At 41.6% G+C, this 72,089-nt stretch overlaps 1 long non-coding RNA gene across 1 annotated transcript; it reads right to left on the reverse strand.

The window, feature by feature from the left end:
* Positions 1–29,318: 29,318 nt before the first annotated feature.
* On the reverse strand, positions 29,319–57,316 carry LOC136397791 (uncharacterized). Its single transcript, XR_010749921.1, has 3 exons — positions 57,179–57,316; positions 45,964–46,073; positions 29,319–29,470 (listed from the first exon to the last, which is right to left on the reverse strand). It is a non-coding gene; the product is annotated as an uncharacterized lncRNA (long non-coding RNA).
* Between the last annotated feature and the right edge of the window lie 14,773 nt (positions 57,317–72,089).

The raw sequence follows: 72,089 nt of genomic DNA on the forward strand, positions 1-72,089 counted from the left end.
AAGAAAGCAGTGTACTGGCTGTGGATCTGAGGGGACCTTGATTCAAATCCCGGCTCTGCCATTTCGGTCTTTGGAGCTTTAGTACATTTCCTGAGGCTCTGCTCTATTTCCTCACGTGTAAATGGGCACACAAGCCCCTTCCCCACAAAGTTAACTGAGGCCATCCATGTACATTGCTTAGCACGGTACCATAGATAGTAAAATCATGAAATGCTGATTGTTGCTTTTTCATTATTCATCTAGTCCAAAATATAGGTTTTGGACTAGATGCACTTTAAAGCCATGTATAGTGGTAAGCTGTGCACCCGGAGCCAAAGGTGCAGCTCAAGCAGTTGTCCTCCCGCAGCTGACCACTCCCACCCACTAGGTGGCCCTCAGACACCTGGGACACCTAGTTCTCATGCTAGCATTTACTGAGGATCCCAGGGTCGCTGGTTTGGGAAGTCTGAGCGCTTCTGATGAGTGCCTTCCTTTGGGGGCACTGGGAGGGCTCCTACCTATCACATCTGTGTGAGAGGAACCACAGGGCATTGGGTGGGATACCCTAGGCTGCCCACCAAGGTCACCAGAACTTTTGTGGGTCCTGCCGTCAGTCTTCCCCCTCCCACGGCCATGCTAATCTGTTCAGGTATCACATTGACCACGTAGAGGAGTGAAAGCAGAAAGTGCCCTTACTGGGCTCCATTTCCCTTTTGAATATTGCACTCAACAGTTTTTGATCATCTCCTATTGGAAACCATCAAGAGCCTGTCATGTACCCTCTCTGGGCTTCCGTTTTTTAAGTTGCAAAACAAGAGTACAGGGATACCAGTGTTTTTCAATAGGGAGCTCTTGGCATCTGGGGCCAGGACTGTCCTGTGTGCTGGAGAATGTTGAGCACTGGGTCCCTGGACCTTAGGGGTCAGCAGAACCTCCAGGCATTGGGACAATCAAAACTGCCCTGATATTTCCAAATGCCTTGAGTCGAGACCACTGAGTGATCCCATTTGCCTTCTAGTCCCAACATTCTGTCAGTTTAGCAGTTCTGGTTTAGGGACTAGCCAATCACCTGCTGGGATTTTGGCCAAGCTGGTCAATGGTTTTTAAAAAATCTGTATTATGGGTATAATCAAACTTGTCCTGTGTTGTCTATGTCACAAAACTATTGTGAAGATATGATTTTAAAAAGTGGATTTGGAAACACCAAAGTGATCTTTGAGGTAAGCTACCCTTATTATTTTCTCATAAATAATAATCATAGTACCATATAATAGGCTCTAGATATTGCATGTACCTCCACTTAACTCTAAAAGGAATCTCTGAGACATGTTAATTATAGTATTTTCATTTTATATACAAAGAAAATAGATGAGAAGAGTAAGAGATATGACCAAGACCATACAGCTACAATGTGAACCCCCACCTGTCTAAACATAATACCTGCGTGTAGATGTCCTCTACCTCCTGTTCATGTGGGTCAGACAGGGCTCACCCCCAGATCAGTGCACTCTCTATCCACAAGCAAGTTCCAGATGAAGCAGATCATCAGCCTGTTGTCTTAAGTGAAGGAACAAGAACAGGAGGCCCTGGCCAGTTAGCTCAGTGGCAGAGCGTCGGCCTGGTGTGCAGGAGTCCTGGGTTCGATTCCTGGCCAGGGCACACAGGAGAAGCACCCATTTGCTTCTCCACCCCTCCCCCTCTCCCTCCTCTCTGTCTCTCTCTTCCCCTCCTGCAGCCAAGGCTCCATTGGAGCAAAAGTTTGCCCGGGCCCTGAGGATGGCTCTGTGGCCTCTGCCTCAGGCGCTAGAATGGCTCTGATTGTGGCAGAGGGATGGGCAGAGCATCGCCCCCGGGTGGGCATGCCGGGTGGATCCCAATTGGGCGCATGCGGGAGTCTGTCTGACTGCCTCCCAGGTTTCAACTTAAGAAAAATGCAAAAAAAAAAAAAAGAAGAACAGGAACTGGTGATCTTAAGAAGGTCTGTCTTCAGTCTCACTATTGTGACTCCGTTTTTTATCTCTGTGCCTTCCCTACTTCCTCTGTGAGAATGAAAATTCCTTAAGGTCACTTTAATCTCTTGTATCTCCCCAAACCTTCCTCCAGCTCTCTGTCTAAACACACACACACACAGACACACAGACACACACACACACACACACCAGAAATAGGGTTGCCAGATTTACCAAATCAAAATACAGAATACCCAGTTCAATTTGTACTTTATACAATAATTTTTAAAAAGTCCCAAATATTTCATAGGACTATAGTTATACTATAAAAAGTTATTCATTGTTTATAGAAAATTCAAATTTGATTGAATGTCTTGTATTTTACCTAATAGCTCCCATCATAGTCCAGTGCCTCCCACCCTATCCTTCAAGTCCATCAGCACTGACAGCCAGAGGGGGTCAGGGCTCCCTTGTGCCAGAGAGGGGAGGAGACCCCAGAACACAGACGTTTTTGTCCTAGGGGCATTATCAGGCTAACTGAGAATATAGAAATCACAACAAGCAGCTGGTCTGGATCTCAGACCAGGGGTCCTCTGGAAGTCATCTGGACCCCTTCCTCTCCTGCCCTGCGACATCCACTCATCTAAGGCCCTCTAGTCACTTCCTTTCACATTCTCTCAGATACCTTCACTTCCTTCCGTCTCCAGTGTTGGTCCCCTTTCTCAACAATTTTATCTGAGGGAGTGCACCAACCTCCGAACTTGGCTTCCTGTTTCCATTCCTGATTTTGAGTGTCCACCGTCCATGCTGAAACCTGCTTTCTTTGGAAATAACAGGTTTCTTCCGATGATCATAGTCGTTCATGTTGATTACAGAAATATTAGAAAGTTCTACAGGAATTAAGAAATAATTTCCAGGCTTCCCTGGTCATTTCTCTAAAGTTTGTGCCTCCACTCATTTTCTACACATCAAGATTTGGAATCCAAGCCTGACGGGTGGTGGCGCAGTGGATAGAGCATTGACCCAGGACACTGAGGTTCAGGTTTGAAACCCTGAGGTCACCGGCTTGAGCATGGGCTCATCTGGCTTCAACTCAAGCTCACCAGCTTGAGTGAGGGATCATCAACACCATCCCAAGGTCACTGGCTTGAGCCCAAAACTCACTGGCTTGAAACCCAAGGTCTCTGGCTCACCTTGAGCCTCCCCCACCTGCCCTATCGAAGCACATATGAGAAGCAAACAATGAAAAACAAAGGGGATGCAACTACAGAATTGATGCTTCTCATCTCTCCACCCTCTCTCTTTTCCTCTTTCTCTCTCTCCCTTACTGTCTCTCAAAAAAAAAAAAAAAAAAAAGAAGAAGAAAATAATCCAAACCCCAAGACTGAGTAGTCAAGACCCCTGTGATCTGCCCTGCCCCTGCCTCTCCTGTACAATTGAGCTTGAACCTCAAACTCCAGCCACACAGCAATCTTCTAGTTTTCTGGAATGGACCATGCTCTTTGTCTAGGCCTTTGCAAAGCCCTTCCCCCTTTTTTTTCTTCCCAGAAGGGGTTTCTTCTACTACATACTCGTAAACTCCTATTTGTACTTCAGAACCCAGCTTCAATGTTACTGGACATGGCTTCCCAAAGCAGATTTAGGAATAACCTCCTTAGTGTTCCTAGAGGCATCTATGCTTTCACAGTCCTTATAAATACCTTTCTTGTGGATTAAAAAAAATATGTTGAAATAATTTATTTATACATATATCATCTCATCTAAATTGTGAGGTCCTTAAGAGTAGAGACCATGTATTGCTGAAGTCTAGTAAAATTCCTGACACAATTAGAAGTCCAATAAAATGTGTTAGTCATTAAGTTAAATAATGGAGCTCTTTCCTTTCCCACATGCTTCAAGCATTTCACCTATGGCTTCATACAATTTGTTCTACCAAGTAAACGCTTATTTCAGTGCTGTTATTACTTCACACTTAACAATCCAAATAGATTATAAATATTTGTAATCTTCCACAGTGGCTATTTTAGGGATAGGCATAAATATTTGTTGGATGACTGAATAATCTTCCCACAGACCTAGAACAAGATGCAGCTCACAGAAAATGGCTAAAGGGTCCAGTTACGGATTCAGAGGTCTGGCTTCCAGTTCCTGCTTTTTCAAGCAAGGCAAGTGACCCTGGCTCATTGGGTCCTACTGTCCTTGCTGATAAAATGTGGAGGTTGGTCCAGGTGGTCTTCTAGTTTTTTGCATCTTCAAAGGGCAATAAACTTATAAGAAATCTCAGCAGCCGTGACTCAAACATGCTAATGATGATTGCTCACATAAGAGTTGTAAAAGTATGCTCTCCTTTTATCCCCCAAACCTCACTGAATGACTTCTATTGGCCCTGTTTTAGAAGTGATGTAATTAAAGCACATAGAAATTAAATGCCTTTCTCAAGATTAGTCAGTAAGGAACAGAGCTGGGTATGAACTCAATAGATCTGATTCCAGTCCTGGGATCCTGAACATATTATTTCCAAAGGCCCATTTCACTTCAGCATTCCCCAAGTCTCTTATCTCATTAATACAAAAGCACATCGCCAGCCTCCAGGAGTTCGTATTAGGCACCGAGGATGGGTAAGAACTATCCTGCTGCTGGAGAGTTCCAGAGGTTACATAAATATGTAGAGGGAGAGGGCTTGGACCCAGGGGACACTGAATTTGAAAATGCACCCCAGCTCCATGGTGTGTCAGCTGTGGGGACCTGGGTCTCCAAACACTGTTAGTCTCCATGTTCTTTGTTCTAAAATGGTAACGACTCTGATCATGCATTCTCCTATCCTGTAGCACTGTTCTGAGAACCAATAGAAAAAAGTATGGGAGCTCTGGCCAGTTGGTTCAGTGATAAAGCATTGAACTGGCATGTGGATGTCCTGGGTTCTATTCCTGGTCAGGGCACACAGGAGAAGCAACCATCAGCTTCTCCACCCCTCCCCCTCCTTCCTCACTCTCTCTCTCTCCACCTCCCACAGCCATGGCTTGATTGGTTCGAGTGCATCAGCCCTCTGCACTGAGGATGGCTCCAGGGAGCCTCCACCTCAGGTGCTAAAAATAACTAGGTTGCAAGCATGGCCCCAGATGGGGGTTGCTGGGTGGATCCTGGTTGGGATGCATACAGGAGTCTGTCTCTATCTTCCCTCCTCTCACTTTGAAAAGAATGGGGGGGAAAGAAAGAAAGAAAGAAAGAAAGAGAGAGAGAGAGAGAGAGAGAGAGAGAGAGAGAGAGAAAGAAAGAAAGAAAGAAAGAAAGAAAGAAAGAAAGAAAGAAAAGAAAGAAAAAAGAAAAGAGTATGGGAGAGTGCTTTGTAAATTTAAAGTGCCATACAAATCTGAGTTATTATTATTTCCAGCTGGGGTTGTCTGGGACCACTTCAATGAGGGCATTATAAATGATTGATAAGACTTTATGTGGTATTTGTGCTTTAAGGGGGAACAAGTCTTAAGTCAAATGATTGACTCTCTGGTATGGAATGTGAGTTGTAGCATCCTAGACAGAGGGATTTGGGCAAGTGAATGGGGGTTGGGCCCAAATCCACAATACCAGTTGGTTTAACTTAGATTCCAGGGTTAGGAATTTCTATTACATATTGATTATTATTTAGTTATTCATTGAACCAGTCAAAGAAAGTCAGTACTAATATTAGCAAATTTTTATTTGAATGTGTGCTTTGTATCAGGCATTGTTCTAAGTATTTTGTAGGTACATAAAAGCAATCCTTAAAACAACCCAATGAGAAGATTATCTTTATGGGGAATATGACTACCCCTATTTCCCAGATGAGAAAAATAGGCTCAGAGAAGTTAAGAAGCTTTTCTAGGGCCACACAGCTAATAAGTGGTGGAGTTTGGGTTTGAACTCAGTCATTTTGACCCTAGAGTGAGAAGGAGCAAGGGAGGGATAGCAGGAGGGAGGGAAAAAAAAATAAAAGAAGGAAGGCAAGAAGGCAGGAAGGCAGGAAGGAGAGAACTCTATATACCAAGCATTCCTCAGGTATATCATTCTGAGACCTGGGGAAGGCAAGAAGACAGAGACCAGAACCAAATAATTTCCAAATGAAACACATCTTGAGGTCATCAGAGACAGAACTTTGGGGCTCTCTTTGTCCTAAGGTATGTTCATCATCACATCTGGACTGTGGTGGAGCCACTACTGCTGTGGTAGAGATATAAGCAAGCGAGCGCTGTGGAGATACAGGGGCTGGGGGAGCGAGGCTGGGAAGGAGGAGGTATCTGGGTGAATCTCGAGAATTCATGGGATCCAACAGCGCTAGGGAAGGAGGCATGAAACCACATAATGTGGATGGAGCTACAAGTAATTAGGTAGAATGACAACATCAAAGTCTGTGTGGGAAAGGCAAGAGAGGAGGCTAGAGGTGCAAGTAGGGTCTAGGTGTGTGCCAAGAAACCTCCATGCCGGGCCGAGAAGTCCAGGCTTTGTTTTGTAGGTGACAGTGCCATGAGCAGCTTAGAGCAGTTAGAGCAGTGAGGATGAATGTGAGGGGAAGAGGGCAGGACAGGTGATAAGGAGAATGGTCACTACCCCAAACAGGAGGTTATGAGCACTATAATCAGAGAAGTCCTCACAGAGCTGATGAAGAGACTGAAGAGGTCTGTAGGGGCATTTTTAGAAGCATCTAGAGAGTGGATTGAGGTGCAGTGGCCAGCACTGGACAGTGTCTTCATTGATCCATGCATTTCTTGATTCATTGACTGCAGAGACTGGAGTGCTACTGATAGAGGTTGGAATGCTGGAGCAGCAGCAGTTCTGAGAAATGCATGTGTCCAGCAGCAGACTGTGGGGGAAATGTGCAAGTCTAGGAAGCAGCCAGGGTGACAGATATCGACTTGATTTGTTAAAAAAAAAATGTATTAACTACTGTATATGTTGACATTAGGCTAGGTGTTGGACTTGGAAGTCAGGGTATGACAGGTTATTTTGCAGTAATAAATGCTCCTTTAATCTCAGTGGCTTAAGACAAAAACAAAAGTGCATTTTCCACTCATACTACATGTCAAATATGTTTTGTCCAGGGGCTCAGTTTTACTGCATCATCTAGGGACCTAAGCTGACGAGGCTGCATCATCTTGTAACTACAGAATCCAGACAATGAGTCCTCCTCAGTCTTCTGCAAGAGCAGAGACTGAAAAATCACATGTGGGTCTTTTACTCCCTTAGCTGTAAGTGGCATGCATCATATCTGATTACATTTCATTGCCGGAGTTGCCACCTAACCGCAGGGGCTGGGCAATGTCAAGGCGCCAGTGTTATTTGAGGTGAGCATTATTGGCTCTGCCACATAAGGCATTGGTATATGGTGGATGGGTAAATCCAGGAGAAGAAGGATGGGACCAGTTAAGGTAGAACCCTTAGAGTGAAAAGGGAGTGGTCAAATTTAAAACCTTCTAGAAGTGGCAGGGGAAGAAGAGGAGCCCAAGAAGGAGACTGAGACGTGACATTAAAAGAGAGAAGAGCAGGAGCCAATAGTATCACTCAAGCCAAGAAAGCACATAGCTCTACGAGGAGGTCCAAGGTGGCAAATGTGACCAGAAGAGAAGTGTCGTAAAGACAAATGTTTCTACCACATTTAGCAATCAGGAAGGGGCTGGAGAACATTTCAATCGATGTGTTTCTGTGGAGTGGATATTTAACCAGATGTTTCATATGGAAAACATGGTGACTCTAGAGCTGTTGTGGGAAAGGGCTATGATCCTGAGGCCAGACCCCCAGACCTATTCTAAAAGTAATGGTGGCAATTCAGTTGGGGTGTCCATATTTATCTCATAATATTATTTACAACACTGAATAATTTTTTTAAATTAAGTGAGAGCAGGGGAGGCAGAGAGATAGACTCCATTTGCCCAACTGAGATCTACCTGGCAAGCCCTCTAAGGGATGATGCTCTGCCCATCTGGGGACATTGGGCTTCACAACTGAACTATTTTTAGTGCCTGAGTCAGAAGCCATGGAACCATCTTCAGCGCTGGGGGGCCAACTTGCTCAATCAATGGAGCCATGGCTGTGAGGGGGAGGGGGAGAGAAGAGGGAAGGGTGGAGAAGCAGATGGGCCCTTCTCCTGTGTGCCCTGACCAGGAATGGAACATCCAAATGCCAGGCTAATGCTCTACCACTGAGCCAATTGGCCAGGGCCAGTAAATTTTCAATTGATGACTCTAATTGGGCAAGACAAGACCTGTGAAAGCATAGACTATGATCACTGAAATGGACTTATACTATATGAACTGTCAAACCAAAATAGATGTTTACTTACCATTCATTAATATCCTTGTGTAGTGGCGATATCAGAACTTGAGACGTTTGTCCAATGTGCAGGGATTGTTAACTAATAATACTCCTTGGGTTGAATTGGGAACTCCCATTTGTGGTTTCCTGTTGCCCCAGGAGGAGAAGGTGTCATTGTTTTCTTTCTTTTTTTTTTTCATTTGAGAAAACTGACCTCAAAGTGAACAGCTGATGATATTCTGACTGGACAGCTGCTGAGCACTTGGCACTTCTGGGAACCAGGAACATGGGAAAGACATTTGTTGAGTACCTGTTACATGCCAGGCAGTTCTCAGACATAATTTTTCTTAATCTTTATAACCACTTAGTAAAAGAGATCTCTTTTATCCTCACTTTAGAGAAGTGGCAAAATTGAGTAGAAGGCCCCTATTTGCAGGCTCTTGGGACTTCGTTCCCTTTGCTCTCAACTAAGCAGACTCTGGCCCTGGGCCCTCGTTTCTGCTTCTCACGGGGTTGCTGTGCATGTATCAGTTCCCATCAATCCCGGGACGTAAGAAGGCAGATGAAAGGCATCACGGATCTGTAGACTACTGCTCTGCCTTCAGAGAGACTGGCTTCCAGCTTTTAGCCACATGCGTGAAAGGAGCTGTTTCCATCTGCCGACCTGTCAGGCTGCCCCTCTCTCAGGCTGCTTTTCTCCCTCCTTGGAGTTTCTTCAATAAAACATTTCACTCCCTTGAAAAGCATCTCCCCTGAGTGGTGTGGGGAGGGCCCGATCTGGTTCCATTTAGCTCTCTGGGGATGAAGAGAGGGTGTCCTCCCTCCACATAACTTTTTCAGCAAGTGGTATCTGTTTCCTTTCCCTCAAAACCTATGAAAAAATAAATTCTGCTTAACCCAGTCTCCCAACTCACAGATCTCCTGAATCCCGTTCTCACAGTTACCTTCACTCTGGGTCTGCGGGATCCTTAGACTCCCGACTCCCGGGAAGACTGAAGGGAGACACTGAGTGTGGAGCCACCTTCTGGCCATACTATGAATTTCACCTGTCTTAGCTGTTTTAGGAGGGGAGAGCCTCTGGCTTTTTTCTCCAGCCAGCTGCTGCACCTCCTTACAAGACTCCTGGAAAAAGCAGCAATCAATTCCCTCCAAAGCCCCAGAACAATTAGCACATTGGCTGTTTTTAAACTGTCCCCCCTCCCCAACCCAGTAAAGTGCAATCAGGCTGAGAACCTCTGTGAATTCAGACCAGGTCTTCACCTCCTGGTGGTTTTTAGACCTGAATAGTAGGATTTGAGAAACTTTCCCTCTTAAACCATGCAAACTGAGGGAAGGGATGGATATTTTATCAAAAGAAATCAACCTCCCTGATACCCCTTGTGTTACACTGCCTGCATTAGCTGTCAGAATGATGTAGTGGTAAGCAGCATGGAGCTCTGAAGACTGTTCACTTTGATCCCCACCCCTTGCTACGAGGTGGCCTGGGCCAGCTATTTAACGTCTCTAAAACTCAGTTTTCACACCTGTGAATCGGGAACAATAAACACACTTATTACATAAGGTTATTGTGAAGACTAAATGAAACAATCCAGGCCCTCACACATAGTTAGAATTATATTAAAGACAACTCTTATATTACCACTATGATTATTATCAGTGTTGCTCTTTCTATAATTCTTTGGACCAGCCATAGGTCAGCTAGGGCATTCTTATCCTGACTCCAAGCTTGAGGGCCCCTCCTCTGTGAGTTGTAGAAAATATGGACTTGGTGCCTGAGAACTTTTCCAATTCCAAATTTCAGCTCCATAATTTGTTACTGGCCTGTGATCCACCCCAACCACCACCCTTGCCAAAATGTCTATCACAAGCCTCAAGCTCTCCCTGTCTAAACCTAACACATGCTCTTGTTCCCTAACCTGCCCTCATATCCTGTTAGACTCTTTCTAGGAATGGCAACTCCTTCTGCCATTTACTCCACTGCCCAAGCTAAAAACCTGGGTGCCATTCTGAGCTCCTTTCTCTTGTTCTCTGCCCACCACGACTAAAAAGCCCAACCAACAAACAAAAAAGAAAACCCATAAACAGTCACTTACTAGGTCCTGCCAATTCTTGTTATTCTTTAATAACCTTATGCACATCCCCTCTGCTCTCCCATTCAGGCTCTCACATCTGGACTATTTTAACAGTCTCTTACTTGTCTCTAACACTAATTTTTACTTCTCCCATACCATGTTACCACCAGGGAGACACAAAAGTAATCATGCTTTTCTCCTGCTCACAGCTCTCCAGTGGTTCTCTATTATCCATCAGGTTGAACTGGGCTTACAACACAGACCCCTACAGGCAGCACAAACTCCTGGCATGGGTTGTTGGTAAAACAATATGTACTCAGCTGTTTGCACTGTGCCCTGTCTAGGGATGCTGCTTTTAAAAACCCTGTGCAAACAAAACCAAACACCTCTTAGCCATGAAGCCCTCAGACCACCAGTATGAACCCCTCCTGGTCTATTAACTCCTGGTCTATTATATAAACTCTAATTTCTTTGGAATGTCTTGCAAGGCCTTTCCAGCTATTGATCTTGTTACCTATCTAACTGGTCCCAATTTCTCTTCCCTTGAACTTTATACATAAGGAATCATGAATTACTTATAGATCCCTGAATAGGTTATGTGCTCTCACATCTCGTGGTTTTGCTCATGCTGTGTCCTCTACATAGGATGCTCTTTTTCTTCCTGATACCCTGATCAGTTCTAGTTTACATTTGACAGTTCACTTCAAAGGCAAGCTAGATTGGGTCCCCCAATCAACATCGTTCTCCCTCTCCTACTTGTAATCTGCTAAACTAATGACCATAGTGCACCAAAATTACTTATTTGCCTAATTAGTATCCCTTGTTAGTCTTATAAATTTTTTAAAGTCAGGGGCTGTCTTTTTTATTTTTCCAAGTGAGAGGAGGGGAGATAGAGAGAGTCTTCCGTATGCGCCCTGACCGTGATTAACTCTGTAACCCCTGTCTGGGGCCCATGGTCTAACCCTCTGGGGCCATGCTTGCAACTGAAGTGCTTGAATCAATCGAGCCATGGCTGCAGGAGGGGAAGAGAGAGAGAGAGAGGGAGAAGTGAGAGGGGGAGGGATGAAGAGGTAGATGGGCACTTCTGCTGTATGCCCTGACTGGGAATTGAACCCCCGGACTTCCACATGCTGGGCCAACGCTCTACCACTAAGCCAATTGGCCAGGACCATGCATATGTGTTTTAATCCCCATAGTGAGTGTAGCAAAAATGAAAGAAAAAAGGAAAATTTCAGGTGGGTCCTCTTAAGAGCTCCATGCTCAGCTGAAAGTGATGGACAATGTCTGTGAGAGTAGGGTTGGAGCATCTGGGATGCTCTTGAATGACCCACAATTACCTCTATCCTACCGTATTGAAATTATGTTTTTATTTCCTATAAGACTGAGGTTTTTTTTGTTAATTTTTTTGTTTTTGTTTTTATAGAGACAGAGAGAGAGTCAGAGAGAGGGATAGATAGGGACAGACAGGAATGGAGAGAGATGAGAAGCATCAACCATTAGTTTTTCTTTGCGACACCTTAGTTGTTCATTGATTGCTTTCTCATATGTGACTTGACTGTGGGGCTTCAGCAGACTGAGAAACCCCTTGCTCGAGCCAGCGACCTTGGGTCCAAGCTGGTGAGCTTTGCTCAAACCAGATGAGCCCGCGCTCAAGCTGGCGACCGCAGGGTATCAAACCTGCATCCTCCGCATCCCAGTCTGACGCTCTATCCACTGCGCCACCGCTTGGTCAGGCAAGACTGAGAAGTTCTCAAGGACGAGTTTCTGTCTCAGATTTCTCAGCAGCTGATATGCCTGGCACACAGTGAGACCTGTGTAAATGTTAGATAAATGAATGAACAGGAATTCTCATGAATCTTTTACTACATGAATTTGGGAAACTCTAAAAATCCTAGTTACAGGTCTCTGGCGGGCTCAGTGGTTTCACATTTTCCTTCAAAAATGCACTGGGTATCTTCTATATATAGGTTATACCTTATTGACCATACCATATGCTGTATTGAAGATAAAGAAAAAAAAGAATAAGAAAGATGGAATAGAGAAAAAGAATATAAAAGATGGAAAATAAAGTAATAAATAGAGGCTTTGAACATGTATTTCCAACACATTCCATTTTCCTAAAAAAATATTCCTGCAATTAAATTACATGACCACCAGATGTCAGTAAAGTAATAACATGTCTCATCAAGATTTACCAAGGTCTGGAGTTGCACACTGCAGCTTTACACTCAACTTCTTCAGAGATTTATAGTTATTTTACATTGATGATAAAACAAACTTTATTAAAACATATAACATTAAGAAAGAAAAGAATTGAAATTTTTTGAGGAAAATATAAAAATATCAAAATTCTTCAAACATTTAAATATATTTCTTGACTAGTGTATAATGGCTAAAATGTCTATCCAAAATTTCAACTTTATAGTTTTTTAAATAATTTCTGTCTAAGGTTAAATAACTAGTTCATTTACCTATTCAAATTCTTATCAATTCCTTTTTTCCCACTTACCATCCGTGCCCTCTCGATCCTACTCCCACTACATAGAATTTCTCATCCTTATCTTTTCAGGTAAAAATTGAGAAGCAGTTGACTTTGCAGCCCTGTTAGCCTCTGGGTTTTTTAATCCTCTCTATGCTCTTTTATTCCTGCTTGCAAACAAGCCATTTTTTTTATTGTTTTATTTGTCAATTATAGTTGACATTCAATATTACTTTATATTAGTTTCAGGTGTACAGCTTAGTGGTTAGACATTTATATACCTTATGAAGTAATCCCCCCTCCTCCCATAAGTCCAGTGGTACCCACCTGGCACCATACATAGTTATTACAACGTTGTTGACTATCTTCCCTACGCTGTACCTCACATCCTCGTGACTATGTTATAACTACCAATTTGTACTTCTAATCCCTCCACCTTCACAGACTCACAGATAGGAACTGATGGTTGCCAGATGGGAGGGAGGGACTGGGAGGCTGGGTGAAAAAAAGTGAAGGGATTAAGAAGTCAATTCTTTCCTGAATGCATCTCTTTCTTTTCATACTTTTCCAAATACAGCCAACTACAGTGGGTGTGCACTACACTATTCTGTTTTTCAAGCTCTCCTCAGGTCTGTAAATTCATTAGGTGCATGATATGCCTCCAAAATGACTGAACGTAATAGTTTTACCAAATACTTTCCCATTAAATAACATGGATTGTCAACTTCCCAGCCTCCAGCATCAGTTTTCTTACCACCATCAACCCCATAAGCCAATGTCACATATTTTGGGGGATCACAATGGCGTGTTTCTTTGGTTGTTGTTCTTCCAGTTCCAATATATCTGTAGCAGTCAGAATAGCCCAGGCTATGCTTTGGTAAACAACAACCCTAAGCATTTTTGTGGTTCAAAACAACAAAGGCTTACTGGTTCCTCGCACTATATGTTCAATACAGATCAACAGGAAAGCTGTGCTCATTGTAATTCCATTGGAACCCAATCTAATCTCTATCACCACACTTCCAACAGAAGGATCTTAGTTGGCAATTAAATGCTCCAGCCTAGAAGTAATTCACATCACTCCCCCCACAACTCATTGGACATAACTAGGCATATGGCCAAACTATGTAGAAAGAGTTATATTCTTTGTGTGTGTGTGTGTGTGTGTGTGTGTGTGTGTGTGTGTGTGTGTGTGTGAAAGACACAGAGAGAGACACAGAGAGAGAGACAGATAAGGACAGACAGACAGGAAGGGAGAGAGATGAGAAACATCAATTCTTTGTTGCAGCACCGTAGGTATTCATTGATTGATTTCTCATATGTGCCTTGACCAGGGGGCTACAGCAGACCGAGTAACCCCTTGCTCAGGTCAGTGACCTTGAACTCAAGCTGGCGAGCCTTGCTCAAACCAGATGAGCCCATGTTCAAGCTGGCGACCTCGGGGTTTCAAACCTGGGTCCTCCATGTCCCAATTTGATGTTCTCTGCACTGGGCCACCGCCTGGTCAGGCAAAAGAGTTATAATCTTAATTTATTCAGTGGTTTTTGTTTTTACTTCCTTATCTCCATATACAGAAAACAAAGCACTGGGTGATGGCTGCCCTGCTAGCTAGCTTTACGCACTTTGGTTCATTTGTTTATGAAGAAAGCAAGGTGATATAATCTCACCAAAGAGATCCCCCCTGACTCTAGTAGAGAGGAGGGATTGGGGGAAAGTAGGGAGAGGGTCACAAGGATGAAGGATGTAGTCATCCAGATGAGAGATGCTAAAGGGCGTGAACTGATGGAGTTGAAGATTATGAAGACCAGTCAAGATCAGAGAGTTAATGAAACAGGAAAAGCTCCAACTCATAAAACAAATACAACCGTGGGTTGACAGTGATCCATTTTCCAGTAATGGGAAGGTTATCACACTTGAGTGATACTTGGGCTAAAACTAAAACTCCAACCCAGAGAAAAAAAGCAGTTTGAGACACCTCTAAGACCAAAAAGTGAGTATTTCAGAACATGAAGGAGAAAGCCCACAACTACATTCTTTTGCCAACTGCTTCTCCATTTAGCTTTTCTAATGAGTTCTCATTTAAACAGTAGTTTCTCAATAATATTGTGACATTATTGACAATATGTCAAAACTCAGCAATAAGAAAATATATAAGACACTTAAAAATGGGCAAAAGATGTTAACACTTTGCCAAAAATATCTACAAAAGGCAAATAAGCATATGAAAAAAATACTCAACAGTGTTAGTTATTAAGGAAATGCAAATTAGAACTACAACTAGATATTACTACATACCTATCAGATTGGCTGAAATAAAAAGATATCGTGTCTAGTGTTAGCAAGGATGGGAAGGAGGAGGAATTGGTGGATGTAATATGGTCCAAGCCCTTTGGAAAACAAAACTTGGGAGTTTTATTAAATGTTAAACATACACCCAGTACATGATGTAAACATTCCACTCCTACATATTTACCTAGGAGAAATGCAGCCATTTGTTTAGAGAGAGTCATACATGGATGTCCATATGAGCTTTATTTATAACAGCCACAAATGAAAAACAATCCAAATATTTACTGTACACTTTAAATCTGTGCCATTTGTTGTATGTCAATTATATGTCAATAAAGATGTAAAATAAAAGTCAATGTGAGCAAATGACAGCAAATTTCAAATCAAGTACCTAAAGAACATAAGAGTTAAAGTCACATATTTTCCAGCTTATAAATTCTTAAGTGGAGTTTGGAATCTTGAGTTCTGACTGTGCCACTTTTAACTTCTCTGAGCCCCACATTGATCATTTGTAAAATGGGTGTAATAATTTTTTTTTACTCTGCTACCTACCTCAAGGGGGTTATTGTGAAGACTAATGGTGGAAATCCATGTGAAAGTGTTCTGCAAACTACTTAAATGTCAGCTATTGGTGTAGTCGTGACATGCCATCTGCATATTATTCTTGCCCAATATGCACGCTTCATGCCTGCTCAACCCCAAATAGCCTGAATATAAAGGATAATTAACTGTACAAGTTACTCGAATAGCAGTGAAACCCGGTATTCAGGGCATACATAGCTTAAATACATAACAGATTTTGAAATAAATCACTTTCAGCCCAAACTAGAATAGGGGAAAGAGACAGATGCCTTCACACATATGCCAAGCAAGTCAGACCCACCCAAATAGGATGGGGTTCAGGGCAAGGCAAACCAGCAGGTATGAAAGCTTTCTGTGTTTCCTGCCAGAGCCCGTCACCGGGAGCAGCGACCCCAGAACATGGCTAGCCCTGATGCCGAGAGGCTCTGCATGTAGAGCCAAGCTTACTTAGAAATTAATTGTTTCATTCTTGGCCTGTCAAGCTCGCCAAAGAGAATAATGGGGCCACAAAGCACATTTGTTTAACTAATGTTAAAAGTGACAAAAATAGAGCCTGACCAGGCAGTGGCGCAGTGGATAGAGCATTGGACTGGGAGGTGGAGGACCCAGATTCAAAACCCCAATGTCACCAGCTTGAGCGCAGGCTCAAACGTTCATCCAGCTTGAGTGTTGGGTCACTGGCTTGAGTGCAGGACAACAGACATGATCCCATGGTCACTGGCTTGAGCCCAAAGTCACTGGCTTGAGCAAAGTGTCACTAGCTCTGCTGGAGCCCACTGGTCAAGGCACATATGAGAAAGCAATCAATGAACAGCTAAGGTGCCGCAACAAAGAATTAATGCTTCTCATTTCTCTCCCTTCCTGTCCCTCGCTGTCCCTCTCTCTGACTGTCTCTGTCAAAAAAAAAAAAGTGAGAAAAATAGAAATAGGTGAATGTGCTTAATGTCATCCTCTTTCTGTTTGTCCTCTTGGCATTGTTATTTATCTGATCTTAAGTTACGGCTGGCACTTTTCCCCATCATTTACATTCATCTGAAATTATTGGACCCCCCCCCCCATCCTCTTTGGGAAACTTGGACATGTAAGACCCACTTTTTGAGCCCGACTTTTCAATGCTGACCCTGTGGGGTTGGTCGACTCCTGGGCAGGGCTGCATAGGTGCCGCACAGAAGCAGGGTAGGCATTCCCTGGTTAAGCTGTGCCTGAAGGAAGCTTCGGGAAACAGAGCAGGAAGCTGGAGACATGACTCAGAAGGGAGGAAGGACAGAATGGTGGAAGTGTGTGTGCACAGAGGTGACAAGAGGAGAATTAGAGAAAAGGTGGGAAGAAGAGGACAATGTGGCCTGAAACACTGGATGGCCAGTAATAAGTCAACAAATGAACAGATATAAGAGACATCTGACTAACTAATGTCTCAGAGAAGTCTAGGCTCTTTTTTGTGGGATTTCATGCACCACACTGGCTGAAGCTGGTTTCCTAGGAGACCGAACGCTGTGGTTACCAAGGACCCCAGAGGCCTGTCTGGCTGCAGGGTGGGTGGGTCTCACCCAGCACTCAGTCTGGGAGGAGAAAGCAGGCAGTTTGTGGAAATTCAGGGATATCTTCTCAAGCTCTATCCAGAGACAACATCACAGCAATTACTGCGTCTGGAAGGAGTATAGCTTGGCCCAAAGGATCTCCTCCAGGATCGGGAAATATATATCTCCATTTCCCCAAATATCAATCCCAGCTCAGCTGAGCAACACTGAGAGTCTGGGGCATCTGAGCACTGCCCCAGACTGTGCTCTCAGGTAGTCCCGAAGCCCAGTGAAGGGGGTCCTGGTAGGACTTGCCTCCTCCATAAGGAGAGTGCTGCTTTGAGGGGTGCTGGGAATGCCACAAATTAAACTTCCTCTGTAGATGCTGCAGAGTTTATCATGAAAGATTTATTTGTCAATGTGAAGCTTGCATCTTTCTGCAATCTTCTTCTGGGATGCTGCCAGGAGGAACGAGCCACCAAGCCCCTGGCCCTCCATTGTTCATTTAGCACGGTTAGAAGGGCTGACTGTACATCTGAATCCTTTTATCCTGCAGAAGCAGGAACACCCATGGTGGGGGGAGGGGGAGGACATTAAAAGGGAGGGGACATGGATATAGGCAACAAAGAGTTAAAGACAGATCCTACTCAAGTCACCTTTTTGCTCAGTGTCAAGATTCCAGTGTCTGCCCTCATTAACTGGAAGTTACTGTTGTTTGCAAAGTGTGGTATCATCAAACTTCAGATAAAGATGCACAGAGAAAAGGCTACTCACAGCCAGACAGGAGACACACTTTGTGATTGCTGTAAAAAGGACAGATTCTAGGTTTTGGCACTGAGGAGTGCTTCCCTGGCTGAGGCACCATTTGTGGGGCTCCAAAAAAGTGAGTCCCGGTTCAGCAGAGCCAGACACACCTCCATTGTGTCAACAAACACCAAGCCCTGTTTCCATGGCGCCTCTAGCAAAGCCAGCCTGTCCGTGTGGGAGTGCTGACTCTGTCAAGTGTCTGTTAGGGGACTGGTAAGAAGCCCAGCCGTGAGGGGCTGCAATTTGAAATAAAAAGCATGAAACTCTTCCAGATCCTGGAGATTCCTTCTTGTCCCATGCTGTGAGAAGCCTTTCTTTTGAGCCAAAGCTGCTCCTGCGAACTCCAAGCTAAATGAAAGTGTGCTTTTCCAACTGAGGTACACATACCCATGGGGCATGTGGCAGATGGCAAGGTGGGGCCGGGCACCATAGGACAATTATTTGCATCCTCTTATAGGGGCAATTTTGCTCAATAGACAATAGTTGAAAACCCTTTACTCTGAGGAATATAATCAAAACTATATACGAAATTTCAAAAAGTCATTTCAAGAAGCGTTCTTTCTGGGAAGTTGGGAGGTGGTGTCTATCAGACTCCTGGGAGTCACCCCTCACAGAGGGACAGCTTAACCCCCAAGCTCACTGTGGTTTTGAGGTGCTTCTCAGAAATCCTATGGGTCCATACTAGCCATTTCTGAAGTTAATTCAACTAGTAGGATATACTTTTTTAAGGTCTTGAATTTCAGTAACATGAAGACAGCCACCTCCATCCCAAGGTGCCTTTGGTCAATGATCAGCCATATTTACCTTAGTGAGAACAGAGTTTATCAACCTCGGCCACCACAGGCAAGGCTTGGTGACAGAGAGAGAGGAACAGTATGTAAGAGGCTCAGCATCAGACAGGCTGAAGACATTAGAACAAACTCCCTAAATATCATGACTTTGCTGAAAACCAGACTCAGAGACCCATGTTCCGTAGCTCTGACAACACACACCTGACCTAATATTGGCCCACAGCCTTACCCAGAGACATGCCCTGGAAGGTCTGAGCCTACCGTCATTATAGATGTATTCTGAGAGAAAGGCTCTTTATTTATTATTATTATTATTATTATTATTATTATTGATGAGAAAGAGAGAGAAACATTGATTTGTTGTTCCACTTATTTTTGCATTCATTGGTTCATTCTTGTATGTGCCTTGACTGGGGATTGAACCTGTAACTTTGGTGTATCAGGACAATGTTTTAACCAACTGAGCTGCCCGGCCAGGGTGCAAGAGAGGTTTTTCTATAGCAGAGTGACCATCAACTCTGTCACCAAACATTTCAGCCTGCTGAGGGCAGATCCAGGTTTTGTGTAGCCTGAAGCTCATATAATTTGAAGGGTTGGAGATCCTAATTAAGAAAAATATGTAAAGAATAGTTTACCTATGCATCTTAAAAAAATATATGAAGAACACATTGCTAGGCTTTCCCAAGGACTTGACAGGGATCTATACACTTGAGAGACTGAGCTGTGGCCTCGTTGGCTGGACAGTGATCTGCCTTTTGCTCTTATGCTTGAATTGCATATTTGCTGGGGCGAGGGGCAGTGCAGGGATTGCTAGTGATATATTATTTTCTCTCCCAGTTGTAACAATCTGTATTTTTCCAAGCTGCATCTCATTTTATAGCTTCCTGCCCAAATTTTCCTGTCTTTTTGAGTCCATATCTATTTCTCCTTTCTGGCTGGGCTTTAGAGTAGTTCTTTGGGAGGCGTTCAGGAGCCTTCAAACAATGGGCTTGGACCGGGAGCATGGAATTTCCTGAACGACAGCGGGCGTCTCTGGTGGGTTATTGGGATAGATGGATCAACAATTGTTACCATTGGAGATGAGTTGTATCAGCCCATGCCAAGAGCTTTCTCAGGGCAGCTCATATGGAAACCATCAGTCCCTGTCCCACCCATCAACTTGAAGGCAGCCAAGCCTGGGGACCAGAGCTACCATGGCAAAGAACAAAAGTACTATTGTACATGCCCCAAACAAGCCAAGGGTGCAATAGGGGTTGCAATCACCCAAAGATTCTCTATTCTTTCATCAAGTCACCAAAAAAATGGGTATTATAAAAACTGTCTGTACCAGTCATCCCTCGCTATATTGCGGTTTACTTTTTGCAGTCTCACTGTATCGCGAATTTTTAAATTGTATATATCTAATTTTGTATCATGGATTTTTTGCTATATCGTGGGATTTTGTGGTATATAGGTATTTTTATATGTTTATTATTTTAATTATTTTGTGGTAAAATAAGCATTTTCTAGCCTAAGAAATTGAAAAGGTTTATAAGAGTATGGGGAAGGTTTATAAAACTTTAAAATATATATAAATAATAAAATAAATATAAGATCACTACTTCACGGATTTTCACCTATTGTGGGGGTTCTGGAACCCAACCCCCACAATAGATGAGGGACCACTCACATACTACTGTGGTCAAGGTTAAACTTATCACAAACTAGTTAAGGTCTCTTTCAGCTTTTATGTCCTTCAAAGGCCTTCCATTGCATTCACAATAATTTCCAAATTCTAAATACTGCTGTCCTCCTCATGCCTTACTCCTTCTCACATTCCAAAATCAAGCGGGACTAAAAACACGTTTCTTAAACGTGCCCTGCACTTTCTTGGCTTCACACATATCTTTACCTCTGTCACTCCTGTCACTTTTGCGATTAGTTAGCTCTCACTCATCCTAAGCTCTTGACTTGGAGACACACTCTGTACTCTGATTGTACCCTGTACACTCATCACATTTTACTATTATCTCCTATTTAATGCCTATCTTTTCCACTAAACCGAAAGCTTTGTATTTCAGGTACCCACTCCCATGTAGCAAACTGTCCATGAATGGGTGACTTGAAACAAGGATTTCATCCACTCTCATGATTCTGCCTCAGCTAGGTGATTCCTTGACTCTTAATGGTGGTGACTGTTGTTTTAGTCATCTGGGGGCTAGACTAGGTTGACGAGTCTAAGTGTATCCATACGGCTCTAGTTGGGCCTGGCTCTCAGCTGAAGTTCAGCTGGGGGCTGATGGGAGTGCCTCCATGTGGCCCCTCCATATGACTTGGACTTCTCACAGCATAGTTGCTGGATTCTAAGAGGCAGAAAGTAGAAATGGGAAGTCCTTTTAAAGTATAAGCTCAAAACCCCTCTAGGGCCTAGGGTATCACTTGGTTGAAGAAGTCGCACATTCAAGGGGAGGAGAAATAAGCACTTATTAATAAAGTTGTGGTGTGCACATATAGGAAGGGGGAAAAATGGTGGCTGCCATCTTTGGAAATTATCTAGCACTCTGAGAGCAGTGTCTAGGTCCATCTTGTTCCCCAGCACCTGGACCAGTGCCTAACCACGAAGACTCGGCACTTGGTCCATTTGGTCAAAGCTTCTCTCTAATTGTTTGCTATGGTCTTTGTGTTTGATTGATGCCTTACTCTCCAGATCGTGTGGGTTGACTTTTCCTCCTCATGTTTTGCCAAAAGTAAAAGTAACAACCTCCAAGATCTATTACTTAAATTAAGATATTTATTACCCATAACCAAAAATGTACTTGATGCTTCAGGAACTCTATGCATTAGCTGAAAATAGGTCGATTATTAGGGCTTCCAGGAACAACACTGCTTCCACTACTGCCCTCATTTGTGTTCCTATTGCATCTGACCACCAGCATATAGCCAAGAAAGAGGAATCAGAAACTGAGGTTTTGTGGTCAGGTGACATACACCTGGAACCTGGTCACTTCAGGTTTCTTTGGGCCAACTTAATGTTTCTACAGAACTTGGTGAGTGTGACTAGAAATATGTCCTGGCTACTCTCTCATTGGTTAGCAGGACATGGGATATTTTTGCTCCCCCAATCATCAGGAAGGAAGGAGAGAGTGGAGAAGTCAATTACTGGTGGAACTATAGAACTATAGGTAGCAAGTTAACTATGGGGTTGGATGCTTCCATCACAACCCTAGTTGATGCCACAGCTGGCTTGGGAGGGAGAGGGTATTGAAGGCACATACATCCTCCTAGAAACAGAGCGTCTGGGGGGGGGTGCAAAACCTCTCCTCCTCATACCTTCTGCTGGGATACCGACCCAAGCTCATGCTTTTCACGCTCTCTCTCACCCAACCTGGAGATACAGAAATGAGGTGATCAGATTTTTCAATTCCTGACACCCTCTTCAGGTCAAGGTGAATTATAATATTTTGGGTTCAAAGTTCTTTCATTTCTGCCACATTGTGAAGATGTTAATTACCCCTTTGGCTTCTTGTTTTTGGTGTTAAGAAATCTGATACCAACTAGGTTCTTGTTCTTTTGTAGTCAGTCTTCCTTTTTCTTCCTAGAAGCTGTTATTGATGCTCTCAATTTTCATTCTAATGTGTTTTACAGATAATTTTTTTCTTATCCATTCTGTTCAGTATTGAAGGCTGAAAAGGAAGGCATTTACTAATCTACAAGGACCCACTAACTAGTACAGAGGATGACTGGACACGAACATCCTGCATATTCAAAAATGAGAATATTAAACTGTTTAGAATGCTTGGATATACACATATGGTAAGCATTGTAAACAAGACTTTATGGACTACTACAGGTACTCAATAAACATTTGTGGCCTGACCTGTGGTGGCGCAGTGGATAAAGTGTCTACCTGGAACACTGAGGTTGCCAGTTCAAAACCCTGCACTTGTCTGGTCAAGGCACATATGGGAGTTGATGTTCCTGCCCCTCCCCCCTCTTTCTCTCTTTCTCACACTCTCTCTCCTCTCTAAAAAAAAAAAAATTTCTGAATGAGCAAGAGAATGAATGAATGCACACATAGTAAATTTAAGGAAGCTATTATTATTAACAAAAATGCTATATAAGGGAAGAAAGATGCAAAAAACTTGTCCCCTGTCTTGAGGATCTCTTAGTCCGGTTGAAACAGGTTGATAAACTTGTAGTACCTATCCAATCATAATGTATATTTGAAATACTAGAGATTCACAGAAGAGGGAGTTACCAACTCTCAGAGAAGCCTTCCCAGAAAAAGATAGAGCTGAGTTTAAAGGATAGGATAAGACAGGAAAATGGCTTGACCTGTGGTGGCACAGCGGATAAAGCCTGGAATGATGATGTTGCTGGTTTGAATCCCTGGGCTTGCCTGGTCAAGGCACATACAGGAAGCAGCTACTATAAGTTGATGCATCCCACTTCTCCCTCCTCTCTCTCTACTCTCTCAAAATCAATAATAATAATAATAATAATAATAATAATAATAATAATAATAATAAAAGACAAGAAAATGAATAGAACAGGCCAGGACAGGCTAGGATAGCCAGGAAGTCAGGCCAAAGCCCAGATGGGGTAGGCCGTCTTCAGTTTGTATGGCTAGAGTGGAGACAAAAGGAGAAAGAGGAGGAAGAAATTATCTTCAAAAGGAGGTAAAGGCTGCCTTGGTTCACTTAATTCCCACAATGCTCTTACTAGGTTGTATAGTTGAGGAGTCTGGGCTGAGAATGGCTAAGGGAGTCACCAAAGCCACCTGGATGTGAGAGGCAGAACTAAGTGTTAAGCCCAGGTTGTCTGTCTCCAAGTCACATCTTCAGACACCAAGGAGCATTAGTGGGAGGAGGCAGTGAATTCCCCACCTTGGTCTTTCCCTTCGCCTTTGTCTCTGAAAGACTGGCAGGGAGAAAACTCCATCCAGGAAGGGGCTCTCGGGGCAGTTAGGGGCCTCTGCCTCCCTCTCCGCAAACAGGAGCGAAGGTCCGGAGCAGTTTAGAGAGGGGAATAAAGGCCCAGCCAGAGAGTCACAGAGACAGCAGAGGGGCCTGGGCAACAGGCCCACAAGTCCCGTTCCCACTGGGGGCTAGAATGAGACCTAGAAGCCCTCAGCACCCAAACGAGGATAATACTCTTCTTGAGTTATGGAAAATAAAAAGAATTATGAAAATATAAAGTAATTATAAGGAAATCCAACAGAGTTCTCACTCTTTTTCTCTTCTGAAGGACAACTCTCATTTAAAAAAAAATGTCCTGCCTGACCAGGCGGTGGCGCAGTGAATAGAGCGTTGGACTAGGATGCGGAGGACCCAGGTTGCCAGATTGAGCGCGGGCTCATCTGGTTTGAGCAAAAGAGCCCACCAGCTTGAACCCAAGGTTGCTGGCTCCAGCAAGGGGTTACTCGGTCTGCTGAAGGCCCACGGCCAAGGCATATATGAGAAGGCAATCAATGAACAACTAAGGTGTTGCAACGCGCAATGAAAAACTAATGCTTGATGCTTCTCATCTCTCTCCGTTCCTGTCTGTCTGTCCCTGTCTATCCCTCTCTCTCTCTCTCTCTGAAAAAAAAAAAATGTCCTAAGAAAGTATTGCGGGGTGGGGTGTGTGGGGGGAGAGTCTGACACCCACCGGGTGCTGTTAAAGACTATTTCCCCATTTTGCAGACAAGATGAGCTCAGTCATGAGGTGAAGGTGGGGAATGGGCTGGGGTGGGGGTAGGAAGGAAGCAAGGAGGGGGGAGTCGAGGTCAGGGTGATAAACCCTGGGAATTGAGTAGACCTGACTCATGAAAGTCTCAGTATTTCCATTAAAAATGTATTCCCCATGGCAAATTCTGAATGTGGCCTGAAATCAAGAATTGCTCAGAAACACGTTCCTTTGGGGCCTAAGTGCCACGTGTGCAGCTTAAACCATTTGTCTTATAAATAGGAGAAAATTTATGGTTAAATATTTTTTCTAGAGAGAAGTAATTGGCGTTTGTCCTGTGGTTCTGCCCATACCACTAGCAAATCCAGGGCCATTGCCCAGAGCTCCCCTAACTTGGCGGCAAGAAAACCCAGAGCTTGCAATTGGCTGAGGTTGCAGGCGATGCTAGAGACAGGGCACTCTCAGCTAAAACTGACATGTTTCATGCCAAACCTTGCCCCTTTTCATACCTGCCTGAAGCTCCAAGATTTGACATGAGGAAGGCATATGAGTTCAGAATGCAGAGTCAGGGGTGTTTGGCAGAAAAGCAAGCCTGAAGGGAGGTCCCATAAAGCAAAGCAGTGTAGAAAAGACAAGCTATTTACATTGCAGTTCCTTTACCTGTGTAATTTCTTAAGGGGTCTGAAGGGAGCTGACAAATGCTGCCGCTTCCAGCACAGTGGACCTGGTTGAAGCCAGGTGAAAGCAGCGTGGTCGCCCCGTCCTCTAGGAAGCTGAATATCAGGTCTAATGAAATGCAACAGGCCTCTGACATCAGAGCCTGCCTGTGACCACACATCAAAGGGAAGGAAGTGGATGCTTTGATCCTCTCAGTCATTGCTTTCTACAGAAAGTTTTAACAAAAGGAGGAGGGAGTTAGGGATGGGCGCTCAGGACTCCAGCTTTCCTTTCTGTGTAATGTTCTTCCAGTTAAGGGAAAGAGGTGGGCTGGACAGTCAGAGTGTAGGAAATGTGTCAGTCAAGCTTTGAGTGATTCTCCTTGCATGACTTCCATGGACAGAAGTCTCAATCTATTTTCCCCAAGTTCCTCCTCTGCCTGTGTTGTGATTCTTGAATTCTAATATTAGTTTCATTTATTTAGCTGGAGTCTTAACTGTTACTAGAATATAAACCTCTACCTCACCCATATTTTCTCACCCAGAAGTGGCACTTTTAGAATGTATTTCAGATGTCGTCACAATGCTAGTTAAAATGATTTTGGCTCCTGGTGACCAGAGGGTGAAGTCTGAATGCCTTATTGAGGGGTACCCATTTCCCCCATGATCTGACCCCTGTGCTCTACCTGTCTGTCCCTCTCTGCCAGGCACATTAATCGCCAAGCAGTCCCAAACTGCCTGTGGCTTTTCACCCACATCTGTCGGAGTCACTGCTGCCTAAGGACATGGTTCTCTGTGATAGAATGCCAGCCCAAGGTCAAGGATGAAATCACACTCACCTGTTATCCTGTAGACTGACAAAGAGCAGGCTATGAAATTGTTTATTATACAAACGGAAGAATAAAAAAAAAATCACATCACTGTGAATATGCTTTCTTTCTGTTCTGCTGGGTTTTGATGAAGTGGGTTTGGGCTCTGGAAAAGGCAAGTGATCTTTCTGTTCATCGCATTGACTGGTGTTAGCCTAACTCAGGGTCTTACCATCTTGAAGTGGCCGTGATATGAGAGCTGAAGACACAGAAACAGGCCTGGCACACTTTGCTGGGGTTGGAAGGGGAGAAGGAGGTGGTCGGGGTGGAGAGGGGTGGAGAGGGGCCAGGGCTGAGAAGGCAGAACAGAGTGTAGGGAACCCTGGCTACGGCATGGGCAGGGCATAGGGGCTGTGGGAGATTGGGGGGTGGGGGCTGGGAAAGAGGGAATGGGAGTTTGCTACCCCAACTGTGTAGATCAGAGGGAGAAACAGTCACTCTCGCACTTTTTAAAGTCCAAAATGCTGCGTTAAGTTTCTCCTCAATAATGAAAAAGAGTGAATAAAATGTGAGGAAGTAATTAGCTAAAAATCCTGGTGAAACATGAGAAGGTGCAAAGTTAAATTCTGGTTGAAGGTTGTGTGTGAGGTAGGACCAGATCTGAGACAGGGAGGCTGCAGAGAGGACAGGGTCCACGTGACCCAGCCCTCCCCTTCCCTCCCTTCCCTTCCCCTCCTCTCCCCTCCTCTCCACTCCCCTCCCCACCTTTTCCTGTGGGATTTCAAGGATCTGCTGAAGGACTATGGAAATGCTCCTGTGCTGCTCCCCACCCCACATCTGTGAGGGAGAATGTTAGTGAACAAGGTTTTTCCAGGACCTAGACTTTGACTATCTGCCACAAGCGGAGAGAAGCATGGTGGCCGGACAGGAGTGGGGGCATGATGGGCTTTCCTCTGTTTCTTCTTCTCTGTAGCAAGTCTCATGCTCACTTCTCCTCTCACCTGGCAGAGCCTGTGCTCCCTCCCCACAGACTGAGAGTGGCAGCCACCCATTACCCGGAGTGAAACAGTCCAGTAGGAGGTGGTTCTATGTAGTGGGCAGAGAGCAAGCACTTTGTGATCAGGTGAACGTGGCTTTGCTTCTTCTGTCTTCCTTATGGCTGTGGATGTTGCCTCAGCAATCCAAGCATCGATTTCTCATACAGAAAATAGAAGTAACTGTAACATCTACCCCTCAGATCACTGATTCAATGAAGGTATTTAAAGTGCACAGAATAGTGCCTGGCACAAGTCTGTGCTTAGCATATTGTGAAGGACAAAGCTGAACCTTCTCCCAAGGTCCTGAGGGGCTAGTGTCTTCTCTGAGTTACCCATAGGAGTCCACACCTCCTCATACACTGGCAGGTCATCTCTGAACGGTATGTACTTCCCTGTTGAGCTGTGACACATGGTCGAAAACTACCAGACTAAATGTTGGACCAAACCCTTCTATTTTTGGACCAAACTCTATCTATTTTTATAATCACAGTAGCAGAGACACAGAATGACAAAACAAGTTGATGGACAGCAATCCTGAAGTCCAGAGGTCTCTTATTCAAGGTTTAATGCTGTGGAAAACCCCGTTCCTATTTAAGAAGCTCGTGTCTCAATGAGCAGCTGGGTTTCAGCCCCTGCATTTCCTTGTCTGAAAAGCACATCATCGCCCTGGCCGGTTGGCTCAGCGGTAGAGCGTCGGCCTAGCGTGCGGAGGACCCGGGTTCGATTCCCGGCCAGGGCACATAGGAGAAGCGCCCATTTGCTTCTCCACCCCTCCGCCGCGCTTTCCTCTCTGTCTCTCTCTTCCCCTCCCGCAGCCAAGGCTCCATTGGAGCAAAGATGGCCCGGGCGCTGGGCATGGCTCTGTGGCCTCTGCCTCAGGCGCTAGAGTGGCTCTGGTCGCAATATGGCGACGCCCAGGATGGGCAGAGCATCGCCCCCTGGGGGGCAGAGCACCGCCCCTGGTGGGCCTGCCGGGTGGATCCCGGTCGGGCGCATGCGGGAGTCTGTCTGACTGTCTCTCCCTGTTTCCAGCTTCAGAAAAATGAAAAAAAAAATAAAAAAAAAAAAAAATGAAAAGCACATCATCAGATATCATCTGTTCCTGATATCCCTGTATTTTCTTTTCCAGGAGAGAATGTGGGATGACTAACAGACTGTTGTTTAGTTGGGATCCTGCTTCCCATCCTCCCTCTGCTAGCAACTAGGCATGTGACCTTGGGCAAGTCACTTAAATCCTTTATTCTTCAGACCTTTGGTTATATAATGAGACAGAGCAGCTCTTTAGCTTCTGCTCTAGTACATTCTGAAGCTGTGAGTCATCACTGTCAAACATTGTCATGGTCATAGAATCAGCCTTCATCATATCACAATTAGTTATTTCTACTCTCCCACCCCCAGGCCCTCTCTGTGCCAACTGTTTCCCTGTTCAACTTACTACACCTGCTGCCACAGTATTTTTGTAAACAGATCTAGTCTAGTCTCTTACCACAAAAACCTTGTGATAACACGCCTTCAATGGCTTCTAGTTGATTGTAAGATAAAGATTAAATTGCTAGTTTGATCTTTAATGTTCCTTAATCTGCTCCCTCCCAGCTTTATTTCTCATCAGTTTACCCTCACCTCTGTCCTTTCAGTTTCTCTACCTGAGGACCTTTGCACATGCTGTTTCCTCTGTCTACTCTCCTCTACTTGATCCCAACCACTTTCTCTTTGTCTAGTCATCAATTTCTTTACCTTTAGATATCAACTGAAAGTGTCCTCCCTCCAAGAAAGCCTTCCCTGATCACTTGTTCTCCAACCTGATCAGGCCTCTTGTCACATTACACTCTTACTTGCTGCCTTATGATTTTATTGATTAATGCCTGTCTTTTTCCCACAAGGATACATATTGCTTAAGGGCAAGGACTATGTCTGTTTTGCTCACTATATTCTTCCTGAGTCTTAGTACAGTGCAAATCACTCAGTAGATATTTGTTGGTAGACTAAATCAAAGATGGATGGATGAGAGATGGAAGACAAAGAAGAATATGTGACCTATTCCAGCCTGGCCTGGTCTACCCTTCCCAGCTCCATTTCTTACATTCTTTGTCTTTACCTGTCATGATGTCTCCATACATCTGGCATTCTGGTCACCTCAACCTGGTCATTATTATAAGATGATGCTGTGTTTATTACCTCTACAGCTGTTTATCTAAGATCAAAATTCCTTGCTATGTTACATCAATTAGTTGCTGGGAAGGTGATTCTAATGTTACAATGGGAAGACTGGAATCTGTTTCAGGGAACAAGCAATAGGAAGAGGTTTGGGCTTGCAGAATCAAAGATGCTTAGGAAACATGGTAGGTCTTTTCAAATACTTGACGGAATATCATGAAGATAATTTGAATTTTTTTTAATTTATTCATTTTGAGAGAGGAGAGAGAGAGAGAGAGAGAGAGAGAGCAGGAGCAGGAAGCTTCAACTCCCATATGTGCCTTAGACCAGGCAAGTGCAGGGTATTGAACCGGTGACCTCAGCATTCCAGGTTGATGCTTTATCCACAGGTCAGGCTCATGAAGATAATTTAGTTCATCATCTGCAACATTAGAGACCAGAATCAGAAACAAGAAGTGAAAACTTGAGATGACGTCAGTGTAATGGCGCGGTAGGAAGCAATACCGATAAATCTCCCCCAAAACTCAACAAGATCTTCAACCAGAAACAGAAAAACCTATCCTTGGAGCCTCCAGATGTTTTGCAATACACCCAAAGGTATGGTCGAGCGAAAAATTGGCTAAATATATAATCAAACCCTGAAGGAAATAGGGAGTAAGAAATGCTCCGCTTTCCTTACTAACCTTAACAGGGCGGCTTTCACTGGGAACTGAGAATATAGAAACTGAGGCGGGTAAAGGGGGTGAATAGATCCAGGCCACGGCACAAATGGCCGAACCAGGCTGTAGCACGGAGATCCAAGCCGAGGAAAAACTGTGCCTGTGGCAACCCAGTCAATACAAGCTAAGACTCGCGCCAAACCCAGACAAAGAAAGACAAGTGGGGCAGCCATTTTCCCTGATCTCCTGGTCAGCACGCACAGATAGTGGGCGAGAGATTCCTCCGACTGCCTCAGCAGTGGGCGCTTGTGTTGTCCCACAGAGAGGCAGAGTCAGAGGCCTTTGTGTGGGCTGAAAGTGGAATCTCCGGGCTGCGCCAGCGCCATGAGGGAGCCGTGCACGGGAGGGAGTGAGAGCCAATTCCAACGCTGCATCTTTTCCGTGCGGGAGAGGTTTCACTCAGAGTGTGAGGCGGCTGGCCTGATATCCTGGTTGGTGTGCATGGAGAGTGGGCAAGAGATTCCTCCGAACACCTCAGGAGTGGGAGCCCATGTTATCCCACAGAGAGGCAGAGTCAGAGGCCTTTGTGTGGGCCGAAAGCGGAATCTCGAGCCGCCCAGCGCCCTGAGGGAGCCATGCATAGGGAGGGAGCGAGAGCCAATTCCAACGCTGCAACTTTTCCGTGCGGGAGGGGGTTTCACTCAGAGGGTGAGACTTCTGGCCTGATATCTTGGTCTGCGTGCGCAGAGAGTGAGATAGAGTTTCCTCCAAGCACCCCAGGAGTGGGTGCCCACCCATGTTACCGGACAGAGTGAAAGAGCCAGAGATCTTTGAGTGGGTGGAAGCCCCACCTGATTATGCTAGCAGCTCTGACTGACTGAGCCTTACCCAGAGCCCTGTGCTGAGTGGAACTAGAGTGGGGAGTTGCCATCTCTTTGAGCCTCTTACTCTCCAGGCAGAGGCAGCAGCAACCCCATGGCTGGATTATCAGGCTACTAATTGAGGAAGGAAAGACTAGGAGAGAGGCTCCAGGAACACAGACTATCTCACTGTAGGAGCCTATAAATGCTAATGAGCCTCGACTGCCAACGAGACTGAAGAACAATACATGACATCGCCATAGTGACTTATCAACTGCAAACCTCTACCTGAGCATGCTAAAGGGGCAGAACGCGGGGTACAGAGTCACCGACCAGGAAGAGGGAGAGAAAAGAAAAAGCAAGAAGATAACCTCTCAAAATCAAGAATAATCCGCAGACTTTATAACCTATCCAATTTTATTGTATTTGTTCGTTTCTTTCACTGATCTTCATTCTTGATTTATTTCCTCCTCCAATTTGGTCACTTAACTCTCTATGGGTCTTACTCTCTCCTCTCCTTGAACTACACTACCCATAAATGTTATATTTCCCATTATCTTTTCTTTCTGCTTCCTTTCTCTCTATGAGGGTTGCACTCCAAAACCCTTAACTCTCTCTCTCTCTCTCTCTCCTCTTTTTTCTTTTTTCTTCTTTTAGTGGTTCCCTCTTTTTTTTTTCTCTCTCTTTCTTTTCTCCCTCTATATTAGTTTCTTCCTTTCTCCTTTACGTCTCCTCTCATTCAAACCTCAATAACGAACAAATTATCTTATCTGGGACTCAAACTTATGTTTGTGGATTTTGGGGGGCTTTTACTTCACCTTTTTAACTCACTAGCAGTGCTCCCATCCCAGGCTCTGAATTTAATCTAGTCCTTGTTCCACTAAATATAATAGTAATTTCTTAATTTATCCCCCCATTTTCCTGTTTCCCTCTTATTCCTCTCATCATAACTCTTAGTCAACCAACACCTAAAAGCAAATCATTTTATTCTTTTTTTTTTAATAATTTTATTTTTTAATGGGGCGACATCAATAAATCAGGATACATATATTCAAAGATCAACAAGTCCAGGTTATCTTGTCTTTCAATTATGTTACATACCCATCACCCAAAGTCAGATTGTCCTCTGTCATCTTCTATCTAGTTTTCTTTGTGCCCCTCCACCTCCCCCTTTCCCTCTCCCTTCCCCCCTCCCCCCATAACCACCACACTCTTATCAATGTCTCTTAGTTTCACTTTTATGTCCAACGTACGTATGGAATAATGCAGTTCCTGTTTTTTTTCTGATTTACTTATTTCAATTCGTATAATGTTATCAGGATCCCACCATTTTGCTGTAAATGATCTGATGTCATCATTTCTTATGGCTGAGAAGTATTCCATAGTGTATATGTGCCACATCTTCTTTATCCAGTCATCTATTGACGGGCTTTTTGGTTGTTTCCATGTCCTGGCCACTGTGAACAATGCTGCAATGAACATGGGCCTGCATGTGTCTTTACGTATCAATGTTTCTGAGTTTTGGGGGTATATACCCAGTAGAGGGATTGCTGGGTCATAAGGTAGTTCTATTTGCAGTTTTTTGAGGAACCACCATACTTTCTTCCATAATGGTTGTACTACTTTACATTCCCACAAACAGTGAATGAGGGTTCCTTTTTCTCCACAGCCTCTCCAACATTTGCTATTACCTGTCTTGTTAATAATAGCTAATCTAACAGGTGTGAGGTGGTATCTCATTGCAGTTTTGATTTGCATTTCTCTAATAACTAAAGAAGATGAGTATCTTTTCATATATCTGTTGGCCATTTGTACTTCTTCCTGGGAGAAGTGTCTGTTCATGTCCTCTTTCCATTTTTTATTGGATTGTTTGTTTGTTTGTTGTTGAGTTTTATGAGTTCTTTTTATATTTTGGATATTAGGCCCTTATCTGAGCTGTTGTTTGAAAATATCATTTCCCATTTAGTTGGCTTTCTGTTTATTTTGTTATCAGTTTCTCTTGCTGAGCAAAAACTTCTTAGTCTGATGTAGTCCCATTCATTAATTTTTGCCTTCACTTCTGTTGCCTGTGGAGTCAAATTCATAAAATGCTCTTTAAAACCCAGGTCCCTGAGTTGAGTACCTATGTCTTCTTCTATGTACTTTATTGTTTCAGGCCTTATGTTTAGATCTTTGATCCATTTTGAGTTAATTTTAGTACAGGGGGACAAACTGTAGTCCAGTTTCATTCTTTTGCGTGTGGCTTTCCACTTTTCCCAGCACCATTTATTGAAGAGGCTTTATTTTCTCCATTGTGTGTTGTTGGCTCCTTTATCAAAAATTATTTGACTATATATATGTGGTTTTATTTCTGGACTTTCTATTCTGTTCCATTGGTCTGAGTGTCTATTTTTCTGCCAATACCATGCTGTTTTGATTGTCGTGGCCCTATAATAGAGTTTGAAGTCAGGTATTGAAATGCCCCCAGCTTCATTCTTTTTCTTTAGGATTGCTTTGGCTATTCGGGGTTTTTTATAGTTCCATATAAATCTGATGATTTTTTGCTCTATTTCTTTAAAAAATGTCATTGGAATTTTGATGGGAATTGCATTAAATTTGTATATTGCTTTGGGTAATATTGCTATCTTGATTATATTTATTCTTCCTAACCAAGAACAAGGAATATTCTTCCATCTCATTATATCTTTTTTGATTTCTCTTAACAATGGTTTATAGTTTTCATTATATAAGTCCTTTACATTCTTTGTTATGTTTATTCCTAAGTATTTTATTTTTTTTGTTGCAATTGTGAAGGGGATTATTCTTTTTTTTTTTTTTTTTTTTTCATTTTTTTTTTTTTTTTTTTTTTTTCTGAAGCTGGAAACAGGGAGAGACAGTCAGACAGACTCCCGCATGCGCCCGACCGGGATCCACCCGGCACGCCCACCACGGGGCGGCGCTCTGCCCTCCAGGGGGCGATGCTCTGCCCATCCTGGGCGTCGCCATATTGCGACCAGAGCCACTCTAGCGCCTGGGGCAGAGGCCGAGGAGCCATCCCCAGCGCCTGGGCCATCTTTGCTCCAATGGAGCCTTGGCTGCAGGAGGGGAAGAGAGAGACAGAGAGGAAAGCGCGGCGGAGGGGTGGAGAAGCAAATGGGCGCTTCTCCTGTGTGCCCTGGCCGGGAATCGAACCCGGGTCCTCCGCACGCTAGGCCGACGCTCTACCGCTGAGCCAACCGGCCAGGGCTGTGAAGGGGATTATTCTTTTGAGTTCATTCTCAGTTGTTTTATTGTTGGCATATAGAAAGGCTATTGACTTCTGTATGTAAATTTTGTATCCTGCGACCTTACTGTATTGGCTTATTGTTTCTAGTAATCTTTTTGTGGAGTCCTTCGGGTTTTCGATGTATAGGATCATATCATCTGCAAAAAGTGATACCTTTACTTCTTCTTTTCCGATATGGATGCCTTTTATTTCTTTGTCTTGTCTGATTGCTCTGGCTAGAACCTCTAGTACCACATTAAATAAGAGTGGAGAGAGTGGACAACCCTGTCTTGTTCCTGATTTAAGGGGGAAAGCCTTCAGTTTAGTGCCATTTAATATGATGTTAGCTGATGGGTTATCATATATGGCCCTTATCATGTTGAGATATTTTCCTTCTATACCCATTTTGTTGAGAGTCTTAAACATAAAATTGTGTTGTATTTTATAGAAAACCTGTTCTGCATCTATTGATAAAATCATGTGATTTTTGTTCTTTGTTTTGTTGATATGGTGTATTACGTTAACCGTTTTACGTAGGTTGAACCATCGTTGAGATTCTGGGATGAATCCCACTTGATCATGATGTATTATTGTTTTAATATGTTGTTGTATTCGATATACTAGTCTTTTGTTTAGTATTTTAGCATCTGTATTCATTAGAGATATTGGTCTGCAGTTTTCTTTTTTTGTGCCATCCTTGCCTGGTTTTGGTATGAGGGTTATGTTGGCCTCATAAAATGTATTTGGAAGTATTGCTTCTTCTTCAATTTTTTGGAAGACTTTGAATAGAATAGGAAACAAGTTTTCTTTGAATGTTTGATAAAATTCGCTGGTATAGCCGTTGGGCCTGGACTTTTATTTTTGGGGAGGTTTTTAATGGATTTTTCTATTTCTTCTCTACTAATAGGTCTGTTTAGGCTTTCTGCTTCTTCTTGACTCAGTCTAGAAAGGTTGTATTGTTCTAGGAATTTATCCATTTCTTCTAGATTGTTGAATTTAGTGGCATAAAGTTTTTCATAGTATTCTACAGTAATTCTTTGTATATCTATGGTGTCCATGGTGATTTCTCCTCTTTCATTTTGGATTTTGTTTATATGAGTTCTTTCTCTTTTTTCCTTGGTAAGTCTTGCCAAGGGTTTGTCAATTTTGTTGATCTTTTCAAAGAACCAGCTTCTTGTTCTATTAATTTTTTCTATAGTTTTTCTGTTCTCTAATTCATTTATTTCTGCTCTGATTTTTATTATCTCCTTTCTTTGGCTGGTTTTGGGTTGTCTTTGTTCTTCTTTTTCTAGTTCCTTAAGGTGTGAAGTTAAGCGGTTCACTTGGGCTCTATCTTGTTTGTTCATATATGCCTGAAGTGATATGAACTTCTCTCTTATCACTGCTTTTGCTGCATCCCATAGATTCTGATATGTCGTATTGTCATTTTTATTAGTCTGTATATATCTTTTGATCTCTGCACTTATTTTGTCTTTGACCCATTCATTTTTTAAAAGTATGTTGTTTAGTTTCCACATTTTTGTGGGATTTTTTTCCTCCTTTTTGCAGTTGAATTCTAGTTTCAAAGCTTTATGATCAGAAAATATGCTTGGTACAACTTCGATTTTTCTGAATTTGCTGATGTTGTTTTTGTGGCCCAACAATGGTCAATTCTTGAGAATGATCCATGTACAGTGGAGGAAAATGTATACTCAGTCACTTTGGTATGAAATGTCCTGTAGATATCTATCATATCCAGGTGCTCTAGTGTTTTGTTTAAGGCCACTATATCTTTGTTGATTCTCTGTTTGGATGACCGATCTAGAGCCATCAGGGGTGTATTGAGGTATTTAAGTATGATTGTATTTTTGTCAGGTTTTGTTTTAAGGTCAATAAGTAGCTGTCTTATATATTTTGGTGCTCCTTGGTTTGGTGCATATATATTAAGAATTGTTATGTCTTCTTGATTCAGTGTCCCCTTAGCCATTATGAAATGGCCATTTTTGTCTCTGAGTACTTTTGCTGTCTTGTAATCAGCAATATCTGATATGAGTATCGCTACACCTGCTTTTTTTGGATATTATTTGCTTAGAGTATTGTTTTTCAGCCTTTCACTTTGAATTTGTTTTTATCCTTGTTACTTAGATGAGTTTCCTGTAGGCAGCATACAGTTGGATTTTCTTTTTTAATCCATTCTGCTACTCTGTGTCTTTTTATTGGTGAGTTTAATCCGTTTACATTTAGTGTAATTATTGACACTTGTGAGTTCCCTATTGCCGTTTTATAGATTGCTTTCTGTTAGTTTTGTGTCTTGTTTGATCCTTCTCTTTCATTTTTCTATCTTTTGTTTTTATTTGGTTGTATTCCATACATCTTTCCTCTGTTGCTATCTTTTTTATATCATGTGCTTCTGTGGTGGTTTTTTCAATGGTGGTTACCTTTAAGTAATGAAAAGGGTTCCTACCCTGTTCATTGTAGTGCACTATTTTGTGAGTACTTTTGCACTCCATCGTCCTTTGCTACTGTTAATCTCCATCCTCTCCCCCCATTCTTTTTGTTGTTGTCACAGTTTAAATTTGGTTTTATTGTGTTCTTCTTGGAGCTTTTACTTGTGGCTTTGTTTTTTTTTGTTCTTTGTATCTGATTGGAGAACTCCCTTTAGTAATTCCTGGAGTGGGGGTTTTCTGATGATAAATTCCCTCATCTTTTCTGTATCTGTGAATGTTTTTATTTCTCCTTCATATTTGAAGGATAGCTTTGATGGGTATAGTATTCGTGGCTGAAAGTTCCTCTCTTTCAGGACTTTAAATATTGGGGTCCACTCTCTTCTAGCTTGTAGAGTTTCTGCTGAGAAATCGGATGATAATCTAATGGGCCTTCCTTTATATGTTGTATTCTTCTTTTCCCTGGCTGCCTATAGAATTTTTTCTTTGCCGTTGGTTTGTGCAAATTTCATTATGATGTGCCTTGGAGTAGGTTTGTTGGGGTTGAGAAAACTCGGAGTTCTGTTTGCTTCATGAATTTGAGGCTTTAGTTCTTTCCACAGGCTTGGGAAGTTTTCATCTATTATTTGTTTGAGTATGTTCTCCATTCCATTTTCTCTCTCTTCTCCCTCTGATATACCTATTATTCTTATGTTATTCTTTCTGATGGAGTCAGATAATTCTTGTAAGGCTATCTCATTTTTTTAAATTTTTGAGTCTCTTTCTTCTTCTCTCTGTTGTGCCTCAAGTTGCTTGTCTTCTATTTCACTAATCCTTCCTTCTGTCTGGCCTGTTCTATTAGCTAAGCTTGTTACCTCGTTTTTCAGCTCGTGTATTCAGTTTTTCATCTCTGTTTGATTTGTTTTTATAGTTTCAATTTACTTGGAGATATATTCTTTGTGTTCATTGAGTTGTTTTCTGAGCTCCCTAAATTGCCTTTCTGTGTTTTCTTGTATATCTCTGAGTATTTTTAGGATTTCTATCTTGAATTCTCTCTCACTTAGCTCCAAGGTTTCCAATATATTAAATTTTTTCTCCATAGATTTTTCCTCATCTATCTGTGTTACCTCTCTTTCTTTTGTATCCATGATATTCAATTTTCTCTTTCTTAATAGCATCTGAGGGTCGTTTTGTTGATAGTATTAATGAGATTTAATAAAGAAGAAAAAGTTAAAAAAATAAAAAATTGAAAAAATTTGTGTTTTTTTAAAATTAATAATGAAATAAAGAAAAATAAAATAAAATAAAAATTAAATAAAGGAAATTATTCCCCCCCTCCTTTTTTCCTCTCCTCTCCTCTCCCCTCTTTCTTGAGAAAATCTTGTGGTGAACTGTGAATTATATTGTATTTAATAGAACAAACAATGCCTGTAATGGAGGGCCTGAATTGGGAAAAGTAATAAAAGGGCAAGAAAAATAAATAAATAAATAAAAATAATAAAAAAAATTTAAAAAGGGGGGGTATGGACCTACAGAAAGGAAATAATGAAATAATTTGGATTAAGAATAAAATGATTTGCGTTTAGGTGTTGGTTGACTAAGAGTTATGATGAGAGGAATAAGAGGGAAACAGGAAAATGGGGGACAGATTAAAAAATTACTATTGTATTTAGTGGAACAAGAGCTTGCTAAAATAGAGAGCCAGGGATGGGAGCACTGCTAGTTTTTTAAAAAGGTGAAGTAAAACCCCCCCAATATGCCACAAACATAATTTTGATTCCCAGATAAGATAATTTGTTCGTTATTCAGATTTGAATGGGAGGAGATGTAAAGGAGAAAGGAAGAAACTAATATAGAGGGAGAAAAGAAAGAGAGAGAGAGAGAGAAAAAAAGAGGAAACCACTAAAAGAAGAAAAAAGAAAAAAGAGGGGGGAGAGAGAGAGAGAGAGAGAGAGTTAAGGGTTTTGGAGTGCAAACCTCATAGAGAGAAAGGAAAAGGAAAGAAAAGATATTGGGAGATGTAACACTTATGGGTAGTGTAGTTCAAGGAGAGGAGAGAGTAAGACCGATAGAGAGTTAAGTGACCAAATTGGAGGAGGAAAAAAAAAATCAAGGATGAAGATAAGAGAAACAAATGAACAAACATAATAAAATGGGATAGGTTATAAAGTCTGCGGATTATTCTTGATTTTGAGAGGTTATCTTCTTGCTTTTTCTTTTCTTTCCCTCTTCCTGGTCGGTGACTCTGTACCCCGGGTTCTGCCCCTTTGGCATGCTCAGGTAGAGGTTTGCAGTTGTTAAGTCACTTATGGCGATGTCATGTATTGTGCTTCAGTCTCGTTGGCAGTCAAGGCTCATTAGAATTTATAGGCTCCGACAGTGAGAGAGTCCGTGTTCCTGGAGCCTCTCTCCTAGTCTTTCCTTCCTCAATTAGTAGCCTGATAATCCAGCTATGGGGTTGCTGCTGCCTCTGCCTGGATAGTAAGAGGCTCAAAGAGCTGGCAACTCCCCACTCTATTCCCACTCAGCGCAGGGCTCTGGGTAAGGCTCAGTCAGTCAGAGCTGCTAGCATAATCAGGCGGGGCTTCCACCCACTGAAAACCTCTGGCTCTGCCACTCTGTCCAGTAACACGGGCGGGCACACACTCCCGGGGCGCTTGGAGTAAACTTTCGCTCACTATCTGCGCGCGCAGACCAGGGTGTCAGGCCAGAAGTCTTGCCCTCTGAGTGAAACCCCCCGCCCGCACTGAAAAGTTTCAGTGTTGGAATTGGCTCTCGCTCCGTCCCCGTGTGCGGCTTTTTCAAGGCGCTGGGGCAGCCTGAGATTCCGCTTTCAGCCCACACAAAGGCCTCTGACTCTGCCCCTCTGTGGGATAACACGGGCTCCCACTCCTCAGGTGCTGGGAGGAGTCTCTTGCCCACTCTCCGTTAGTGCAGACCAGGATGTCAGGCCTGAAGTCTCGCCCTCTGAGTGAAACCCCCCGCCTGCACTGAAAAGTTCCAGCATTGGAATTGGCTCTCGCTCCCTTCCTGTGCGCGGCTCCCTCAGGGCGCTGGGGCGGCCCAAGATTCCGCTTTTTGGCCCACACAAAGGCCCCTGACTCTGCCCCTCTGTGGGATAACACGGGCAGGCACTGCTGAGGCACTCGGAGGAATCTTTTGCTCAATATCTGCATGCGCAGACCAGGATATCAGACCAGCGGCCTCACCCTCTGAGTGAAACCCCTGCCGGCACAGAAAAGTTCTAGCGTTGGAATTAGTTCTCGCTCCCTCCCCATGTGCGGCTCTCCCAGGGCCCTGGGGTGGCCCGGAGGCTTTTGGACCACACAAAGGCCTCTTACTCTGCCTCTTTGTGGGGTAACATGGGCGCACTCTCCCGGGGCTTTGGAAGGAATCTCTCGCCCACTATCTGCGCACGCCGACCAGTAGATCGGGTAAACTGGCTGCCCCGCTTGTCTTTCTTTGTCTGGGTTTGGTGCGAGTGTTAGCTGTATTGCCTGGGTTGTCACAGGAACAGTTTTTCCTTGACTTGGATCTCTGTGCCACAGCCTGGTTCGGCCGTTTGTGCCACGACCTGGATCTATTCACCCCCTTTGCCCGCCTTAGTTTCTATATTCTCAGTTTCCAGTGAAAGCTGCCCTGTTTAGGTTAGTGAGGAAGGCGGAGCCTTTCTTACTCCCTATTTCCTTCGGGGTTTGGTTATATATTTAGCCAATTTTTCACTCAAAAATTGGGTGTATACCTTTGGGTGTATTGCGAAGCATCTGGAGGCTCCAAGGATAGGTTTTTCTGTTTCTGGTTGAAGATCTTGTTGAGTTTTGGGGGAGATTTATCGGTATCGCTTCCTACCCTGCCATTACTCTGACGTCATCTCCAAATCATTTTATTCTTGACCCAAATTTTTTTCTTATTTGCTTTTTGTGGGTCTATATCCTCTTTTTTTCTGTTTTTATTTTTTTTTTTGCCCCTTTATTACTTCTCCCTAATTCAGGCCCTCCAGTACAGGCATTGTTCTATTTAGTACAATATAACTCACAGTTCATGACAAGATTTTTCTCAAGAAAGAGGGGAGAGGAGAGGACAGGAAAAAAGGAGGGGGGAATAATTTCCTTTATTTAAAAATTTTTTATTTTATTTTATTTTTCTTTATTTAATTATTTTTTTTAAAAAAAACCCTTTCATTTTTTATTTTTATTTTTTAACTTTTTATTCTTTATTAAATCTTATTAATACTATCAACAAAACCACCCTCAGATGCTATTAAGAAAGAGAAAATTGAATATCATGGATACAAAAGAAAGAGGTAACACAGAGGAGGAAAAATCTATGGAGAAAAAATTTAATATAATGGAAACCTTAGAGTTAAACGACAGAGAATTTAAAATAGAAATCCTAAAAACACTCAGAGATATACAAGAAAACACAGAAAGGCAATTTAGGGAGCTCAGAAAACAACTCAATGAACAAAAGAATATATCTCCAAGTAAATTGAAACTATAAAAACAAATCAAACAGAGATGAAAAACTGAATACATGAGCTGAAAAACGAGGTAACAAGCTTAGCTAATAGAACAGGCCAGACAGAAGGAAGGATTAGTGAAATAGAAGACAAGCAACTTGAGGCACAACAGAGAGAAGAAGAAAGAGACTCAAAAATTTAAGAAAATGAGATAGCCCTACAGGAAATATCTGACTCTATCAAAAAAAATAACATAAGAATAATAGGTATATCAGAGGGAGAAGAGAGAGAAAATGGAATGGAGAACATACTCAAACAAATAATAGATGAGAACTTCCCAAGCCTGTGGAAAGAACTAAAGCCTCAAACTCAAGAAGCAAACAGAACTCCGAGTTTTCTCAAACCCAACAAACCTACTCCAAGGCACATCATAATGAAATTTGCACAAACCAACGGCAAAGAAAAAATTCTATAGGCAGCCAGGGAAAAGAAGAATACAACATATAAAGGAAATCCCATTAGATTATCATCCGATTTCTCAACAGAAACTCTACAAGCTAGAAGAGAGTGGACCCCAATATTTAAAGTCCTGAAAGAGAGGAACTTTCAGCCACGAATACTATACCCATCAAAGCTATCCTTCAAATATGAAGGAGAAATAAAAACATTCACAGATACAGAAAAGATGAGGGAATTTATCATCAGAAAACCCCCACTCCAGGAATTACTAAAGGGGGTTCTCCAATCAGATACAAAGAACAAAAAAAAAAAACAAAGCCACAAGTAAAAGCTCCAAGAAGAACACAATAAAACCAAATTTAAACTGTGACAACAACAAAAAGAAAGGGGGAGGAGAAGATGGAGATTAACAGTAGCAAAGGACAATGGAGTGCAAAACTACTTACAAAATAGTGCACTATAATGAATAGGGTAGGAACCCTTTTCATTACTTAAAGGTAACCACCATTGAAAAAACCACCACAGAAGCACATGATTTAAAAAAGATAGTAACAGAGGAAAGATGTACGGAATACAAACAAATAAAAACAAAAGATAGAAAGATGAAAGAGAAGGATCAAACAAAACACAAAACTAACAGAAAGCAATCTATATATGGCAATAGAGAACTCACAAGTGTCAATAATTACACTAAATGTAAATGGCTTAAACTCACCAATAAAAAGACACAGAGTAGCAGAATGGATTAAAAAAGAAAATCCAACTGTATGCTGCCTACAGGAAACTCAACTCATCTAAGTAACAAGGATAAAAACAAATTCAAAGTGAAAGGCTGAAAAACAATACTCCAAGCAAATAATATCCAAAAAAAGCAGGTGTAGCGATACTCATATCAGATATTGCTGATTACAAGACAGCAAAAGTGCTCAGAGACAAAAATGGCCATTTCATAATGGCTAAGGGGACACTGAATCAAGAAGACATAACAATTCTTAATATATATGCACCAAACCAAGGAGCACCAAAATATATAAGACAGCTACTTATTGACCTTAAAACAAAACCTGACAAAAATACAATTATACTTGGAGACCTCAATACACTGCTGACGACTCTAGATCGATCATCCAAACAGAGAATCAACAAAGATATAGTGGCCTTAAACAAAACACTAGAGCACCTGGGTATGATAGATATCTACAGGACATTTCACCCCAAAGTGACTGAGTATACATTTTTCTCCACTGTACTTGGATCATTCTCAATAATTGACCATATGTAGGGCCACAAAAACAACATCAGCAAATTCAGAAAAATTGGAGTTGTACCAAGCATATTTTCTGATCATAAAGCCTTGAAACTAGAATTCAATTGCAAAAAAGAGGAAAAAAATCCCACAAAAATGTGGAAACTAAACAACATACTTTTAAAAAATGAATGGGTCAAAGACAAAATAAGTGCAGAGATCAAAAGATATATACAGACAAATGAAAATGACAATACGACATATCAGAATCTATGGGATGCAGCAAAAGCAGTGATAAGAGGGAAGTTCATATCACTTCAGGCATATATGAACAAACAAGAGAGAGCCCAAATGAACCGCTTAACTTCACACCTTAAGGAACTAGAAAAAGAAGAACAAAGACAACCCAAAACCAGCCAAAGAAAGGAGATAATAAAAATCAGAGCAGAAATAAATGAAATAGAGAACAGTAAAAGTATAGAAAAAATTAATAGAACAAGAAGCTGGTTCTTTGAAAAGATCAACAAAATTGACAAACCCTTGGCAAGACTTACCAAGGAAAAAAGAGAAAGAACTCATATAAACAAAATCCAAAATGAAAGAGGAGAAATCACTATGGACACCGTAGATATACAAAGAATTACTGTAGAATACTATGAAAAACTTTATGCCACTAAATTCAACAATCTAGAAGAAATGGATAAATTCCTAGAACAATACAACCTTCCTAGACTGAGTCAAGAAGAAGCAGAAAGCCTAAACAGACCTATTAGTAGAGAAGAAATAGAAAAAACCATTAAAAACCTCCCCAAAATATAAAAGTCCATGCCCAGACGGCTATACCAGCGAATTTTATCAAACATTCAAAGAAGACTTGGTTCCTATTCTACTCAAAGTCTTCCAAAAAATTGAAGAAGAAGCAATACTTCCAAACACATTTTATGAGGCCAACATAACCCTCATACCAAAACCAGGCAAGGATGGCACAAAAAAAAAAAAACTGCAGACCAATATCTCTAATGAATACAGATGCTAAAATACTAAACAAAAGACTAGTATATCGAATACAAAAACATATTAAAACAATAATACATCATGATCAAGTGGGATTCATCCCAGAATCTCAACGATGGTTCAACATACGTAAAACGGTTAACGTAATACACCATATCAACAAAACAAAGAACAAAAACCACATGATCCTATCAATAGTCGCAGAAAAGGCTTTCGATAAAAAACAACACAATTTTATGTTTAAGACTCTCAACAAAATGGGTATAGAAGGAAAATATCTCAACATGATAAAGGCCATATATGATAAACCATCAGCTAACATCATAATAAATGGCACTAAACTGAAGGCTTTCCCCCTTAAATTAGGAACCAGACAGGGCTGTCCACTCTCTCCACTCTTATTTAATGTGGTACTAGAGGTTCTAGCCAGAGCAATCAGACAAGACAAAGAAATAAAAGGCATCCATATCGGAAAAGAATAAGTAAAGGTATTACTTTTTGCAGATGATATGATTCTATACATCGAAAACCCCAAAGAATCCACAAAAAGACTACTAGAAACAATAAGCCAATACAGTAAGGTCGCAGGATACAAAATTAACATACAGAAGTCAATAGCCTTTCTATATGCCAACAATCAAACATTTGAGAACGAACTCAAAAGAATAATCCCTTTCACGATTGCAACAACAACAACAAAATACCTAGGAATAAACATAACAAAGAATGTAAAGGACTTATATAATGAAAACTATAAACCATTGTTAAGGGAAATCGAAAAACATATAATGAGATGGAAGAATATTCCTTGTTCTTGGTTAGGAAGAATAAATATAATCAAGATGGCCATATTACCCAAAGCAATATACAAATTTAATGCAATTCCCATCAAAATTCCAATGTCATTTTTTAAAGAAATGGAACAAAAAATTATCATATTTATATGGAATTATAAAAAAACCCGAATAGCCAAAGCAATCCTAAAGAAAAGGAATGAAGCTGGGGGCATTACAATACCTGACTTCAAAGTATATAATAGGGCCACGACAATCAAAATTGGCATGGTATTGGCAGAAAAATAGACACTCAGACCAATGGAACAGAATAGAGTGTCCAGAAATAAAACCACATATATATAGTCAAATAGTTTTTGATAAAGGAGCCAACAACACACAATGGAGAAAAGAAAGCCTCTTCAATGAATGGTGCTGGGAAAAGTGGAAAGCCACATGCAAAAGAATGAAACTGGACTACAGTTTGTCTCCCTGTACTAAAATTAACTAAAAATGGATCAAAGATCTAAACATAAGACCTGAAACAATTAAGTACATAGAAGAAGACATAGGTACTAAATTCATGGACCTGGGTTTTAAAGAGCATTTTATGAATTTGACTCCACAGGCAACAGAAGTGAAGGCAAAAATTAATGAATGGGACTACATCAGACTAAGAAGTTTTTGCTCAGCAAGAGAAACTGATAACAAAATAAAGAGACAGCCAACTAAATGGGAAATGATATTTTCAAACAGCAGCTCAGATAAGGGCCTAATATCCAAAATATACAAAGAACTCATAAAACTCAACAACAAACAAACAAACAATCCAATAAAAAAATGGGAAGAGGACATGAACAGACACTTCTCCCAGGAAGAAATACAAATGGCCAACAGATATATGAAAAGATGCTCATCTTCTTTAGTTATTAGAGAAATGCAAATCAAAACTGCAATGAGATACCACCTCACACCTGTTAGATAGCTATTATTAAGAAGACAGGTAATAGGAAATGTTAAAGAGGCTGTGGAGAAAAAGGAATCCTCATACACTGTTGGTGGGAATGTAAAGTAGTACAACCATTATGGAAGAAAGTATGGTGGTTCCTCAAAAAACTGCAAATAGAACTACCTTATAACCCAGCAATCCCTCTACTGGGTATATACCCCCAAAACTCAGAAACATTGATACGCAAAGACACATGCAGCCCCATGTTCATTGCAGCATTGTTCACAGTGGCCAGGACATGGAAACAACCAAAAAGCCCGTCAATAGATGACTGGATAAAGAAGATGTGGCACATATACACTATGGAATACTACTCAGCCATAAGAAATGATGACATCAGATCATTTACAGCAAAATGGTGGGATCTTGATAACATTATACGAAGTGAAATAAGTAAATCAGAAAAAAACAGGAACTGTATTATTCCATACGTAGGTGGGACATAAAAGTGAGACTAAGAGACATTGATAAGAGTGTGGTGGTTACGGGGGGAAGGGGGAAAGGGAAAGGGAAATGGGGAGGGGGAGGGGCACAAAGAAAACTAGATAGAATGTAACAGAGGACAATCTGACTTTGGGTGATGGGTATGCAACATAATTGAACGAGAAGTTAACCTGGACATGTTATCTTTGAATATATGTATCCTGATTTATTGATGTCACCCCATTAAAAAAATAAAATTATAATAAAAAAAAAGAAGTGCAAACTTTAAGGGAGTGAATTTTGGCTCAATATAAAGAAATAAATTTATGATAAATCTATGTGGCAGAAAAGAAAGAGGCTACTTACCTCAAGTAAGCTCCCTATCACTAGGTTGATATACAAACCAAGGTGAGAAGGCCACTTTGAGATGGTTGGATTTGATGACCTCCAAGGTTGTAACATCTGGTACATGCTTCCTGTGGAGTAATGTTTCTATTAAAGCAGCATCTGAATGGAACCTCTAAGAACGCTATAGGTGGTAATGGAGACCAAGCAATAGCTTAAATCCTTAAGCCTTCACTTGTAAATTTCACAAAGGGTTTAGGTGGGATGGCTCTTCCAATTCAAGTAAACTCTGCGGGCACAAACTACCACAGACATATTATGTCCCACAATGCCAGTCCCTTTTTTCTTTTTAACCTCACAAGGAACTCAGCTCTCATGCATTGTGTGCAAAGGCTTCCAGGGATCTCAGCACTCTACCTTTTGTTAAGATCTTGGCTCCACCTAGTGGTGTGACTTGATGTTTTGCACACAATGGGTGCAGGACTGGGTCTAGAGTGAGTGGCTATAGGTGAGGTTTCTGTCACTTGTTTCTAAGCTCCTTGACTTGACTCCTGACTCCACTTTTTCCCTATTGACTGGGAGTTGGCTGACTTGAGTTGGTGATGATACCAATCCACTTTGCACCATAAAGAGTTCTGGCCTCATGATGGCTATATTAACCTACATTGTATCAGCTAGGAAGCAATATATGGCTTCTCAAACTGTGCATCAAGTAGTCCAAGGGATTTCAAAGAGTCAGTACGGGGAGTAAAGTAAGACTAGCTGAGCTGATAGGGCTCCACCTCTCTCCACCCACCTTCTTATGCCCACCTTCCCATAAACTCTAACACTGTGTCCCTGCTACATTTTCTTTCTTATAGATTTGTATGAAGTTTATAAAAGTAAAGTTTATGTTGTAAAAATATGAAAGATTATAATATCTTCCATTTCCCCTCATTTTAGAGTAAATTAAGACCAATAGTTCCTTGACTTGCCCAAGTTGACAAAGCCAGCTGTTGAACTGTGAATCACACCTGGAGGGGCATGCTGAGCTCTTCCAGGGTGCAGTGTCCACTCAGGGCAGCCAATGGTCAGGCTACAGCCTCGTTCCAGAGATTCCAGCCTTGTTCTTTCTTTACATGTGGATAAATATAATTGTAGTGATCCCAGATGTCATATTGTGCATCGTAGCCTTACTCTAATAAAGGAGTTAGTTTTATAAATAGGGCAACTGACTCCTAGAGAAATCAAATGATTTATCAAAAATACATGATTTGTCCATCAGTGACCAACAAAGAGAAACACCAGCTACTCTCTTCCCTCTTACCCTCCATGCTCAGTTTAGGGTTCTTTTCTTAAGACACTACTATTCCAGGAATGAGTGAATGAATGAACGAATGAACAGTGAACACTTGAAGAAAAGTGAACATTTGGCAATTTGATTCTGTTTCAGTTGAACTAAAAGCACAGACAGCTATTAATCCAACTGTCTTAATTAAATAATTATGTTATTTATTTGGTTGCTTGTCTTCCTACTGGAATGTAAGTGTCTTGAGGGCAGGGACTGTCTGTCTTGTTTATTGTTGCATTTCAAAATCTAGCTCATTGTGGAGCACAAAACATATACTTGATTGTTAATTGAGTAAAAAAAATATTTCTCTGCCAGCAGCCTTGACCCTTAAAAGTACCTAATTATGCCTCTCAGTTATTTATAATCAACATTCCTCTCAGCAGCTAGCTAGACCAAATATAGCTTAGGCTCAAAAGTTTTAAGATGAACTTTTGAGGAGAATGATCACAATGATGACAAGGACAGTAACTTCCATATAAGACAGCTGGCTTCCTGTGCTATTACAAAACAGATGAAGCTAAGGTGTTATCTATCTAATTTTAAATTTTGTATTAGAGTAAAGAATTTAGGAAATGTTGAGGCAGGTATATATAATAGGCTATGTGGGGTTTTGCTTCTCAGCAATAGAGGGCATTATTGTTATTGTTACAGCATAACCGTTTAAGATATGAATGGATAACAGGAAATAGGAAGTAGTTGTTTGAAGCCAGTACTCTACAATTACTTTATTAATTGATGATTGTTAACTCCAATAATGGAATGTTTTTCTATTTAATAATAAACTGTTAACAATTGTCTTTGGATTTGGGTCCTGTTACCCAGGAGGTTCCTAGTCTAAGTACATTGAGCCAAATGTAACACAGATTTCTGGAACGAGTGGCCAAATCTGCAACTCACTTGTCATTAGTCACAGAAAAGCAGGTCTATAGAAGGTGATAACAGTTATTAAAATGAATAATGTAGTGTAAATGTGTATTTGATTTATTCATTTATTGAAAATTAATAGGGAATTAGTAACTGAAAGGGGGTATAGCATACAAAGTTCCTGCCTAGTGAGCGATAATTCTCTGATTACATACGAAATAAGCAGATTTCATGGTTCTCTGGGGGTATTGGGATCACATAGTTCAAGAAGATCACACAGAAATATCTTCTAGCCATCAGTATGACTCCTTAAAAAGAGGTACTATTCTTTCTGTACCATGATCATATGAGGTTAAGAATTTAGAAAGCCATGCCTAAGATTTGCAGAAGGATTTCAGACAAGTAGATTCTCAAATCCAGTATCTACCACTACTTAGATAAATGTAGCCCCTAAATTATCCACAAAGAACTGATAAAATTGTAATATATAGTTTACACACAAGTCAAATATCATTGGGTTGTGGCTCAGCTCGATCTGTGTCAATCTAGCCTACTTTACAATTTAAGCTCCTGATTAAGAAGTCAAGTCACGTACTTTTTTTTTTTTTTCTGAAGCCGGAAACCGGGACAGTCAGACAGACTCCCGCATGCGCCCGACCGGGATCCACCTGGCACGCCCACCAGGGGGCGACGCTCTGCCCACCAGGGGGCGATGCTCTGCCCCTCCGGGTGTCGCTCTGTTGCGACCAGAGCCACTCTAGCGCCTGGGGCAGAGGCCGAGGATCCATCCCCAGCGCCCGGGCCATCTTTGCTCCAGTGGAGCGTCGGCTGCGGGAAGGGAAGAGAGAGACAGAGAGGAAGGAGAGGAGGAGGGGTGGAGAAGCAGATGGGCGCTTCTCCTGTGTGCCCTGGCCGGGAATCGAACCTGGGACTTCTGCACGCCAGGCCGACGCTCCACCACTGAGCCAACCGGCCAGGGCCAAGTCATGTACTTTTAACACATGCTTTTATTAGGATTATGATGCATTGACAACTGTATTCCCTGGATTTTTACTTGGTTTGGTGTTAAATACCACTGAAACAACAGAAAATCTGTACTGGTAAGCTGGGATAGTACCTCATTTTAAATACCAGAGAAAAAACTGTATGATCTCTTTAAGTATTGATGCTTTTTCAAATCAGTTATACTGGACAGAGAAAAAAAGAGAGAGAAGGAGGGATGGTGGGAAGGAGGGAGAGAGAAAGGAAGAGAGAGAGAGAGAGAGAGATCTTCTAATGCTCATGCCAATTCTTAGAGTTATATGTTTCAACGTAACATATTTGTCCCCTTCTTATCAACTTGTCTTAGGCACTTTCTCGTGGGTATTATGAAATCTAGAGCTACACAAATCTTATCCTATTCTGCAGCACACAGAGGAAGGGTCACACGTGGCTGTGCAACATCTAACTGCCTAGTCGCTCCTACAATTAGAGATGAGGCTTCTGGCTAATTTCAAGCTGGTCGTTCTACCTGATTCTTCTTTGGAAACCAGAAGACAAATCAGCCCCATTGCTCACATTGTATCTGGGTCCTCTGACTAAATGTTCCAAAGGCAGACCCCTGTTGGATATGGATTGTTGGCTTGAGTGCCATATTTCCCCATGTATAAGATGTACCATTTTTGGAAAAATTTGGGGTCTAAAAACTGGGTGCATCTTATACAGTGAAATGCCATAGATGGAATGAGGATGAGGCAATATATGAAGACAGTGATTCGTCATCAGACACAGATGAGGACAAGCTAATGGATGGGAGTTTTGACAGTGATGAAGAGTTGTATGAATTTTATGATGAATAAAACTTGAGTTCAATAACTTTATGTAATACTTTTTTCCCCCCAAATTTTGGGCCCCAAAATTAAGGTGCATCTTATACAAGGGAGTGTCTTGTACGTGGAGAAATATGGTAGCTTTAATCAGGATGAGAACTGAACTATCCTCCCCAAGGAGAGCTGAATGCAAGTGCTTGGGGCTGGGAAAAGGTTCTACTTCTACACTGGTGTTGGAAAACCTTGTCTTATGCTATACTCTGCAGAGATATACAGCTTTATGGAAAGATGAGAATGAAAAAGAGAGGCATAATGGTTAAGTGAAAATACAAAAGAGAGAAGTAAGGAGAGAGAGAAAGAGAGACCAAAAATTAGAGTGAGAGACTGGGGACAGTAAAGGGTCATATTTTCCAAGAAACGCAGCTATGTAACCCTAATATAGCCTAGCAATTTGGAGTCACTATATAAACAAGTCTCTATAGTCTCTAAGACCACAGAACTAACTAGCAATGAAATATATCTATCTTTCTTTAATATCATCCATCATAGTACCCAAATATCAATGTCCTTATCTATGAAATAGGAATTATATTGTTTCCCTTGCTGGGATATTAGATGGGTTAAACTATATAATATATGTGAATTGTGAAGTACTCCATATATACTCTACAAGTATTATGTGATCAAACATGACTTCAAAAATATTCTGTTTTTAAGAACTAGATTATGATGTTAAACAAGTTTAAACTTAACTGTGCACTTCAGTAGATGAAAAGTGGCAAGCTGCACATAGAGCTGAGAAATCTTGGTTCTCTGGGGGCATTGGGATCACATAGTTCAAGAAGACCACACAGAAATATCATCCAACCATCACTGTGACTCCTTAAAAAGAGGTACTGTTCTTTCTGTACCATGATCATATGAGGTTAAGAATTTAGAGCAATAGGAACAAACTGTGATCAATCAGCAATGTCTGTAATGGGCATGAGAAGGATGAGAGACAACAGGCATACTTCCTATAGATCAGTGGTCCCCAACTGTTTTTGGGCCATGGACCGGTTTAATGTCAGAAAATATTTTCACGGACTGGCCTTCAGGGTGGGACTGATAAATGTATCACGTGACTGAGACAAGTCACGAGTGAGTATTAGATGGATGTAACAGAGGAAATCTGGTCATTTAAAAAAAATAAAACATCGTCAGACTTAAATATAAATAAAATGGAAATAATGTAAGTTATTTATTCTTTCTCTGTGGACCAGTACCAAATGGCCCACAGACCAGTACCGGTCTGCGGTCCCGGGGTTGGGGACCACTGGTATAGATGACAAAATGGCTAATGTGAAATTCAACCCGTGCTAAAACTGAAATTTCCATTTTATAGTGAACAAGTCTATAATATTATGACATACACACAGGCATGCACACACATATTCTTTTTTTTGTGACAGAGGCAAAGAGAGGGACAGAGAGACAGGAAGGGAGAGAGATGAAAAGCATCAATTTTTTGTTGCAGCACCTTAGTTGTTCATTTATTGCTTTCTCATATGTACCTTGATGGGGGGTTAGGGGGCTACAGCAGAGCCAGTAACCCCTTGCTCAAGCCAACGACCTTGGGCTTAAGCTGGTGAGCCTTGCTCAAACCAAGTGAGCCTGCACTCAAGCTGGAACCTTAGGATTTCGAACCTGGGTCCTCTATGTCCCAGTTCGATGCTCCATCCACTGTGCCACCACCTGGTCAAGCCATATATATATATATATATATATATAAAACTAGTTGTACCTGGCCACGTGTTGCTGTGACTCAGTCTGGTTAAATGGAAAAGAAAGAAAAGAGAAAGCGCACGTTTCTAATATGTTTTTCACAATGCTTGTGGGTATACAATATTTTTTGTTGTTCCATTGTCTGTGCAGATATAGAGATTGTCTGGTTTGCGACTCTAGAACACACAACATACATATAATTGTCCATGTGAGAAGCAATCCATGTCTAGATCTAAACCGCACATTTCTAAAGATTAGCCCTGAGCTTTGTTGATGGTGATTGCAAACGCCAATTGAATTGGGAACTCCAATCTCTTAAATTGAAATGGTATATCCGTTGGAATCATAGGAATGTGAGGAATGAGGACATCTTCACCTTTGAAAGGTCCTGTCAAGATTGTTGCTTCTATGACATTCGTTGCTCGTTAATTTTTTTACTGCAAGTTGCGTGCCGTTGCAAAGCTTTGGCTGGTTGATGTTTTGCAACATGATAATTGGCACGCCAATTTTCAATTGCAGTACATGTGGTGGCATCCCTGGCAGATCAAGTGAATTCAAAAATTCTGTTGGATAATTAACCATTTCATCTGCTTCCACAACAGTGTTGATGGACTTGTATGTGACTGCCTCGCCTTGAATGTTAGACTGAATAATATTGTTAAGTTTGTAGACGTCTTTGTTCTTGGCCACAAGAATAGCTCGTTCACTAAGCCAATCATGATTCTTATAATTGGTTTGAATATTGGGAAATACTTTTTCAACCAATTCTTCTTTTGACGTCACTAAATTGCAGAAGTTATGAGGCAATGAAATTCGTCCTAAGGTCTAATCAACCAGCATCTTTCTGTTCCCAATTTCCAGCAATTGACATGAGAATATCTCAGCTGATTGATCGCTTTGCAGCTAGACATGCATATTTGTAGTTAATTTTAACGTCTTTACATATTGCCACAAAGTAGAGTATTTCAGGCAAGCATTTATTTCATTGCCTGAAATCTCCTGCAAGCAATATTAATGCATTCCCAAATGACCTGATGTTTCTATGCAAATCTTGCAATGATTGATCAAGAGCCTCGAGTGATTTTTTGTGCGCCATTGTGCATTCATCCCAAACAATAAGTTTGCATTTCTGAAATACTTTTCCCATGCCGGATGCTTTGGAAATGTTGCACATGGAAGTTTCAATGAATTGCATGTTTAATGGCAATTTCAAAGCAGAATGAGCTGTTCTTCCACCTGGTAGTAATGTCGCAGCTATTCCGGACAACGCAAGAGCTAAAGCTATGTCATTTTGGGATCGAATTGCTGCCAGAATCAATCTAACTAGGAATGTTTTACCAGTTTCTCCTGGCACATCTAAGAAGAAGATTTCTCCAACCCCATTATTGACAGTTTGCATTATTTGATCATAAATGCCTTTTTGCTCAAGCGTTAGCTTAGGAATATTTGATTGCACATACGACAAAAGATTACCCGTGTTGTAATTTTGTTCACGACGCAATTCTACATTGAACAAAGCAGCAGCAGATTGATTCAGTGAGGGCATTGCCAATTGATTGAGAACTTTGTTCATGATTTCTAAGCACAAATCTTCAATCATTATCAATGCTTTTTTGTAGATTTCTGCTGTGAAATTCATGTTCATATTTGAATTTTCCTTGTGTATTCAATAGAAAATATCTTCAGCCATGTGCGATTTATATTTCTCCCATAACGTTGAAATGGAATCGTAAAATGTTTAGGATAGTGTGTGTTGCTTTTACGTCCAACAGATGGCACTGTTTTTAAAAAAAAGCATGTTTTTACCTGTCGCAAGTGTGACATCTATATAATAGTAGGTATATAAAAGCATAAAAACACGTGCATATTTGAATGCAACACTGTATCAAAATTTCAAAGCAATTGGTGAAGAACTTTCGGAGATTTAAGATTTTGAACAAACATTTACATTTATACACACACACACACTTAATTATTTTTTCAACAGGCCAAAATGTTAAAGATTATGACTATTGCAGATATCTTTCTAAAGGGCTCCTAGAATGAGCATTTCTCTATGAACTGTATATAAAAAGCTGTAAATTCCTTCCCTTCAGTACTGTGTTTATGATGATACATGTCATAATTTAATCATAGTTCAAGCATATATTTGATGATTCTATCTCAACATTAAAATCATTCACATACAAGTCAATGTTTATGAAAGAAAATGTGTTAGACATAATTTTACTTTCTTCACCGTATTTTACTCCTATGAAATACTCCTGATAACTACCTCCTCCTCCCTGCCTTCACAATTTCTCTGCCTCTCTGGAGCAAGTTCTTGTGAGCAAAAAAGGACCCGGAGATCATTCCCATTAGAATGGCAAGTGGTGGCAAACCCCAGATGGGGGCTACCCGGTGGATCTTGTCCAAGATTCATGCAGGAGTCTGTCTCTCTATCTCCCCTCTTCTCACTTAAAAAGCCCTACCCAACTTACAGAACCTTAAGGCCTTCTGGAAAGGGAATTCCAACCATTGAACACAGACAGCCCAGGAGAGGAATTTTCTTGATTCACAGGTGTTGAGTCGACTCTCTGCCTACCACATATTCCACCATCAGTGGCAACGGGACTTGCCAGGAGAGCCAGGAGAGCCTTCTACTGTTGAGTGACATTGCACATTCTTTCCATTGCAGCTCATGAAGACAGGATCGTCTTCTACTTTGCATTTCACCTTTTGTATATTAAACGTTTAGCCTTCTGCCTATGCTATTTCACTACCATCATTATCAAGACTTTTGATAATCCTCCTCCCAGTATCACTGGGAGTATTCATTATGCATCTGTTTTTATTCTGCTTGGCTTGCCACAGTGTGGAGCCAAAGTAGGCTGGAGTTCATGGCTCTCCATGCTGACTGGCTTCCCACTGCACAGCAACAAAGTCATTAAGCATCTATTAGAAATTAATGTAGCCATTGGCAGACTTGGATGGATATGAAGTCCAAAAGATGAACACTGTAATGCAAGGTGAGACAAATGGTGTGGTTAAAAAAAAAATGAGGGCCCTGGCTAGTTGTTTCAGTGGATAAAGCATCAGCTTGGCATGCAGATGTCCCAGGCTCAGTCCCTGACAAGGTATACATGAGAAGCAGCCATCTGCCTGATCTGTGGTGACACAGTGGATAAAGCATCAACCTGGAACGCTGAAGTTGCTGGTCTGAAACCCTGGGCTTGCTGGTCAAGGTGCATATAGGAATTGATGCTTCCTGCTCCTCCTCCTTCTCTCTCTCTCTCTCCTCTCTAAAAAATGAATTAGGGAAAAAAAGAGAAGTGACCATATACTTCTCTTCTCCTCCCTTTCCCCCTACTCTCTCTCTTCTCCTCTTGCAGACAGTGGCTCAACTGGTTAGGCTTTGGCCCCGGGCGCTGAGGACAGCTCGGTTGGTCCGAGCATTGGCCCCAGATGGGGGTTGCCAGGTGGATCTTAGTCAGGGTGCAAGAGGGAGTCTGTCTCTCTATCTCCCCTCCTCTCACTTAAAAAGAAAAAAGAGTACTATACCAAAATCCTACCCAAATAACAGCCTTAAACTCTGAGAAGCTTAAACTCTTAGAACTTGCTTCACCAAAACTATTTATTAATCTCTTGAATTCTCTACCTGTCAGCAAATCTTATTTCCTACTTTCGTATTTCCTACTCTCTGAGCTCATTAAAGGACATGTCTCATGACCTTTGAATCACACTTAACACTTGGGACAGTTTGCAGATCCTTCAATAAACATTTGTTGAATGAGAAAGCAAATCCATTAACATCTGCCAAGAAAAGCACATTGAGCATCTAGGTGCTGTGCAAATCACTGGGCTAGAATGATGAACAAGACTTTTAAGATCTCTGCCCTCAGAAAGCGTACAGTCTAATGGGTAAGGAAGCCCACGAACTCAACAGGCAAATGCTGAAACATGGCGTATACTTTGATGTGTTGAAATGACTGTGGAAAAGAATCAAAGTCATGCAGAAAGCCTGCCAAGTCTCTTGGGCTTCAACATTAAATTTCCCTTACTGAATTTAGAGTAAGAACAACAAATTCAAATGTTTGTGGGAGCCAGGTAGGTAACATCAACAAAAGAACAGAGAGCAGTGGGGACCATATAGACCTGGAGAGTACACACCACCTCCAGGGTGCAGGAGCTCCTCAGCTCCAGTCAGCTGTGGTCATGCAGGCATGAATGCTGGTCCAGTGTTGCCACATCTAATTTTTTCTGAAGAAGCAAGCAATTTGGATTTTCATGTAAAATCTCCTGATTTGTAAATGCTGACAACCAATTTTCTCTTTCAGTGGCTCAGATCTGGCTTGAGAGCTACCAGTTTGCCTCCTGTGCATTGGGGCTTCCAGAGAAGGGGTGCTCCTCAGAAAGACCCCGGGCACCAGGCCCCCTGGTTAAAGCCAGGGCCCGGGCCATCATCTGCCTGCCTCTCAGCTCCCTCTCCCATCTCTATGTCCTCTTCACACCAATTTCAGCAAGTGTCAAGGTTCTTAAACCTGGTGGGGGAAAAGTTGACATCTACAGCCTGCGGGGAAATGGGTTAGCCCTTGAGAAAATCCAGACATCCAGGGCCCCTGGGAGGTGCAGATGTGGGTGGTGGAAGAGACCAATGGGGAATTCTCTTAGGTTTGCATGGTGGACAATGCTCTCCTTTAAAAAACATTAACCCAGGTCAGATTAACAAGTCAACACTGAAACTGTATCCAAGCAAGACTCCCTAATTGTGGGGAGAAAGCAGAGCCGGGGCCTGAGGAAAGAGTCCAGAGGACAAGATGGACTCCAAAGCCTTCCCCCTCTACCCGTTGGCTGGCTCAGGGCATATTTGATAAGGTGAAGGGAAATTGAAAAATTAGAACTGGCAACTTATACAGAGAGGCCCAGTGCAAGGCCGCAGGCCCGAGGCGGGCTAAGAACGTTGAGGAATTGTGGGGGAAAGCGGACTTGGCAGCCTGACTTCCTGTGGCTGTATCCAAGGCTAATTAGTTTGCAGTGTTCTGTGTGTGCCTGAATGGAAATGATCCCAGCACTGAGAGGCACGGGGTGAGGAAATCAAAAACATATGCACCGAGAAGGAAAGGGGAAGGGACGGGTGTGGGGGAGGGCCGAGGGGGGGAGGCCTGTCCTTTCGGCTACATTTTTCTTTTCTTTTTTTTTTTTTCAGGAGAGGGCTCTTATCATTCTGTTTCATGACCAGTAAATCACCACCACAGCCCTGTCTGTCACACCACCCATCTGAGGCAGAACTCATTAAACATCAAAAGACGTTCCATCAGTTCTGCTTAGTTAGAAGTCTGACTTACTAGAGGTCTAACCAGGGAGGAGTTTGCATGTTTTTAATAATAGCTTAAGGAACTTCTTAACACCCCATAAATTACTTAATGCAACAAACTCTTCCTGTAGCCCAGCCAGCATCTGAAAGTTGCCGAACCCAGCCAGACTTACTTACCCCCATGGCAATGGCTTTTTGGTGGTCACATTCCAGAGGGCAGAGTGTTCACTCATGTTTTAATCCGCAATTCTGAGATCATTATTCAAAGTGAGTTGGGTATGGGAATGAGACTGGCTGGGTATGTCTTCCCTGAACTGTGTGGCTCAGAATTCCTTTGTCTGTGTTTCTGACTCACTGTCTAAAAAGGGAACCTGGAAGTGGACTCACGTTGCCAGACGCCTCACACCAACAGGAAATGGTTGAGTTGAGAAATGGATTAATAACAAGGGGCAATAAAACCAGAACTCTGCCCCAACCTTGAGGGTACATGCTTGACAGATATTTAAATCAATAAATATTTATTGAGTGCCTACTCTGGGTTAGATCTGAGACAGACAAAAATAAATTTAGACAGTTTGACTCCCCTAAAAGAGTCCACAGTGTTACAGACACGCATAACCATTTTGAGGCCTTAAGAAAAAAAAAACCAAAAAAAAAAATAAAAAAAAATGGGAGGATGACTTTCCCCCACCAACACCTTTTAGAAGTTTGATGAGTGTTGGGTGTATTTTGTTGTCACTGTTAGTTGCCAGCTAACCTCCTGTGTGTCCCAGACCTGGGAGGGACTCAGCCGAGTAAAGCCACGACATCTGCTCAAGAGAAACTTCAAAGAGGTATAAATTTGAACATCAGTCTTCTCTAAGAAAATACAGGATCAAAAATTCAACCTATGCCTCCTGACTCCATTTTATTTTCTACCCACTTGACAAGGACATGGAAAACATTTCTAAGCACATATCTAAGCATTAGTCCCTCTAAAGAACAATTTATCTGTCATGAGGCTAATATTGAGACAAAAATCAATAGGGATGAATATCATGCTATTAATTCATGGTTTATGCCTTGCTTGCATTGTGTCAGGAACTGAGCCATGTTGGCAAAGATTATTAGAACACAATGCTTCCCCTTGGAGAACCCTCCTGCTGCCTGTTGAGAGATAACGCTGTACACAGCAGGAGAAATGACCAAAGTATGGCAGGGATTCGATGGTTATAGGAAAAGGTGCTTAACTCAGAAATGAAGGTGAGCAAGAAAGGCTCTCTTAGCAAAGACGGTGCATAAGCTGAGTCTTCAAAAACCCATTTAGCCATAAATTGGGAATGGGAATATTCTAGTACCAACAATGTGGCTGTTTGCAATTATGTTTCCCAAAATCTCAGATGATTTTACTATCATTTTTTTGCCAGATAATTAATAAGCAATTACTTGTGCAGAATACTGTGCTAGGTACCATAGATCCAAGGAGGATCTCTATTCTTAACTGATACATAGATTAGGAGTGATTAATAGATAGATGGATGGATGGATGGACAGATAGATAGGTCAATAGATAGTGACACATGATGGCAATGCCTTGTCTATACTTTGTTTCCTTGTGGCAGGACCAGTTTTAAGGGGCTTCACACTGCCTAATTTTACCTTGAGTTTTTTGAGAGACAGGAAAGAAAGACATTACTCACTCCATCTTGAAAATGAGGAGACTCACATCTAATGAATAGTACAGAGGACCAGTGCACAAAATTGATTACTTGGAGGAAGAGGGAAAGGAGGATAAACATGGGTAAATGGATGGAGAAACAGGCCAGGAGAGTGAGGTTTCCAAGGGAAGCTGACGAGCTGGCCAAACTGAGATGGGAAGAGGAAGCCATTGTTCTGAGCACCTGGACCATGTGCAGCTGTCAGTCCTGGAGCAAACTCTCATGTCCAGCTCAGGCAATACCTCCGTGAAGACATGAGTGCTTGGGTGAGGAGCCAGGGACGAACCATTAGCAGTCACTTTGAGAAACATAGAGGTGGCAACACTGTAAAGTAGAAATGATCTATGAAAGTCTGCCCTGGGCTTGCCCTTTACAATGTGCTTGACAATGTCAGCACTGGCTAGGAGTCCGCACCATCCTTTCTGCCATCTTTTCTTTCCATCTTTAGGTGCTATGTCCCACAAGGTTTAAGTCAAGACCTTGCTTAAGTGCTTCCTCTTCCAGCAAGCCTTCCTTGACTTCACAAGCTAGGTTAATAGCCCATGTGAACTACCATTGCACAGTTGCCACAGAGTATTAAAGCTCTTAGTATCTCTCTTTCTCCCACTAGATTAAGGGCAAAGACAATTTTCTTATAGTCCCAATACTTCCTTACATACTAAAATATAGTAAGTCTTTAGGTTTGTTGAATAACTAAATAAATAAATGAGTACTTAAGAATATCTCCAGACCCTCTAGATAATAACATCTGTGCTTTCTATGCAAAGCGTCTAGTTCTTGGAGTCTACAGGATACCTTCATATTTATTTATTTATTTATTTATTTATTTATTTATTTTTAAATGTGAAAGCTCTTCTGAAACAGATCAGGTTCCAAAACACTATTTTGGTATTTTTGATGTGTGGACTTGGCTAGACTACAGTACCCAGTTATTCAAACACTAATCTAGACATTGTTGTGAAGACATTTTGTAAATGTAATTAAAATTAATAATCGGCAGACTTTAGGTAATGGAGATTATTGGAGGCAATCTGGGTTGGCCTGATTCAGTTAGTCAAAAGACCTTAAAAGCAAAGCTGAGACCCCTCGGAAGAGAAAGAAACTGCCAGGAGGCTGCAGCCGTGCCTGGCATCCTGCCCTTCCTTGACAGCCTGCCCAGTGGATTTTGGACTTGCCTAGTCAGTGCCCACAATCACTCAAGCCAATTCCTTGCAATAAATCTCTTAATAACTATGTCCCACTTGTTATGCTTCTCTGATTGAATCCTGACTGATACACTATAAATTCAAAATGTCTGAAAGTGGTTGAGCTCACAGTTCCCCTATGCATTTTCAGGAAATGAGAAGACGCCAGACTCTCCCAGCTTTAAGCATTCTTGCTTCCTCTTCTGATACAGTTTACCAAGTATCTTTTCCTTTTGATTTATGTTAATCCACTGGGCTAACCCTTCTCAATCACTTCTGCAGACACGATGAGCAATGGAGCTCCTAAGCAGCTAAGGTCAGCTCACATGGCTGCCTCGCCACCTTGAAGTGGTACAAATCTGAACTGGCTGTACATTACAAAACCATCTACAACTTACTTCAGAAGTTTAAGTAGCAGAACTTTTACCATGCTTAGTCCCAAGTGCCAGAAAAACACCTCCAGCCTTCTCCAGAATTAAAAACAGTTTGATTTGAGCTGGCTGGATGACAGCAGAAGAAAGGAACGTGCTTGGGTGGTTAAAACAGGTACTAAGTTCTGCACCTGTCTAGCTGCATACGTATGAAGTTTGCCATGCCATCAGCCACTGCATCTTTTGCTTCTTGTTGCCAATTATGTAGACAGAACAGCTTTCTCAGGCTGCATAATTCACTCTGCCTTTGTGATTGTTTCTACTATCTAAAAATTAATTCCATATGTCTGTGTGACCTTCCATTTATTTTCTCACCACCTTCTATTTTTACTTATTTATTTATTTATTTATTTTTGGTATTTTTCCAAAGTGAGAAGCAGGGAGGAGGCAGACAGACAGACTCCCGCATGCACCCCACCGGGATCCACCCGGCATGCCCACCAGGGGACAGTGCTCTGCCCATCTGGGGTATGGCTCTGCTGCAATCAGAGCCATTTTAGCACCTGAGGCGGAGGCAACGGGGCCATCCTCAGGGCTCTGGGCCAACTTTGCTTCAATGGAGCCCTGGCTGCGGGAGGGGAAGAGAGAGGTAGAGAGGAAGGAGAGGGGAAAGGGTGGAGAAGCATATGCGTGCTTCTCCTATGTGCCCTGGCAGGGAATCAAACCCGGGACTTCCACACGCCAGGCTGACGCTCCACTGCTGAGCTAGCCGGCCAGGGCCACCACTTTCTATTTTTAAAAATTATCTTTACTTTTATTTTGTCATGTTTTTGCTTCTTTTCTCAGTAACACTTTTAATATTCTCACTGCTTTTGCACTATGTGCAATCAAAAATGTTTTAGGAAACATGTCAAAATCATGTACGAATGCAGCAAATATAACAAGGTTTAAAGAATAAACGGTTGACAGAAACCTAAATGGCTGGACAGTGGCTAATAGCGCCATCTGTTGGTCATGAGTAGAGCTGGATTCTTGACAGCTTTATTCTTATTTATAAAGCATTATTTTTTGTGACAGCCTCTAGGAGATGGGAACTTCAGTCACAATATAATATACCTTAGAAGTACCTTCTTTCAGTAAATGTTAAAGCCATCTAACTCAGTCACCAAGTAGTGAGAGCTGGGCCTTTGGGAGGCCAGGGGAGCCCACATAAGGGAGGTCTGCATGATCCTCACTGCTCCCCTCCCGGTTGGGAGGCTATTCTCCAGCGACCTCATGGCCCCCGCTGTGAGACCATGATACGCTTTACGCTTCTCTACTCTGGCTGCACGTTAGAAACTCTGTGGTGAGGCACAGGCGCTGGTATTTTTTTAGAGTTCTTCAGTGATTCCGGTGTATAGTTAGGGCTGAAAACCACCTACCTAAAGGAATAAGCAAAAGAGAAGAAAGAGAATGATCTACACATTTGTCAAGGTTTCCACCTTCCTCGACCCCCGGCATCCACTCTTTTTCAGCCACAGTGCCGTTTGCCAAATCTATTCCCAGGAGATATTAGAGACAAAGAAGTTTCATGATTTTCCAATATCAACCAGCACATTTGTGGCAGGGTCAGATCTGTGCTTCCCATGCCTTTTGTGATTTTAATGTAAGCCCTTGATGGTCCTGTGCCCTGCCCTGGGCAAAGGACTCCCTGGCCATGACCCTGGCCAAGCAGCAGCTATTATTCCTCCAGGCTGGAGATAAGAAAAAACCCCTCTGTGGGAAGCCCAACCCTAAGGCTTTGTTATGGTGGGAATGTTTGTGTGTCTGTGAGCGTGTGTATGTATGCGCGTGCATGTGTGTGCGCGCGCGTGTGCATGTCCCCTCTGCCACCACCCACCCACTCAAATTCATACGTTGAAATCCTAACCCCTGAAGACAATGATATTACGAGGTGGGGCTTTGGGGAGGTGCATATGTCATGGGGTACAGCCTTCATGAATGAGATTAGTGCCCATATAAAAGAGACCCTGGAGCGATCTCTAGCCCCTTTCTCCATGTAACAACACTGTGAGAAGGCTCCAGCTGTGAACCGTGCAACTGTCCCGCTCTTGGTCTTCCCGCCTCCGGAGCTGTGAGAAATAAACTTCTGTTCTTCATAAACTCCTCAGCCTGTGGCACTTGGTTCCAGCAGCCTGAACAGATTAAGACAGGCTTGTAGTATTGTTACGCTAGACTCCGATTCCAGAGACGCTCAGCACCCGCCACAATCCCCCGGGGAAGGCAGTAGGTGGTTCGGCCTCCAGGACATAACAGGGACACAGCAGACTGAGTTTAGAGGTGCTGAGCTGCCCCCAAACCCACGCTCTTCTAGTAGCTAAAAAAAGAAATCTTACTAATTTCAACTCAGGAGGGATGAGACTGTTTAAACTAATTAATAACCTGAATGTTAGAATATGTAAATGCAGGTTTATCAGTGGTGTGGTGAACATAACTGGCGCCCGGGTCACTACACTTTATTGGCGCCCCTTCCCCTTCTACGACGCTTTTCTTGTTTGTCTTGGAGACCATTTGGCGCCCCTTTGCGAGTGGCGCCCGGGGCATGATAGACTCCCTTGCCCCCCGCCCCCACTACGCTACTGAGGTTTATTGTTACTAAATACTAAGGTACTTAAAAAAAATCGAGTGCAGTGCGATACATAAACGAAGAGAGAAGAATGCTTAAAATGGGCCCTGGACAGTTTGCTCAGTGGATAGAGAGTTGGCCTGGCGTGCAAACGTCCCAGTTTTGACCACTGGTCAGGGCACACAGGAGAAGCAACCATCTGCTCCTCTTCCCCTCCCTCGCCTCCTTCTCTGTCTCTTTCCTTCTCGCAGCCAGTGGTTCCAGCATCCACCCGGACACCGAGGATAGCTCGGTTGATTCGAGCATTAGCCCCAGATGGGCTTGCTGGGTGGATCCCAGTCGGAGTGTGTACCGGAGTCTGTCACTATCTACCCTCCTTTCACTTCAAAAAAGAAGGAAGGAAGGAAGGAAAGAAGGAAGGAAGGAAGGAAGGGAGGAAGGAAGGGAGGAAGGGAGGAAGGAAGGGAGGAAGGGAGGGAGGGAGGGAGGGAAGGATGGAAAATATGAAACACCCCTTATAAGAATGCAAATAAAGCTGCGGAAGAAACAGCAAAATACCCCCCTTATGGGTCTATTAGCATTTTACATTTAATTAACAGTGTCTGTTATGGTTCTTTGGTATCTGGTTGCTGCCTCCATTGACAGCTTTATCACATCCCATGACTTTCCTTCCTTTCCTCTCCTGCCATCCTCAGTACCTTGTACTTTACGTGACAAACAACTGGTCCCCACAGTATACCTCCCTGTTCACGCCTTTGCATTTGCACATACTGTTATCTCTTCTTTACTGCACCTCTCCTCCTGCCCACCTGAAGGCTTCTAGTTCTTTCAAAACTTGACATGCTGTAAAGTCTATTCCTAACTAGGCAGTGGACATCAACAAACCTTCAGCAAATGGAAAATGCAAGTTGCTAATGAAGAAATATGTTTTTATTTGTAATTTAAGAAAATCAAGCAATGAAATATAATTCATTCTAAAAATAGCAAAGACTAAAAAATTATAAAGAGATGGCAAAACGGACATTCTTATTAATTTCTGGTGACATTTAAAAAATGAAAACGTGAAAATATATGTTAAAAACCTTAAGAATTTTATTTACCCAATAATTTACTTCTGGGGATCACCTCTAAGAAAATAATTAGAAATTAAGAAAAAAGATTTTTACTTATTAGGCTTATTATAATAACTCAAAATTAACTGATCTAAATTTTAAATATTAGGAGAATGATGAAGTAAAACATATTGTTAAGATAAAATCCTATACAGACATTAGAATCAAAGTTTATGAAGATTATAGCAACATATATTAGTTGAGATAATTTTGGTTGTAATTCAGAAAACCTTCATGCCTTAAGCAATTGTGAATGTATGCGCTCATGAAATGAGAAAGTCCGGGAGTAAAACAAGACTTCAGGCATAGTTTGATCCAACATTCTTCTAAAACAGAGGCCTTCTTGTCCTGAATTATGTCTATCATCTGGACTTTGACGACGTTACTCTTCGTTTCTCTCTCTCATCTTCCCCATGCAGCAGCCAAACTGCCTGCAACATTGTAAAGTCCCACATCTGAAAACCACTATCATCCAGAGGAAGACAGACTTTTTTTTCATCAATATTCTAAGCAAAACTTCTGAGGTTCACTCTGCATGGACCAGCTAAAGCCATGTACCAGCCCTTGAGCCAGTCTTTGGCAGGAGATATAATATGCTAATTGGTTTAGTGTACACAAAGGCTAGATTTTTTTTTCTGAATAGAGTCAGATAGTACATATTTTAGTCATTGTGGGGATTTTTATAATATATGTATTGCAAATATTCTCTCTCACTCCATGGCTTTCCTTTTGATTCAAATAATGATGTCTTTTGATAAACAGAAAACCAATATTTTAATATTTGCATTTTTATGTCTTGCTTAAGAAATCCTTGCCTACTCCAGGGTTATGAAAATATTCTTTTACGTTATTTTAAAAAATATTTTATTTATTGATTTTTACAGAGAGGAAAGGCGAGGGACAGGGAGCAAGAAGCATCAACTCATAGTTGCTTCACTTTAGCTGTTCATTGATTGATTGCTTTTGCTGTGTACCTTGACCGAGCAAGCCCAAGGTTTTGAACCGGCGACCTCAGCATTCCAGGTTGACACTCTATCCACTGTGCCACCACAGGCCAAGCCTATGTTATATTTTAGAAGCTTTATTATTTTATATTTCACATTTAGATTTTAAATTATCTGGAATTTATTTTTTTTAATGTGTGAGGTAGGAGTCAAGAGTCAGTTTTTCTCACATGGGGATCCAATTGACTGTGCATCACTGATTAAAATGAGCATCGTTTCCTACTGTTCTGCCAGTGGTGTCTGCATATGTGTGGACCTGATGCCAGAATCCCTAGTCTGTTTAGAGGTCTGTTTGTCCTACTTTGTGTCACCATGCACACTGAATTAAATTACTGTAGCTTCATAAAAATTCTTATGTGTGGGAGAATGTGTTCCAACTCTAATCTTTCTAAAGATTCTCAGCTATTCCTGTCTCTCCGTATTTCCATATAAAATTCCCCATAAATTCTGTCTATACTTAAAAAGAAAATCTGTTGGAATTTCAATTAAGATAACATTAAATTTATAGATGAATTTGGGGAGAATTCACAATGCTGAGACTTTTGATCCATGAATCTTTGTTTTAGCTCTTCTTTTTCTCAATATTGTTTCATAGTTTTCTGTGTAAGGTAATACACATTTTTCATTTATTATTATGTAGTTATTCTTTTATTGTATTATATTTTCTTTAAATTTCATTTTCTATTTTTTCTTTTCTTTCTTTTTTTTTTTCTTTCATTTTTCTGAAGCTGGAAACAGGAAGAGACAGTCAGACAGACTCCCGCATGCGCCCGACCGGGATCCACCCGGCACGCCCCCCATGGGGGGGCGCTCTGCCCACCAGGGGGCGATGCTCTGCCCATCCTGGGCGTCGCCATGTTGCGACCAGAGCCACTCTAGCGCCTGAGGCAGAGGCCACAGAGCCATCCCCAGCGCCCGGGCCATCTTTGCTCCAATGGAGCCTTGGCTGCGGGAGGGGAAGAGAGAGACATAGAGGAAAGCGCGGAGGAGGGGTGGAGAAGCAAATGGGCGCTTCTCCTGTGTGCCCTGGCCGGGAATCGAACCCGGGTCCTCCGCACGCTAGGCCGACGCTCTACCGCTGAGCCAACCGGCCAGGGCATGGTCTATTTTTTTGTAAACAACCCATTTGGGCTTGACCAGGCGGTGGTGCAGTGGATAGAGCATCGGACTGAGACACAGAGAACCCAGGTTGGAAACCCAGAGTTTGCTGCTTAAGCAAAGGGGTCTCTCTGTCTGCTGTAGTCCCCCCCCCCCCCTTCAAGGCACATATGAGAAAACAATCAGTGAACAACTAAGGTTGCAATGAAGAATTGATGCTTCTCATCTCTCTCCCTTCCTGTCTGTTTCTGTCCCTCTCTTTGTCTCTCTCTCTCTGTCTCTGTCACAAAAACAATCAAACAAACAAAACCATCTGGCTTGCATATGTATTATGTAATTGAACATGGTCTTTTATAAATATCAATTAAGTCAGGGTGGTTGATACTATTGTTCAAATCTTCATTCCTACAAATCTTTGTCTAGTTGTTCTGTTCATCACTGAGAAGGGAATATTGAAACCTTGAACTATGATTATGAACTTCTCTAGTTCTTTCTTTTGTTCTGCCCATTTTTGCTTCATAAATTTTGGAGCTCTGGTTAAGTGCATACAAATTTATGATTATTATGTCTTCCTCAGTAATTGACACTTCCATCATTATGCAATGTTCCTCTTTATTTCTGGTAACATTCCTGGTCTTGAGGTGTATTTTGTTAGATATCAGTATAGCCAAGCTAGCTTTCTTTAGGCTTTATTTTGGAATGAATATCTTTTTTAAAAATTTCAAATCTGTTTATATTTTTTAATTTTTTAAAGTTTTATTTATTAACTTTAGAAAGAGAGGAAATGAGTGTGCAAGAGAGAGAGAGAGAGAGAGAAATCTCAACCTGTTCCTATATGTGCCCTGACTGGTGATCAAACCTGCAACCTTTGTGTTTAAGGTTGCCGCTCTAATTGAGCTATCAGCCAGGTCAAATCTGTGTTTTTATGTTCAAAGTGCATCCCTTATAGACAGTATATAGTTAGGTCTTGCCTTTTTATATATAATCTATGCCTTTAAATAGATGTTTAGCTCACTTATATTTCATGTAATTAGTGATAGGGTGAAATTTAGGTTTCTTAATTTTCTTTGTCTTGTTTCTTTTTATTCCTCTTTTTTTCCTTTTCTGTATTTTTTTTAGAAGTGGGTGTTAATCCATTATTTTTAGCACTACTTTATAATTTCTCTGTTGGCTTTTTAACTATACCCTTCTGGATTGTTTTTACTGATTTCTTTAGGAATTACTCTACTCCTTTTTAAGTTATTTATCATAGGTTTTTTGAAGTAACAGTTGATCACTTCATGTAAAATGTAAGAACTTTGTAACAGTGTATTTCTGTTTACAACTGTGTCTCTCTGTGCCACTTTGCATATATAACATTTATTTATGTTATAAACCACATAATACAATTTTACAGCTTTATATAAAATAATTATGTCTTTCAAAGAAACCAAAAGGAAAAGACAGGTTTCTTTTTACTTACATATTTACCATTTCTGGTGGTCTTCATTCCTTCCCATTGGTCGAAACTTTTATCTACCTAAAATTTTTTAGTTTTTCAAAACATTATTATCTATAAGTTAGAATATGGTTGAATTTCCCCCTTCATAAATTATATATCCTGAAAATTGCCTAAGCCTTTTACTTTCTCTCAGTAAAAATTAAAAAAAAAAAAGCCTTCGGAAGTGGCACAGTAGTTCAATTATAAATGAGCCAACGTCCATTACCTAAAAGGCAGCTTTCTTATGAAATCTAGATTCCAGTTTTCTAGCCAAAAGGAAAAACAGCTAACAGTGTTGATTTAAAATCAAAAAAAAATTTTAAAAGCCTAGTTGTGTGAATTTTAATCCTCAAATTATAATCCATAATAACCTCATCTGGGAAGGGAACTTTACTTGATACAAAATCAGAGAAAAGCCCTGGCCAGTTGGCTCAGCGGTAGAGCGTTGGCCTGGTGTGCGGGATACCTGGGTTCGATTCCCGGCCAGGGCACACAGGAGAAGCGCCCATTTGCTTCTCCACCCCCCCCTTCCTTCCTCTCTGTCTCTCTCTTCCCCTCTCGCAGCCAGGGCTCCATTGGAGCAGGGATGGCCCGGGCACTGGGGATGGCTCCTTGGCCTTTGCCCCAGGCCCTAGAGTGGCTCTGGTCATGGCAGAGCGACCCCCCCACCAGGGGCAGAGCATCGCCCCCTGGTGGGCAGAGCGTTGCCCCTGGTGGGCGTGCCGGGTGGATCCCGGTTGGGCGCATGCGGGAGTCTGTCTGACTGTCTCTCCCCGTTTCCAGCTTCAGAAAAATACAAAAAAAAAAAAAAAATCAGAGAAAGTTTCCATACCCTTCTCAGGTATCTTCCATTCACTGCCCTGTCATAAGTGATCATTTGGTTATCACAAAGCACCCCTTAATTTGTTATTTGAAACTTATACTTAATTTTCTTGTCTTAGAACAACTTCGTGTTTCATTTTCCATTCAGCAAATATCAATTTCACCATTTATGTTTTCTACCAAGAGATGAGATCAAATAGGAAGTATGACGTTAAATGTGTGTGTGTCTTCTTCAGTCAAAAAAAACACACAAAAAAAACTGTTGTACTTTGTCACAAAAGACATTATTCTTTTTTTAAACAGGTTTATTGGAGAGTAATTTGCATACAGTAAAATCTATCCTTTTTAGGTGCAATGAATTTTGACAAACCCATACAGTCTAGAAGCCACCACCACAATCAAGGAATAAAACATTTTTCTCAACCCAAAAGGTTCCTCATGCCCCTTTGTTGTCAAATCCCTCGCTATATTTCCAGTCCACAAACAACCACTACTCTGTTTTTTACTCTCTCTCTTTTTTTTTAAGTGAGAGGAGGGAAGATAGGGAGACAGACTCCTGCACATGCACTAACCAGGATCCATCTGGTAACCCCTGTCTGGGACCGATGTTTGAATCAAATGAGCTATCCTCAGCACCTGAGACTGAAACTTGAACCAATCGAGCTGTGAGAGGGGAAGAGAGAGAGAGGGAGAGAAAGAGGGGAAGAGAAGCAGATGGTTGCTTCTCTTGTATGTCCTGACCAGGGATCGAACCTGGGACATCCGTATGCTGGCCAATGCTCTATCCACTGAGCAAACTGGCCAGGGCCTACTCTGGTTTTCTTCTTTTGGTCCCTATAAGTTTACTTTTCCAGAATGTCATACAAATGTAACCATTTAGTATGTAGCATTTTGAATCTAGCTGTTTTCACTTACCATAAAGCATTTGAGATTTATTCATATTGCTGTAGTAATAGTTCATTCTATTTTACTGCTGAGTAATACTGCATTGTATGGACATACCACCACATTTTGTTTATTTTTTCAGTAGTTAATAGACATTTGAATAATTTTTAGTTTGGGGCTATTGTGGATAAAGTTACTAAAAACATTTACACAAAGGTTTGCATGTGGACATGGTTCTCATTCCTCTTGGGTAAATATCTAAGAGTAGGACTGTTGAGTCATATGGTAATGGCAGTTTTGTTTTATAATAAATTGCCAACCTGTTTTCTAAAGTATCAGTACAGTTTGCATTCCCATCAGCAACACATGTGAGTTCCATTGTTCTGCATCCTTGCCAGCAGCTTTTCTAGTAGGCTATATCTGGTTGTTGGTTACATTTGCATTTCCCTAATTGCTAATGTTGTTGAACACTGCTTCAATGTACTTTTTTGACATCTGTGCATTGTCTTTGATAAAGTGTTTGTTCAAATGTTTTGCTCAGTTTTAACCTGCGATGTTTGTTTTCACATTATTGAGTTATGAGGGTCTTTTGTATATTTTGGATAAGTATTTTAAAAATATTTTCTCTTAGGTCTATGTCTTGTATTTACATTTTATTAAAAGTGACATTCATTTATGGGTTGTACTTCTTGTATCCTATCTAATAAATTTTATGCAACCCAAGGTCAACAAAGATTTTTCTCACTATGTTTTCTTTAAGAACTTTTAGATTTTACATTTAAGTCTGTGACCCACTTTTATTTATTTATTTATTTTAATAATTTTATTTTTTTTAATGGGGTGACATCAATAAATCACGATACATATATTCAAAGAAAACATGTCCAGGTTATCTTGTCGTTCAATTATGTTGCATACTCATCACCCAAAGTCAGATTGTCCTCTGTCACCTTCTATCTAGTTTTCTTTGTGCCCCTCCCCCTACCCGTTTCCCTCTCCCTCTCCCCCCTCCTCCTGTAACCACCACACTCTTATAAATGTCTCTTAATCTCACTTTTATGTCCCACCTACATATGGAATAATGCAGTTCCTATTTTTTTCTGATTTACTTATTTCACTTCGTATAATGTTATCAAGATCCCACCATTTTGCTGTAAATGATCTGATGTCATCATTTCTTATGGCTGAGTAGTATTCCATAGTGTATATGTGTCACATCTTCTTTATCCAGTCATCTATTGATGGGCTTTTTGGTTGTTTCCATGTCCTGGCCACTGTGAACAATGCTACAATAAACATGGGGTTGCATGTGTCTTTATGTATCAATGTTTCTGAGTTTTTGGGGTATATACCCAGTAGAGGGATTGCTGGGTCATAAGTAATTCTATTTGCAGTTTTTTGAGGAATTCCCACCAACAGTGTATGAGGGTTCCTTTTTCTCCACAGCCTCTCCAACATTTGCTATTACCTCTCTTGTTAATAATAGCTAATCTAACAGGTGTGAGGTGGTATCTCATTGCAGTTTTGATTTGCATTTCTCTATTAACTAAAGAAGATGAGCATCTGTTCATATATCTGTTGGCCATTTGTATTTCTTCCTGGGAGAAGTGTCTGTTCATGTCCTCTTCCCATTTTTTTATTGGATTGTTTGTTTGTTTGTTGTTGAGTTTTATGAGTTCTTTGTATATTTTGGATATTAGGCCCTTACCTGAGCTGCTGTTTGAAAATATCATTTCCCATTTAATTGGCTGTCTGTTTATTTTGTTATCAGTTTCTTTTGCGGAACAAAAACTTCTTAGTCTGATGTAGTCCCATTCATTAATTTTTGCCTTTACTTCTCTTGCCTTTGGAGTCAAATTCATAAAATGCTCTTTAAAACCCAGGTCCATGAATTTAGTACCTATGTCTTCTTCTATGTACTTTATTGTTTCAGGTCTTATGTTTAGATCTTTGATCCATTCTGAGTTAATTTTAGTACAGGGGGACAAACTGTAGTCCAGTTTCATTCTTTTGCATGTGGCTTTCCAGTTTTCCCAGCACCATTTATTGAAGAGGCTTTCTTTTCTCCATTGTGTGTTGTTGGCCCCTTTATCAAAAATTATTTGACTATATATATGTGGTTTTATTTCTGGGTTTTCTATTCTGTTCCATTGGTCTGAGTGTCTATTTTTCTGCCAATACCATGCTGTTTTGATTGTCGTGGCCCTATAATATAGTTTGAAGTCAAGTATTGTAATGCCCCCAGCTTCATTCTTTTTCTTTAGGATTCCTTTGGCTATTCGGGGTTTTTTATAGTTCCATATAAATCTGATGATTTTTTGCTCCATTTTTAAAAAAAATGTCATTGGAATTTTGATGGGAATTGCATTAAATTTGCATATTGCTTTGGGTAATATGGCCATCTTAATTATATTTATTCTTCCTAACCAAGAACAAGGAATATTCTTCCATCTCATTATATCTTTTTCGATTTCCCTTAATAATGGTTTATAGTTTTCATTATATAAGTCCTTTACATTCTTTGTTATGTTTATTCCTAGGTATTTTATTTTTTTTGTTGCAATCGTGAAAGGGATTATTCTTTTGAGTTCGTTCTCAAATGTTTCTTTGTTGGCATATAGAAAGGTTATTGACTTCTGTATGTTAATTTTGTATCCTGCAACCTTACTGTATTGGCTTATTGTTTCTAGTAGTCTTTTTGTGGATTCTTTGGGGTTTTCGATGTATAGGATCATATCATCTGCAAAAAGTGATATCTTTACTTCTTCTTTTCTGATATGGATGCCTTTTATTTCTTTGTCTTGACTGATTGCTCTGGCTAGAACCTCTA

This window comes from Saccopteryx leptura, chromosome 3, assembly GCF_036850995.1.
Source record: "Saccopteryx leptura isolate mSacLep1 chromosome 3, mSacLep1_pri_phased_curated, whole genome shotgun sequence".
NCBI classification, from domain to species: domain Eukaryota; kingdom Metazoa; phylum Chordata; class Mammalia; order Chiroptera; family Emballonuridae; genus Saccopteryx; species Saccopteryx leptura.